Genomic DNA, 72,089 nt, shown 5'->3' with positions numbered 1-72,089 from the left:
TAGAAAACCTGATAAATGACGAAAAATTTGTGGTTGATTATAAAAATATCTGGATATTCCTGACTCAATCATCCACATCATACTGGGTCATTAGTGGGGGCACCAACAGATAAGGCTAAGTCCACTACAATAGTGGAGGCAGATGTAAATGAGGATCTCTGAGTAAGACCAAGATCATATTCAACATTGTTTAGATTAAGGAATATGAGTCAGGTGTAGGAGAGCCGGTAGGAGGCTCGACCATAGATGTTGTAGCATGTGAGGAAGTTTCTTGGGATGAAAAAGACTCTTTGGTCCTACCTCCACCATGCCCTGGTGGACTAGCTGAATAGAAATGAGGGTGTTTATCCCAATGTTGGTCCTCTAAATGATCTAATTTCCTACAATAGGTGTATTGAAATCTGCCACGACCTGTAGCTCCATCATATTGTATTAACTTGCTTGATGATCTCGGATTCGTCCATGCCTAAGTAGTCAAGGCTGTCTTTTAGTACACCTCGTTAGGCCGTTGGATACTCAGCATCTCAACTGTGCATGTTGGGTGAGGGATCATAGGTTGAGAGAGTCTTTCTTCAAGGTTTTCAGCCATGACTATTGTAATAGTACGTCTACAACTCTATTTGATGATTGGTCCAGAGTGGAGAAAACAACATTTGACTCGTAAACCCATGGTCATCCGTAGGCCTGGGTATCGGGCTGGCCAGGCCCAGCCCAGCCCAGCCCGACACTCGAAACACGATCCCAAGCCAGACCCGATTAAAATTAAAATATATATATTTTTAATATAAAATAATATATAAAGATAATTAATCATACTAAAATAGTATGATTACATATAAAAATCAATAAAGTTATTATTAAAAAAATCTTATTGGGCCAAACTGGGATTAGTCGGGCCCACCTGGGCCAGCCCGGTGCCTTTTTTTTTGGGCCCGAGCCCAGGCTCGAGTCAGGTCGGATACCTGACCTGATGCCCAGGCTTAGTCATCCAATGAGTAAATTGTACGATGGTGACACATCCACCATATAAAAGAGTGCCAAATGAAATATGCAGTTGGTGTATAGGTCTAAATATATCTTCCTTTTTATCGTTCTCATACTTCTGTCAAAGCCATTATAGTCATATCATTCAACATGTAATGCTCATCTTTGTGTCCCAAGGCTCTGGTAATAATCTCTAGGCAAATGTTCAAGCTGCTCCCTTCATCTATCAGCATCTGAGGAACATCCAAGCCATGAGTTTTCACCACGAAATTTAGTGCATTGTTATGGACTTGGTGTGACTTTTGCAGATCATCATTGATTAGAGCATTTATCATGACCAAGTTGACAATTTGCACGATTTTTGGAGTGGTACTCGATTAGTGGATTTGACTCTAATTTTCTTGAGCACCTCATCCACAACAGCCCTGTGTACCACAAAAGACTTGATGAGGTTCATAATAGAGATGTTCAATGGGATGGGGAGGACTTGCTAGGCTACTCTTTCTACTGCTACTTGGGAAGATTATGGCTGATCTTCTGTACTGTTTTCCTCTTTCTTGATTCATTGTTGATATACCTTGAAATGCGACTTTTCCCCTTATATAAGAGCTTTTTGACAGTGTTGGGCTCATAGGCTTGGATTCTCATAGCCGTTGTTTTCTTGCTAAGGGCTTAATAAAATCCAATGGCTTCTACAAAGGTCTGTCATCGGTAGCCATCACAATCATTTCCTCTTGTGGTAGGATCTGGTATGATCCTGTGGATAGAAATGCATATCTTCCACTACCACCATAGTATTCTTACCATGGGCTCTAACTGGATCCTTGAGGACTTCAAGAGCAGTACCTTCGACCAACAAATCTTTGTCAATGGAGTCTTAAATAATATGCTTGAGCAATATGCAATATTCGATGTCATGACCTAAAGCACAATGAAACCTATTCTATTGATCTTTTCTTTCCCCCTTCATTTTTGGGGATATGAACGTGGTAGATAACAATGACGTTCTATGAGGAGATACTCCAAAATTTCCCTTTTTTTTTCTACTCCAAGGGAGTGAATTTCTTGTCTCGCATCCAAGTAGAACATTTCTCACTATGATTGGACCGTATCACTTTCTTATTGTCCCCCTTGCCTTTGTAGTTCTACAGCTGCTGACTGACTTGTTGGATTAGGCTATGTGCTGGCCAAGTTCTTATTTATGAAAAGGGCATGCAGCTGAGTTTTTTTTTGCTTTCTTATAATCATCCTTTTTGTTGTCGTTGCTGCTTTGTCCTGCATTTGCTTGCAGATGGCTATTTCTGATGGTTGTATCAATATATTCTACCATTTTGGTGAGATTGAAATTCTTGTACTTATGTTGTATGAGATGGTAGCAAATATACTCTTCAAAACCCCCAAGGACCATAATTAATGTGTGCTGGTGTGCTTTTTTGGCATCGGGGTGTGAAGTTTGAGGCTTGATGTCGACCATCTTTGGATATATTCTCTAGTTGTCTGTTTGATTCTTGGCGGAGATTAATAAAGGTGTCGATGGTCGGTTCCACAAAAAAGTTTAGACTCATATTTTCCAATGAAGACATTGATTACCTCATCAAAATCTTGTATTTGGGTGGGTTCAATGGTCCCTAAATACCATTGCACTAACTCACCCTCCAAGCTTTGAGGGAAACATAAGCATAATGATGTCTAGTCATTATCATGGAACTTCCCACATGAGTCTGTGGATTTGCCATTTGCATGAATTTGCAAATTTCGCAAGGAGTCCCTTAAGGTCCAGGTCATTCAACCCTTCACAGAAGTCCTATCTGGAATAGGTCATCTTCCCCTTACTTTGAATTTGGTGGACTATCTTCTCCATCTCCTCAATATGAGACTAAATGGGTTCTATGGTATGGCTAGTAGAGAACTCTCCCATGCACTTCTTAATAAATAGCTTGATCACCTAAACTAAACATCTAGCATTTCAAATTCTAAATTGTTCCATATACCAGATATGCCTATATGCTTGGACAAGAAGTCTAGAGTACATGGCATAGATTCTTTCAGATAAGGCTCTAAAGGTTAAGTGTCTTTGTTCTCCTTGATCACTCACCAATCTATTGGGGCTAATGTCTTAGTACGGGTGAGGAGAGGGCCAATACTCACTTATAGTAGGTTAGTCTAGCCATTTAATCACTTTAAGCTAATGCATATAGGGAGTATTCCACAACGTCATGACTGTGACATATAGGTGAGGGGAAATCTTAAAATATGCAATTACATACACAAATAGTTGGCTTTAATGCAATATGGCCTAATATGGGGGTTAAAATTAATGAGAGAAGCAAACATTGTTTTCAAACGACTCATAAATTAAGAGAGGTAACATGTAATCTTGTATCTATATAAGCATGGAAAATCTCTCTTAATTCTAAGTCCTAATAAGTATATACATACAGAAATGAGGGTAGCTAGACGGCATTAAGGGTGAGACAACATTTAAAACATAGAAAAAGTGGAACATTCTTGTTAGTCATAGACAATTACAAGTTCCATCATGGTCGCCACTTCTGTTTACATGTAAATTTTTTCAATATTACATGCATATTGTAATGAATTGGACTTGTTACTTGCACTCACCTCTGTTCCTTGTGTGGCATTGAGAGAGAAGGGACCCGACCTATTGGTTTGAGGTCTGACTATTCCTAACACCATTACCAGGAGTAATCAGACCAAGAATTAGATTAAATGCTCTATTTTCTAAGTTTAAATGTCATTCAAAACGTATAAGAAAAAAAACATGCTTAGTTTTGAAATTGTGCATGTTTTGAAATCTAGGTAGATCTCAAAAATATACATGAACAAGAAAATTTCAATCTAATGTCTATTCATGGCTAGATCATCATAGATCAATGCAAATCAATATTGCAAATTTAATATGATGCATGCAAAACTAACCCATATAGATCTGGTGTCCAGTCTCTACTGAGATTTGGGTGTAGGACATGGACCTATCAAGAAAAAACATCATCAGAGTCAAGAAATTATAATCTCAATATGAGAAATTTTATGTAACTTGTTATAAATTGAAACAAGGGATGTCGCAAAAACTGAAAATATCATACACATCATGGATACTCATGATCCAAAATTCTTCTAATACATTTTGAGCTTGTATTCATGATTGGATCTTTTAAGATCCAAATTTTGAAAGGATAGATCCAAATATGATGATTACATGATTCAAATTTCATGTCATGGGTCTAGTCATGTGAGTATCGTTCTCAAGTTTATAATCAAAAGCTCATCATATAAAATTTGAATCAAAATCCAAAATTTGGAATCCAAGATCCAAAATATAAGGTTTGAGATCTAAAATCCAAGATTCATAATTTGATTTCCATAATCTAAGATTTATGATTCAAGACTCATTAAGTGAAATTTGATACAAAATCCAAACCCTACATACTAAAATTAGGTTTAATATCAAGGTTAGAATGGTACAATGTTAGTGATTTGAAGCTAATTCCTTGATGCGATCAAAGATCCAAATGGACTAACGGTAGGTCAGTATAGAGAATTGGGTTTAGTATTACCTAAATTGGGCTTCAACTTACACGAGATGGTTTGATAGTAATAAGTACATTTCATTTAGTTCGTATGAATGAGAGTTAAGGAAATTAGACTAGATCTCAGCTATGGGACTCAGTTTATAAGTAGTAAGCTGTAAGACCAGTCTCAGCTAGATCTTAGAGAACTAAACTAAGATTGGACTCCAAGACTACATGATCTAGGGTTTTTTAAATCATTTGGAAAAGTTTATTTTTAAAACATTGTAGCAAATAATGGTTTTTGAAATGGTTCTTGCATGAGGATCGAACCAGATTTAGGTTCACACATACATGGGTTAATGCCACAGGGTATGCTACTAGGCTAACTTGGTTTGGTTTCAGACAAGAGGTGCATGTGCGTGCAAGATGGTCTAGTGCATATTAAAATCAATGCAATGCATGACTAATGAAAGCATAAGAGAAAACTATACTCTATATGCATGATTTAAGTAAGTAAAAACATACAATTTAAAAGAAAGAGACAAGGAAGAGAAGGGCATGTCTGACCCCTATCCCTACCCAAAGACATTAAATAAATCTAATGAAGATAATAAACATGCTAAACTATAACATTATTAAATCAATTAAGAGAAACCTAAGACCTAAGCAAGAAATAAATTAAACATGCTAAAAGCAAAAAAACTAAAACATGCATAAAAGAAAGAAAACACTAAATTGTAAAATAAGAAAAGAAGAGAGAAAAAGAAATTCTAGAGGCCTGACTAAGCTCACTCCCATGATTCTACACCAAGCCTGGTTGGATCTAGGTTGAGTGCTAATGGATTCCGAACCAAGACTCTAATTTTTTTTTCTTTGAGCCAAGATTGGTGAGCACCACTTTGGAATTTTACCAAACTTTTTGGTCTCTTTAAGCAGCCCTTTTTTGTGCGAAGTAAAGGGAGGTAGGAGCTCTATTTATCAAGAGGGGTTGTCCCCCTTTATGCCCAATGATATGGGATTAAACATTTTCCTCTCTTTCTTCTCCGACTCATAAACCATATGTTAAAATGGGTTTTCAATCAAAATTTTGCTCTTTGTGATCTTGTCTGAACTCCAAATTCAATTCCTTGAAAAGCCATATGCATGGTGAAATGTTGATCAATTCTTGATAAAGGATTTAGATTAACATTGAGCATGGAGGGTGAATGATGCGATAATATGAATAGTATGAAACACACATTTAAAACCAAATTTTAAAACTTGATATAAAGCAAACAAATTGTTTGTTCTGATGACATACAGATACTGATTTCCATTCCATCTACACCGGAGTCCTCAACAAAGAATTTCATGTTTTGAGTTCATGCAAATTGACATCAAGCATAGAGCAAGAAAATCATGATGTAGTTTTGAAATATAATGTGCATTAAGCTCACATGCATGTCTTGGACTTGGGTTTGATACTAAGACATAGATTCGACTCCTGATCTAAAGAAAATTCTAGAGATGATCTAGATATGATATGAAAATGTGGTTCATGATTTGATATCCAAGATTTGGAAAATTTGGGATAATGGATATGGGTTTATAAAAATATATCAGATCTAAGACTTGGATATAAGATGCAGATATAGAAATTGGACTTGAATATGAAATCTAGATTAGAAATCTGAAAATGAAATGTGAACCTAGACCTGGCTTGATCTAGGCTAGATAGGTTCAGGCCACATGGACTGGACCTGGGCTAGGTTCAGTTTTGAAAACTAGGTCCAAACCTAGGTTGGGTGTAGGTTTACTAGGCTCAGCCTAAGCATTGACTTTTGGAAAATCTTGGTCTGGTGAGAAATTGAGGTAGGTACTAGATCCATGTGAATGTATATGAACAACTAACTTAGGTTCATGAGGCTCCTAAGTTAGGTTTTATGGAAAATACATGTACAGCGGTAAATAACCAAAATACCCTTGTGTGTGATTTTGGTCTAAAATGGGTACAAATAATGTTCTAAAAATCAAAGAAAATCATAAATCAAGGTATATGTGGCATATATTCTATGATTATGCCGAAGAATATGGCTCAAAAGAAATTATTGCTTTAACCATGTGTGCATTTCTAGAGCTCCAGGTGAGTTTTCTTGATCTGTTTAAACCAACCTATGGGCTGACTTCTAAATAGGCTCTAACTAAAATCTTGCAAAAAATTTTCCTCTGATTTCTCTAAAAATCAAAAACAAATTTTTACCTGGTTGTATATGTCATGTTTATAAAGGAAAATCGATGAGGGCCATAAAAAACCAATTTTTATTAGAATATTCATAGGAAGAGGTGAGGGTGCTTGGTACTTGTCTATAAATATATGCTGAAAGATTAGAAAAAGTTGAGCTAATTCAGCTGAATTGAGCTTGATTGCCTTTTATGCAGTGTAGCAAGTACAAAGAATGAGTTTCATGGTCCTCGAAACTGAATTGAACTCAAACAGAAAGGAATGAACTCAAACATATGCATGAAAAACATGATCCTAACTCGGTTTTAGCTCACTCTATTGAGTTGAGCTCAAATTCAACTCAAACCCCCGCAAGCAAGAGAGAGAAAGAGCTCATAACTGAATTGAACTTAAATCAAGATTAATGAAATCAAACCAAACTAAATAACTTGATCTATACATAATAAACATGTTCGTTGCTCGATTTAAGCTTACTCTATCAGGTTGAACTCAAATTCAGCTCAAACCCCTAAAAACAAGGAAGAAAAAGAGCTCAGAATTGAATAGAACTCAAACCAAGATGAATGAACTCAAAACAAACTGAGGAAAGATTGATTTATACATGATCTTAGCTTGGTTTTAGCCTATTTTATCGGGTTGGGCTCAAATCCAGCTCAATCCCCTGAAAGCAAGAGAATGAAAGAACCAGTGGCAATTGCAAGTTAGTATAGGACTAAAACTTGGACTAGGTGATCCAAAGTAAGTGATGTAAAAGTTTCTCTCCATTAAGATAAACTTGTTTTGGACTTGGTTGAGCTAATGGTCATAGTTTTAAGTTCTAGTGAGCTAATTTGGGTTATAGGGAAGTTGATTTTATGCAGGGATAACCCTACTGAGGTGACTATAGCAACTCTGAGGGTCACGTAAAGTTGAGAAATGGCCTAATTGTTCCAATGTTTGGCTATTCTCAAAAAATTGGTGAAAATTCCCACTTTTCATGTTAGGTTGGCATGATGCAGAGGCAAAATGATAATTTCTAACTTGAGTGGCTTAGGTGATCTGGGTCTGGGTGCTTAATGCCAGAATAAAATGTGCTTGTTTGGTCCAAAAATAAACCTTGTTCTTGCCACCTAAATTCTCAGGGTGAAGGAGAAATGGTCATTCAAACTTGCGAACATTTTGGGTCTTCAAAGATAGTCAAAGTTACCATTCAATTTTCTTCTTTCTGTCTCTCTCTCCCACTATACACACACACACACACACACACACACACACAGAGAGAGAGAGAGAGAGAGAGAGAGAGAGATGAAATCCTCTAGTCATCTTGAGCTTCATCCAATCATTCCACCTGATGCATTGGGTCGATAGAAAGTGATTAAACACAGTCTGATGAGATGCATTCGGCCATGTTTACTGAGAGGCAGACGAATTTTTCCCTTCAAACCCCGACAAAAAATCCCACAAAGTATATATTTTTATATGTATCATTTTTTGAAGTAAAAATATAAAAATAGGTTCATTAGGGAGACATGTCTTTTAACTTGGTTTTCAAAATTCTACCCACTATATAAGTCACATGAGTATAGGTACATGCATCTCGAAGTAGCTATAGATACAGACATTTTAGAAAATTTGGATGTAGGGATATAATAGAGTGCATGTGTAAATATATACATTATCTATAAACTAATCCAAAATTAAGAAAAATGAGAGGGAAATATAGAATCTTGGTGGAAAATTAATAAAAGGAGAGAAAAATCAAAATTAAAGAACAAATTAAGTCTGAAATTATAAATTCTCAAGTTTTTAAATGCAGCTATACATAGCCATATCCATGTACCGGTGTCACTATACCTACATACCAACACAGGTACATGAGCATATCACACGTACCCATGTGGCTTAGCCCACTTTCATTTTTCTTAATAAATAAAACATAAATTATGGAAAAATAAATTACTCCCTTAGATATATTTTTAACTTTGTTTTCTTCTCTAAATAAAGCATAAAACATCACTAGCACCATGTAAATAGAGAGGATGGCTAAAGCAAACTAGTACAATTAATGAATCAGATTATGGATGTTCCTACACTTGAAAGCTTATAAACAGACCTTTATTTGTAGTTACAAGTTATCCTTAGCAAAAATCAGTAGGCAATTGCAAGAAGTAATGGATGTCTGTAAGAGGTAAAGTATGATTGCCTGGTAGACAGCAACATTACAGTCGTCCATTACTTATTGCAATAAATTATACTTTAGCTCTCAATGGCAGCTTGGTGAGGCAGGTACACTCAAATTTTCTTACTCTCTTTTGCTTCTACCTTCAAGTATTCCTATCTGCATACTGATCAGTTTGCTAGCATGTTTTTCATATCAACTCTGATTTACAAACAGAAAACTAAAAGGAAGAAAAAAAAGAAAGTGAACACCTTCTGGAGATGAGCTTAAGTTTGGACATACATAATTCTTATATGAACATGCTAAGTTTTGAAAAAAGTCCATCTTTCATGCCTATCTAAGAAATTAATTCTCAAGTCCTCTTTGTGTGCATGTGTTTGTGTGTATGTGAATATCATCCTTATGTAAATATCTCTCAATATGCTTTTGTTACATAAAATTGTCCAGTTAAATGCAACCAACGCTTTAAAATTCTGTCAATATGCCATCACTTCCCCCACAATGTGATTTTTTTGGGTCTAACTATCAGTTGAGAGTTAAACTGTCGTTCCATATAATAGTGTCATGCTTAACTCAAAATGGAATGCATGTATTGATTTGTCTCCATATGATGGTATCCTGCTAACTCAAAAAGGAAGGCATGTTGGTAGTAAGACTGTCGTTCCATATGATAGTGTCCTTACATTGTGATATATCTCCTTCGAGTTAATTTTATTATTCTTTACTAAATTTTCAATGAAGTCAAGCTCATGGATTGTCCCCGAGTGTGGCTGAAATCAATCTACGGAAATGAAGGACTCAACACATGCATTTGGAGTGGTTGCGTGCAGTCTCCATAACTTCAATAGCTAACATTGATGTGACAATGGGTGCTACTCTAAGTCACATGGGTGCAGGTGCGATACGGGTGCGGATACGGGGATACAGGTATGGACACAGAAATTTTCACAATTCTCGGATACGCGGATACAACAAATATAATATCCTCAAAAATTATAAATTGAAAAAAAAACATTAAATTAATAGTTCGCACTTAAAGTCACAAACAAAACATTATTTATTACAAAACTTTGTTTATCACAAAACATTGTTTATCAATATCATCATTCTAGTCATTGTCAATGCCCAAATCATCCTCACAAAACATTAGTGGATGGGATCCTACCAAAGTGAAGGTTTATTGCTAATTTGCTTCGGACAAACATTGGGTTTTTAACTTTTTATGCAATAACATACAAAAACCACTCATTCATGCAAAGAAAACCCAAAAACAGAAAAAAACTCCCAAATGAAGAACATGAACCCTAACTTCTAATATCGAAAAGGAAAAAAAAACCCACTTACCTGTCTGTCACCAGCTGCCGCCGTACGTCGTCTTGGGTCGCCAGAAGTCGTCACCGTCGCCCGCCATCGCTGCCCATGATATGCTGCTGCTGCATAAACCCTAACGGCAGAGACCTCGTCGGGTGAAAGGGAGAAATAAAGCTCGATCTAACAAAAAAGAAATCGGGTTTTACAAACGGTTTTTTTTTGGGTTCAGATCGAGTCTGATCCAGACCCGATCAAACGTATCCAAGCCGTATCTATGTCCGAATTCCCATATTGGAGTATCGATATGACGTATCCGTGTGACTTAGGTGCTGCTTTACAACTATGTTCATGTCAAGCTCCATTTCAGACAAACTACCTATGTATGTATGGAATTGATGTTTTGATAAACAATAATATTGAAACTCTATTGTTTCCCAGAATTATTTCTAGATCCTAAGTGGTTCATGTATACTATGCAGAGCTATTGTTACTATGAAATTGTTTCTAGTCTTAAGAGTGATTAATCATGCACTTCAAAATAATTTTTTCCCTTTTTTATGAGTGTAAAAATAAGTATTATGTTTTCTCATAAGCTATTTTTAATGTTTCTAATTGTTGTTGCAAGAAAGATGTTTAATACGTTTTATAGTTGCAATTCTGCATTTTCTAACACAAGTATAAGTACAAACCATGATGTGTCTTTGTTGAATGTGAAGGAAACAAGTACAATTTTGGAAGATAGTGATGTGATTGAGCATGAAAATAGTAATGAGAATGGACATGATGCAACTTATATTGATAATGTTGGAATAACTCATGAAGTGAAGATTGAACACTATGCAGAGGTGATTGAAATAATCCCAAGTGTTCACCCTGATTATGTGCTAACTAAAGGAATGGAGCTTTGAAAGTGATGACAAAGTCTATTAGTTTTATAATACATATGCAACGCTTGGTGGTTTTGACACGCGTATATGTGATTCTAAGAAGAAGCATGGAGTTTTTTATTATAAACAATTTTTTTGCAATAAAAATGGGTTCAAGAAACAAAAAGGTCATGAGAGAAATGAATATGCAAGTACTAAAAGCGGTTGCAAGGCATGAATGTCCATTGCATTAGACTCAAGTATGAACAAGTGGCATATACATAATATTCGGTGTGCACATAATCATTACTTGCACTCTCATGCAAAAGTAAATTTTCGTAAGTCAACTAAGAAGATGAATCTTCCTCACAATAATGCAATGAAGACCATGATTCAGTCTGGAGTGAAACCATTGAAGGTTATGAATGTTTTTGCCCATGAGGCTGGTGGATTGGAGAATGTATCATTTACTAAAGATCAATTGTATAAACATATACAAAAGTTGTCAAATAATTTAAATTGGAAAGATACTCAAACAATGGTAGACTACTTGAAGAAGAAGAACAATGAGAATTAGGACTTCTTTTTCAGTGCTAAGTACAATTAGGAAATTGTTTTTGGGCAGATGCAATAGCTCATGAAGATTACTATTATTTTTCAGATGTAGTATCACTTTGATACAACATATAAAAAAAAGAAGTATCACATGTCACTTGCACTATTTACCAAAATAAATCATAATGGTCAGCGTACAACATTTTTATTGTACATTGTTGATTGATGACAACACTCAATCATTTAACTGGTTGTTCGAACAATGGGTTCAATGTATGGGTGGACATGCTCTAGTATTATTTTTTATTGATCAGAATCTTGCAATGAGGACAACAGTAAAAGAAGTCTTTCCTGATACAGTGCACAGATGTTATAACTGACACAAATATATGAAAGTACCAACATATATTGGGTTATATAAACATGATCATCAATTTAAACATTTGTGTTGTGGTTTTTCAAGTCGGAGATAATTGAAGAGTTCAAAACTAAATGGAAAGAACTGAACTTGAATATTTACAAACTATTGAATGGATGATAAATTTATGGAAAGAATAAACAAGAAGGACTTAGCCATATTTTATTGACATTTTCATGGCATGTATGTTTGCGACTCAATAAGGTGAAAGTATAAATAATTATTTTAAAAATTGGTTCAATTCAAATACATCTTTGAGTGACTTTGTTGTGAAATATGAAGAGGCAATTCATAGTCAACATTACAATAAAAAGCCATTGGACTTCAAGAAGAATAATGAAGTTGAACCTACCATTACACGAATTTAGTTGGAATTGCACTTGTGAGATACATTTACTCCTGATATATATATATATATACAAAGTACTTGAAACAAGAATTTTTAGAATGCATGACTTGTTCATGTACCGTGACTCAATCTACAAATGGGATGAAAAAGTATCAAATGAAGCAACTTGTAGAAGAAGGAAGTGCAAATAAAGTATATAAACAATATAGAAACAATACATAAATTCATATTGACCCAAACAGTTAGCAGCTGTCGATTTGTTGATGCAAATGATGAGAAAGATTGGGTATTGTCTATTGACATATGCTTATAATACTGAATGCAAGAAACTACCTTCAAATTATGTACTTAAAAGATGGACCAGACAAGCTGGGAAATATATTACAAAAAAAGGCTTTGTCAGCATGGCAGATGTGTGGTCATCTTTATTAGTAAAGAAAAATTTGCTTCAGTTGAAGGCTAACAAGTGTGCGTATGGAGCATTGTTAGATGATATATGCAATGGGGAAGCAATGGATATGCTTGAAAAGATATTGAATCATATCATTGATGTGAAAATTAAAAATATGACAATGAGTGAACAAAGTTGTGCTATAGGTTCCCAAACCATGCACATCTATAGCACTAGTGTCACTAATGAGGCAATCACTTTCATTTATCATGGTCCAATTCATGCGAAGGGGACTACAAAGTGTTACACTTTAAGAATCGAGCAAAACAAACTGCAAAGGATGTGTGCCACTTGCAAGAAATATGGACATGATTTTTACACATGTCCTTTATGAATAAAAGAATGGTCAATGTTACATTTTTAGCACTGTCTTATATAAATTGTAGCATCTTTGCTCATGTGAAGACTATGCAAGAATACATCAAATGATAATAATATTGTGAACCAAAGAGTCTGCCGTTCATGTGCAGGAATGAGTCATGATAAGAAAAAATGTTCAAAGTTGAAGGATATCAGTAACTTAAGTTATATCTCTTGCCTTTAATATCTTATTTGTTTTTATTGTTACTATCTATACATCTTAAAAGTCTTTTGTTTTTGTGGATAGGTAAGTGATGGAGATGGTGGCAATATCTTCTTCATAAACAATAGAAGAAGAGGAAGAAGAATGTGTTGTATTTTTTTAGTTTTCTTGTGCTTGTATAAGAACATATGTGAGCTAAGTTGTAATAGCCTTGTTGACGTGCAATTCCTTGTCATTGTTCATCAATTCAACTACATGAAATATTTAGATGCTATGCACATGAAAATGAACAACATCCAGCTCTTTTAGAATGAACTACATGTTTCATATATATATATATTAGTGATTATATGAAGACTAATAATGATTTACAATGACATTCACATGAACTATAAGCATAATGTCAAATAAACTGTCTATAACATTAGTGATAATATGAAGACCACTAGATTTACATTCACATGTATTAGCAATACTTAGGGGATGTTGGGTAATTGTAACTCATTGTTACTATCCCATGAATCTACCCAAAAAAATGGGGCAGGTTCATCGAACATTGTGACAATTGTTTCATGAATCTACTCCATTTTTGGGGCAAAGTCATGAGGCAGTAACAATATGTTATTCATTCCAAATGCCCCCTTAGGGAGCTGATAAGTGTTCTTCTCTTTCTCTCTCTCTCTCTCTCTCTCTCTCTCTCTCTCTCTCAATTCCTCTCCCTGTGGCATGTAGATTTGCCTCTGCATATATTTTCTCCAAGATATTACAAAGATTTAATCATTGGTGGAGTCATCAAGGTTGAATCATGTGGTTCTTGAATTGATCAGGAAAAAAAGGTTACCATGGTATTAGAAAAGGTAAAAGGAAGCAATGGTGGAAAATAAAAATGGTCAAGCCAATTGAGTTGGTATCCATACTCCTTATGGGTGGAGTATTTTGGTGCCAAAAACAACATAGTGGAAAGAACCATAACTACTCATTCTATCAATTTTCCCCTTTCAAGTGAGTTGTAGAGAAAAGGCAAATTCACATCTATGTATTCCCAAATGCAGCCGTCAAATTCTGCATATATCTGCATAAGTGTGGTCTTGCAATTGTATTGTGCAGTTCTTAGTTATTAACTTTTCCTGCTAGTACCTCATATTGCAGCTTGACCCTATTGACTGCTTTGCTATTTTGCTTGCCAAAATGCAGTACAATTGTAACAGTGATCATAGAACATTTCTATTTCATTTTAATGGTAAAGTGTAGCATAAGCACTAGTTTATATTGATCTTAGCTTGTATTGCTCTTATATTGAGATAGGTAATTGGGGGGAATCCTCATTGTGTGACATCTGGCACACAACAATGTCAAGTATGTCTGAAAACACAAAGGAACAATGGAGAGATACTCAACTGTTCTATTTGCTGGTTAGTTATTTATAATTGTCATTCCCTCCTTCCCTTGGCCATTAGACACCCATACATTTTTTAAAGTAAACTTTTTTAAAATTCATCAAACACACCTCATTTTTTGACGAAGGGGGATTTCCTTTCTTCCACCCTTCACTAAGGAAACTTTTCGGAGTGAAATTTCTCCTCCAAATAAGGGGGTGTTTGTTTATTTCTCCTAGTTTGGAGGTGAAATTTCACTAGGAGAAGGTTTCCATGGTAAAGTGTGGAAGAGTTGAAATTTCTCCTCACCTGGAAATGAGGTGACACAATTTTTTTTGGCCCTTGCAAAATTAACAAAATCACACAACAAATGAGCTAATGTGAAAAAAGATCAAGCAATGATAATGAACATGGAAGAAAAGAGATATTTACAAGTGCCATATAACTGTCACACCTCAATCTTTTTGACCCTCAACCACAACATTTTTTTTTTCCCTAACATAAAGCATTGGATTGCGGCGACACAACAATTTCAAAAGAGATGAGCCAAGCAATGCAAAACAATGGGCAAGCTTTCCATTAAATAAGAATTTCAGTTCATCTGTACATATGAAAAAAATGCCCAGACTCACAACATTGATGCCTAACAAAAATAAGACATCAATAAAACCAAAACAAAACGCACCGGCACTACAATTGACCCAAAACCTCCCCATTAAGACGTGAGTGAAGCCATCTGCTCAACCTGTTGCCCCGGGTCCGCCAAAACCTGAAAAACTGAAAAAGGAAACAACTGGAGGCTCAGTCTTCGCAGTATGACAACAAGCTAGGAAAAGTCCAAACCCTCTTAGGTAGGGCTCAATTATACGAGCAAACATCAGAACAATCTATCATCATGTCGTGTCAGGGCACGCCATGCAAAGGTCACTCAATAGCCACAGTAATACAATTTCAATCACATGCAAGGCATGCTCAAACATGTCACTTGCATTCATAAGCACAACAATCACATGCACATCAATATCGTACATTTCACTTACATACATTTCATTTTCATTAATATCAGTGAATTGACGGTTCATGTGGGTGCAAACACAGGCACGTGCACACCGCAGGCGGCCTACAGCTGAGAGACAACCCCCGTGGTGACCCAGAACAGTATGGATCCTTCCATCCACTGCCGCGGTAGAGCACTCATCCATGGATGTGTGAATTCCAAGGAGAGATACTCAGCCTTCCCTATGACACCCAGGTTGGGAAGGCGGAAGCCCAACGCTCCAAGCACATCACACATCAGTACCCTGGGGCCTTGCACCGCTTGCGCTCCGAACAGGCGAGACCAGTGGCGAAAACAGGACGTCTCCCAAACACATAGCCACATCCCACTGGCCTCTCATCTCGTATTCTTTCATTATTATCATTATAATAGCACATTCACAAAATGACTGGCTAGCTCATGAGGTTGGTACACTTCACGAGTGCACCCACACCTCCAATTGCCTCCACACGAGGTCTACACATAACATTAACAGTCATAGCTAGTCGTCATACAATACAGGTACAACTACCCTCCAATTTCAATCAATTGCATTATTGCCCACGGCAATACATATGCAACAAATCACAACATTCATATCTTATCAAACACATCAATCAGATCTTTCAAAACTTGGCCAAATCTCGGAGAGTAGTCTCGATCCGTGATGGCTCGTAGTTGTCCTATACAATTATCATTCTATGATGCCCTCTAATACACAATCGGGGTCGAGTGGACCTTGGGTCCCACACGCGCGGACGCGTGTACATTAAGTGGAGTAGATTGTAACACCCCATAAGTTTAGTCATGCATCGAAGATTGTGAGAGATCTTCAAGGGCTTATAAGAAGAAACCATAATGAGATGATTGTCCTGGTTCCTAGTCTTCTTAGGATTGGAACCGAAACTATTAGGGGGCGGGTTGGGATCCGTCGAACCAGGGGCTCGAGCCCAAGAGTGGGTCGGGTTGTTATAATAACAATCCAAAAGTAACAACAAACCAAAAGTTGAGCATTATACAACCACACTAGTGCACAAGTACTAGTGTCCAAAAGAAGAGGAAGGCCAAAAAGGAACCACCATGTGTTTAATGAGTACAAATCCAAAACACCAAAAAACCTACACCAAAAAACCTACGACAGCAACAAGGATCCACAATATGTTTAAACCCTTGTCCTTCATAGGTTGAGACCCGACCCACTACACTTTGTCTAGATAGACAAAATATGTATTTTCTCTTCCTTCATCTTCAAATACCCATTGAGGCGAACAGTCAACTGCTTCAAAAGTATCAAATGTCCTAAAACCCATCTCAGTTATTTAGATTTAAATTTTAGATCCTAAGCCCAATCATAGACCTAAAATAAATTCGTGATTATTCAATCCAAAATGAATGCTAAAGTCATTTTCAAACCCAAACACAAAATTCAAACTCAAAACTCAACTTTAAACTCAAAATTCAAATCCAAAATCCAACTCTCAATCCGAATTAAATCGAACTTGTATTCCCATTCGCATTAAAGTCACCAAAAATCTCCAATAATTCTTCATAATACCTCCACTTTTGTGGGCCTACAGTGTTCCAACCGACAAACAAACCCCTCGCAGGTGCGTCTCCCCCTCACAACCAAAGGTTACCTTGACAATCAAACGCTAACTCGTATTGACGGAAACACGGAATTGAGCAAGCGTTTGTTAAAAGCAAGTTATTTGTATTGGAAAGAACAAAGCCGCAGGCTCGTGGAAGAAGAGGAGGAGGGGGAGGAGAAGAGGAGAGATTACGGAGAGATGAGGCGGATCCCAGTAGTGATAATTGGCATCGGCAGCGTCGGCCGCCAACTAATCCATCATATCGTCGATACCCGACGTCTCCACGCCAAGCAGGTGCGTTTTCAATCTGCTTTTCCTATCTATCTACTCCTTTGATTTGTCATCGTTTAGGTTCAGATAGGGATTTTATGGTACATAGAATTTCTGATTTGCCTTTCTTCCGTCAGCCTGGATTTTCAGTTGGCTACGGAATTGCAACCTCTTCTTTTCGTGTCCACACGAATCCGAACACGCTTAAGATGGTGCAGCGAGTTGCCCAAACGGGAAAACTAGTGTTCATGCTCTTTGTGTTGCCGGGGATTACGACCATCTGATTTTTTAAACTCTATCTACATTCTATTGCCCTTTCTTTCGAGAACTATAACTTTCAAGTTTCTCATTTCAAGCCTTGGCGTTTCTCCTTCTGTGGTTTTGGCGATGCAATTGGCCGCAGGGGTTGCACATAGGAGTTGTGGGCATCTGCGATAGTCGATCGCTACTTCTCGTCAATGACGCGATGGTGTCGGGGATGAGCGATGAGTGCTTGCTTGAGATCTGCAAGTTGAAGGCATCGGCTGCTTTTCTGCCAATGTTGAGTAGCAAATTTGGTAGTTTCTCTTCCTTGTATTGCACAACTACCAGTTTTTTGCTTCACTTTATCGGGGGCGAGTTCCTGCTCCTTCTATATCAACTAAATTTTATCTTTGGGTATTCTGCATTTGTTTTCTGGGTAGTACTCTAAAAGTTTATATCTTTCATGCTTTATGATCAAAATCTATCTCTCCTTTTTGGATGTCTGATTCAGGTAATTTCGAGGTATTTGGGGCAACAGAAATCCCTGGGAAGCTCATGGCCACTGCTGGTGCCTTAGGAAGGATTACTGGTTTGTTTATTTGTTTAAATTAATTATTTATTTTGTTTTTCTTGTGGATACTTTAGTCTTTTTTGTTTGTTAATTCATTATTGTGCTGTTGGTCTAGTTACATGATATGGAAATCCCCTTTTCCGCTCAAAAGGTGCATAACAATATGACCTTTTTATAGAAGATTGCTTCAATAATATTGAAGGAGCATATCAGTTTTATGACTAAGCACTTGTGCCCTTAGTTGCGCTGTTTTATCTCTTTGTAAGTAATCTTCTCCTTCATGGTGATTTAGGTTTTCCTTTCTAGTTGTCTTAAGGTATCTATGATGTGATTAAGGTTCCTCGCCCTAAACCCCATTGCCATGCAATTAAAGAGAAATTGAAAGATAATTGAATGAAGGAAAGAAAGGATTGAAGCAAAGAGAAATTCACAAAGCAAAATTATGGTTTAATATTAATCAACTTTAGTCAATCCTCAAAAAGTCACACGTTCTCTTAAGTCTTAACTAGGGCCTTCTAACTGATATGGATTTCTGGATCTAAGATTGAACCTGATAGCAATAAAAGGTCCAAAATCAACATATTAAATGAACACAAATAAAGAGACAACTAAGATGGGTCCATTCCAAGATCCAGCCTCAAATTTTGATGGATCAGTCGTGTGTTAATCTCTTTCATTGAAGAATTCGACTCCTGATGAATGATTGGGTGATGGAATCATCATGATGAGCTGTCGTGCTACGGCTGCCTCTTGGTGTGCATCAAATACATGGCGGCTATCACAATCTAACTCACACTGAGTGCACCCAAACAACACACACACACAATACCCTAATTACTTTCATTAACATCAATTGTCAAGGATGATTAACATGCAGTCTTATGTAGTCCATGACTCCATGGGCCGTGGGTCTCGATTTCTCAGATCCGACCCACTTATTCTCATGTTCCTACTTCTGAGTATTTGCAATTAACCACATAGTTATCCCTAATTTGTATCATTATGATAGCCACCGGCTATCACAAGCTAACTCATGCTAAGTGCACCCATAACACACACCCACACACACTAATTAAGGCAGCACCCAAAACCCTAATTACTTTCATTAACATCAATTGCCAAGGATGTTTAACGAGCAGCGTTATCTAGTCGGCTGACCATGGGTCTTGATTTTCTTAGACCCGACCGCTTATTCTCATGTTCCTACTTCCTACTTCTAAGTATTTACAATTATCCACCCAGTTATCCCTAATTTGTATAAGATATAAATGAAATTAGTGAATGTTTTAAGTCAACACTAAAAGTGATGGGAGTTTGAAAAGATACAATGCTGGGCTAGTTACTAACGGCTATTTTCAAGAATACAATATAGATTATGAAGAAACTGTTGTCCTTGCTGCTTGAATGATATCTGTGAGAATCCTTATTGCTATTGCCTCTATCAAACGCTCGTCTCTTTACAGATGGATGTCAAAAATTCTTTCTTAAATAGAGAACTTAATGAAATGGTCTACATGGAATCTCCACTTGGAATGCATCTTCCTCAAAATAAAGATCTTCTTAGAAAAGCTCTTTATCACCTGAAATAAACACATATGCCTGGTGTAATAAATTTAGTAAAGTTATGAAACAATATCATTCTTCTTCCCAGAAAAGCTCTTTCTGACCTAAAATAAACTCGTAACTCTTGGTTTGACAAATTTAGTCAAGTTATGAAACAATATCATTTCACATCATGTTGTACAGATACAACATTATTTCTTAAGCATTTTATTATGAAGACCTGACTTGGACGATTCATCAGGGCAACTCATTGACTTAGTGACCCAGTTGGCAGCCGATCCGAGCTCGATTCACGGGCTTGCCAACCATGATTTGCATCATCAGATCTTCAGTATTGTTCGTAGCTTTTTCTTGTTTTGATTTTTGATTCACCAACAAGATCTTCTCTTGATTCTTGTGCCATGATGAAGAAACAGATGAAGAACCTGATTTTGTTAGCATTTTGTCATAGTGAATGGTGTTCCTTGCCCTAAACCTCGTGTAATGCAATTCAAAGAGAACAATGATTGAAAAGAAAGGAACAAGGAAAAACCAAGAAAGCAAGATTAGGCATACTAAACAACTTCAAATAATCCTCAAAAAATCATACGTCCCCTTAAATAGGGCCTTTTAACCAATATAGATATTTGGATCCAGGATCACATCTAATAGAAACAGAAGGCCCAAAATCAACATATAAAGGAGAACAATAAAGAGAGAACTAAGATGGATCCACTCTAAGATTCAGTCTAAATGGACCACTCCTGGATCAATTTGATTGTTGTCAATGGATTTTATTTCAGGTTTAAAAAGGTTTTTCTCCTGTGCTTTCTTTTGTTGTTGTCATCTAATCTGCAATGCTTAAAGACTAAAGTCAATTTTTTTGCCTTCTTACATCTTGTGAAACAAGACTGTCAATGTTGCTTAAGAAAGAAAAGTAGAAAAGCTTATTCCAATAGATTTTCCTTTCAAGTTCGAAAATCTTTTTCGTTTTTTATTCTCATCCTTTTGTGGTTTAATCTTCAATTTTTGAAATTCTTTTGTTTTCAATGTTTCAAATTCTTTTGTTTTTTTATAATGAATAGGAACAGAGTGAGAATCTTTAAAAACAGAAACTAGAAAATTGTAAGTAAATATAAAATGTATTTCTTATTTTTCAATTTGCAATCAAGCTGTTGATGACATCAAAAATGCATGTCCTTTTATATGGTGCTACTATATGTGGTACCTCAAAATGGTTGAAGGATTCACCCAGTTTCACCTAATTATTGGACTACTATACCTGCCTTTAGTGTTGGTTTTATTCCGCAGCAATGGTGCTTTTAGTCCCATTCTGGATTGCTTCCTTTTCTCCTAACACATTGTGCAACAGGTTTAGCATTTGTTGATTGCTCTGCAAGCTCTGAGACAGTTGGACTGCTCAACCAAGTAATTGAGTTGGGTTGTTGTGTTGTATTGGCTAATAAGAAACCACTGACATCTGACATGGTATCTTTCCCCTTAGTCTACATATGTCATAAATTAATATAAACATTGCATTTCCTCTTTCCATCCTTTTAACTTTTTACACTGCAAATGACAGTCATATAATTTCTATATAATTGAAAATTTCCATGATTCCATTCTATTTTTATTTCCAGGAAGTTTATGATAAGCTAGTTTCACATCCACGACGGATCAGATATGAGTCAACTGTGAGTTTTTTGTGCCTCTTCATTCTACTAACAATCTCAATGTCTCTTCATTCTACTAACAATCTCAATAAGTATAACTCTGGTTTCATGTTCTATGTTTAAATGGGTTTTTTGGGTTCGTGCAACACCCATTTAAATTAGAAAAAATAGAAAAGGATTGTATTCTGTGGTTATTGAAATTTGTGCACTATCACAAAAACCCATCTCTTTATTGTGCACTAACACAAGCACCCAACTTTGCCACAAATATGTAATAACACAACCTCAGAAAAGGTTTGGTATATGATACTCTTACGATCACAAATGAGACCTTGAAGCACATGGGGCTCATACATATGGCTCAGTGTTGTACGTATCGTACAATACGTATCGCATCGTTTGTAAAATACAATATGATACGCCCCCTGTATCGTAAAAAGGGGGTGTATCGTGCAATACAAGATGTTTAGGTTTTTAACGCTTAAAAAGCCCCCTTTTGCTGCGTTTGACTCTGCCTTCCACTGCGTTCGACTCCCTTCAATCGCCGGAAACAAGAAAGACGAAAGGAACCCCCCGAAATTAGGAGAAAACTCGATTCAAGAATCAAAATAACAAGAGGAGGCAGAGAAGGAAACAGTAGAGGCAAGAGATCGGAGGGAAGGGGTTAACCTTCCTGGGGACGTCGTAGTCGATAAGGAAGGCGCTGGGCTTCTCGATGGAGATAGAGAAGCCGTTGAAGCTGAGACCGCTAATGAATGTGGTGTTCGTGACACTAACCTTGAGCTTCACTTTGCTCACGTTGACGGCAAGCGTTGCGGATGCCGGCCGCCCGTGGGACTCATACTTCCCCTTCACTGAGGCCTTCATCCTTTCCGACCGCCTCGAGTCCTCTGTCTACAATATTGTAGGCACGTAGTGCCAAATGAATAGACTGGCAATTAGACACATGCTAATATCTTGGTAAAAGACTTTTTCTTTTTTAAAATATTACTCATTTTTTACAAACTAATAACGTTAATGATATATTATTAAGAAATATAAAGCATATGGGTAACTAGAAATTTTATATGAGAATCAAATGATGAAACTTTATAGCAATAATAAGTCTATCAGTCTGTAAAATATGTTTTTTTATGAAGAACATATTATTCTTGATTTTTATTGATTTTTTTTTTTGAATTTTTTGAAATTTTTTTATTTAATTTAAAAAAAAACGATATGGTTATGATACGTTACAATATTTACGATACGGCGTATCTTAAAGCCAAACCGATACGGCTTATGATACACTTTTTACAACATTGATATGGCTAGTTAACAAGGGCTCAAAGAGGGCAAAATAGCTGACTCTTGAAGACAACCTCAGAGTGCATCAAACATGTATGAATTCCACTGCCTCTTCCTTCTTCTCTTCTTCCATTGCACTGTCCTCCCTCCCTCTCTTTCTCTCTGCCTCTCTCCCTCATAACTTTTTCCCCCATCCTCTTCTTGACAAAATGAGAGAGGGGGAGGTGGTGGGCTGCAGTTGTCTTTGGGTCCAAGCCCCATGTCCAAACCCCATTTCCTTCACATATATTTAGAAGATATGTATTACTTTCATATGTGTGTGTGTGTGTGTGTGTGTGTGTGTGTATATATATATATTATTTATTTATTTTGAGAACCCTAAACATTATAGCTAATCAAACTCAAGAATTTCAGTTCTAATATGCTTATATCTCTAATTCACCCGTATAATCCAGCAGAATTCCATTTTCACCCCTACCTTCAAATTCAAATAACTGCTAAAAATCAAATTTTATTGGGAAAATTGTTACATTCCTATTGCAACAATCTTAGTCCTTTTTCCAGCCAAATTTTTGAGCTCACAAGGAATTCATATATTTCAGATTTACCTTTTAGTGGGGCAAAATTCAATTTTTGCCACTATGTTATAATACTTACTATTCCATATTTATATGCATTTTAACTTTTAAGCACACAAATACCTATTTTAGGGCGCAGGCACACTTATTCCAAAATCCAAATTACCTCTATAGCTACATGAAAATCCAATTTACCCCTGTTTGCAAACAACTAAAAACATCAAATTTTCATTTGGAAAATCACCAAATATTACAAGGATGGTGAGCGGAAGATGGAAACCATGACATGAGAATGCCCTTGAAGCTCTCCGGGTGGAACGGCATCGAGGACCTCCTTGTGCCGATCAATTCTTCTTGTCTTCTACTATGAATCTGCAAAACCAGCAATTCAAATGAAGAAAATCACAAGAGATAATGAAATCACAATTCGAAAATAAATGAGATGGTTAAATCTGGCACGATAATCCTCAAATATCTGGATGTGGAGGAATTCTGCAACCCAGCCATGGACAAGGTTCTCCCATGGAGAACACTTGCTTTATGGTGGAAAAATTCGGAATTGAATTTTCCTTTACTCTAACCACCTCATAGATGCTTGAAATTTGCTCAAAACCTCAAAAAACACTTTATGTGCCCATAGCCTAGCTTGGTCCCTGTTTTGAGACATGTTACAATGTACTAAAACTCCAATTTAGGTGGATTTGGATCTTGGAAAGATTTAATAGGGATAATGTGGTCCAAGATCCAATGAAACTTTGCCTGGAGTGGGTCTAGATCTGCTTTGCTGCTGGAATATGCTCCAAAGCACTAGAACCACTAGAATTCTTCCATTGTAACCCTGTTTTGCATGAATTTCGAGGCATCAATCCTTAACATCGAAAACTAGCAATCATGAGATTTAAGCCTTTATAATGTGGACGAGTGCAAGCAGAATATATTTAAAATATGATACATGTCATGCATCATCAATCCTTGTGGCAAAAATGGTTGAAAGATTGTTAGAAAATAGTTAGAAAATTTTTAGCTCTTGGAAAATGTGTTTTTGAAAATAGTTGGAGAATAATTTGAACATGACCAAAAATTGGCTGGACAATAGCTTAAGTGGTGAAAAATGATTAAAATTGTAACATCCTGGCCCACTCCCATATCGTGCTCGGGCTTCTGGTTCGACGGAACTCAACCCACCTTTAGTAGCTTCAGTTATAGCCCCAAAAAGGCTAGAGATCAAGACAATCAATCACTTAACGACACCCTTTATAATTCTCCTAAGATTCTTCACAATCTTAGATTCAAGACTAAACTTTTGGGGTGTTACCAAAAAATGAGTTAATTGAAAATTTTGGTGTGTTAACAACATATGTATATATAAATATAAACAAGTATTTATACACACACACATATACAGTGTTTGTGTGTGTGTGTGTGTGTGTGTTTATATATGTAATGCATAGTCATATATATGGATCTCGGGCTTTTGTTGATTAGGTTTTCCTCACGTACTTTGGCAAAATTGTTTTTTAAAAAAATACATGAACTACTAAAATTTTAACATATGTCGAAAATAGTAAGAATTGAGGTTAAGGATTCTATGCTAATTTGTTTACAAATGTCATGATATAGATTTACAATAGTTTTCAATTTTTTGAATAAATCGAAAAAATGGAAACATACACTAGAAGAAAATTGAAGGAATTCTTTTACAATATGTACGTATATATATGGTTGGTTGCAACAAAAAATATGACATTTTCAATGTGTACATGTATATGTATGTGTATTACACACACATACACATACAGGCTTATTAAATGGGTAGCTATTAATTTTTAATATTTTTATAATAAAATGTATATATTTTAAAGTATATAAATTCTTGAATCAACTAATTATTAGCACTTGAAAATCCAATTTTGTTATACACATGATATAAATACTTATCTGCAACCTCGAGCCACATTTTGTGTCCACATCATTGTGAGATAGTGTTTTCCAGGGGATTTCTTAAAATCTGTTCTCCATCCTTGAATTCTCCATTTGAATGTTAGCTTTTATGCAAACGATTTGTTTAAATATTTCAATTTTTTTCCATGAATTATTCAAGCGGCCAGTAGAATGTACCAGTAGAATGTAAAACTGGTGCAATTCAGTAGCTATTTAATGCTTTACCAGGGTGGATTTTCTCAAGGGAAAGTTTGTCTTTTAAGGACGTTGATGCTATTTTCTTTCATTATTTATTGAATGCAATTTGTTCTTGCCCTTTCTCTAACAAGTTTTCTGCTGTTATTGGTGTTCCTGTTGTGGTCATTTGGGCAAAGAATTCTGTAGTAAATTCAGCATAAAGAAAAGCTTGAGCTAGTGAAATTCAAATTGCCTCTGTCTTCAAAGCTTGGACTTCAGATCCAAAATTTTGATGACTTGGTAGCATATGTCCATTTAACTACAAAATTTTTGTTAGATTTTATTTGCATTTTAAGATCTTTGTTTGCTTCTTTTACACTGAAAAAAAAATTGCAATTTTTACATAATAGGATGCTCTTACACATGTTCAGAAAATGACCTAAATTTAACATAAAAGTAACCATTCATGTTGTTCTCAACTTCTAGGTTGGGGCTGGACTTCCTGTGATTACTTCCCTGAATCGTATACTGTCGTCTGGTGATCCCATAAATCGCATTGTTGGGAGTTTAAGTGGTAAATTCTCTTTCTTCAATCCTATGTCTTGCACTTCTTTTGCATGATGCAGTATATTTTCTCATAAATTGCTTTTCTTATTTATCTTAAGTTCTGGATGTAAAATACTTTGGCAGGTACTCTAGGATATTTGATGAGTGAGCTCGAAGATGGGAAGCCATTTAGCCAGGTTGTTCGAGCAGCCAAGAACTTGGGATTTACTGAACCAGGTCAGTTTGAAATTCTCTCTTGTTGATGTCTATCTATGATACACCAGCCTGCCAATTTGGGTGCCACACCTATGTCGACGTGATGTGGGTGCGGCCTGCGAGTGCTGTGCTGCATGGTTGTGGCAGACCTCAAAAAAAAAAAAGAATAGAGGAAGGAGGAGAATAAATGAGGAGGAAGGAGGAGGAGGAGCAAGGATGAGAAGGAGCAAGGAGGAGGAAGAGAGTGGAGACCTACCTGCTGCATTTGGAGAGGCAGGTCTGGGGTAACGAAGATTAGGATTTTTATAGGATATTTTTTTTTACTTCTCTTTTTTTGTCGTTTACAAAATAAGACTTATTTTTCTGTATTATATGGTTATTGATTGCTTGCCTGGGCTTCCTCATTTTCAGATCCACGTGATGACTTTGGTGGGATGGATGTTGCAAGGAAGGTATAGAACCATATCGTTGTATTAGTACTTACGATATAGAGAAGTTTTATCTGTAAGTTTCCATTTTTTTGGTGTTGGACCTAATCATACGGTAGTATTCATTGCTACTATGATTGTGTTGTTGCGTATGTAGGCGATCCACACACTTCTTAGATTACTTCTGTCAGTCTGTTATTGGAGTTTACAAAGATCTAGGCTACCATCTGGTGCTCTTTTCTGATCTTTTAATTGTGACATTTTAGTGGAAATAACCAGTTTTGCATTTCCTAAGACAGGCACTGATCTTAGCACGACTTCTTGGCTGGCGCATTAACATGGAAAACATTAAGGTCCAATAATAGTTGGCCATTTAGCTTGACTTTCTGTTAATGGTAATGAAGAATGAATATTTTCTCTCACTGTTCCACTTTTTCCTCATGTCTAGGTGGATAGTTTGTATCCTGCTGAAATGGGCCCAAATATGATTTCTACTGAAGAATTTCTGAGCAAGGGAGTTTTGATGTTGGACAATGATTTTGCACAAAGAGTTCAATTGGCTTCTTCCAATGGAAAAGTGCTTCGTTATGTTTGCATGCTTGAGAAATCAAGGTGCTAGATCTATTGTGCTTTCTTACAATGTCCTTTAGTTTATTCATCCTGAAAATCTTTATTACTTTGTTTTGGTGCTCATTCCTGACTTCTAAGCATGATTCATCCAAATATAGGTAGTTTCTAAGCTCAATTCCCTTAACTGGAAAAAAGAAATCCTACAAGGTGCTGTCTTAACCAATTGTCTTGTTTACAGAGCTACATGTTCCTGTGCTTTTCAATTGCACATTTGGCGTCCTTCAGATCACACGTTTGAAAAACTGTTGCATTATCAATTTGTCTTAAATAGAGTATGATGCTATCGATGTATGTATCATTGTCTGGATCATTTTTCTTGACTGGATACATGTACCCCAGTGAGTGAACTTATGCAACGCCGTTGATGAACAACGTAAAACTGCAATACTAGTCAGCAAAAAATGTTTTAACCTAACTCTGGTACCATGTAAAACTGGACTTCAAATTCAAGAAAATAAAGATAAATATTGACAATAATGTCAAGAAGATAAAACTCAAGAGGCTAACTAAAGTTGTATGAATATGTCAAGGAAATGCTTTAAAAGAAGCTTACAGAGGGGAGGGATGTGATCCCTTATTTATAATGCATGAAGAACAACAGTAAGGGAATGATTGGTCTATGTCTGATGGCTCAAAATAGAGCCCAATGGCAGAGCATATAATACAACTATATATACATATGAAACTTAACAGTTAGTGCATATCTTATGACAATGACCCAGCTTGGCTTATGCCCTACGACCATGTCCAACACTACCAAAATGGTTGCCAGTGTGTTTGTTTTGCTCTAATCTTCTTTTTGGGTCTGAAAGTAGCTAGTAGCAAGATTATTAATTTTGACTATTTATGTTATCCCAGAGATAATGATACTAGAGGCAAAGGCAATATGTGAGCGGTCATTTGTTTATGATGCACTATTTATTGACTTTTTGCCCTTTTTAGCTTCTTACTTTCAAAAGCAATAGGTGGCTATCGTGTGTCAACACACCACAAATTGCAAAGTTTGAGGCATCTGTCTAGACCTTGAATGCTTTGGTAGAATTTTGAAGCATCAGCATAGGTCCTTCGTCCACAACACGTATTTAACCCTTCAAATGCCTTCTGGTAGTGTTCATCCTAGTGATATGCTCATTCTTCTTTGACAAATCAGCTTCGAAAACACGTGAGCTCCATCCAACCGGTCAAACGGACCTCTAATCAAAGGCAAAGGATACTTGTTTTTACCATGTTATTTTTCAATGCTTAGTAATTATAGAACAGTTGAACCTTGTAGAACAATAAAATACGATGTAACGTGCAAAACCCTCTACTCGAGGGAAAAAACCACGATGGAGAAGACACCGGCACCCACTAGCTGCCGATCTCTCTCTCACTTAAAATTTCATTCACACCATAAAATTAGGGGTTACAAGACATATTTAAGGAACACAGTAACAGGTCGGGTCTGGACATAGACCCGACCCAAACATATAGACATCAACACTCCCCTTCAAGTTGGGCATACAAGTCAAACATGCCTAACTTGAATACGTTCTTTTCAAATAGAGTGGATGGCAAAGCTTTGGTCAAGGCATCAACAATTTGATCTTGAGATCTCATGTATGGGAGTACAAGTTCCTTTAAGTCGATTCTTTCACGGATGAAGTGATGATCAATCTCTACATGCTTCGTCCTCTCATGAAGTACTGAATTGTTGACTAAGCTTATGGCTGACCTGTTAACACAATACATCTTCATAGGACTATCAATTTCAATTTCAATGTCAGAAAACAAAACTTTCAACCATAGTAATTCTAAGACCCCCATAACAACTGTCTGATATTCTGCCTCAGCACTCGAATGAGAACACACATCTTGTCTCTTGCTTCTCCAAACCACAAGATTTTCTCCCAAGTAAATACAATAGTCTGTGGTAGACCTCCTTGTATCTGTACAACCTGCCCAGTCTGCCTCATAGTATCCTTCAATCACAAGATGATTTTGCTTAACATACAAAAGGCCCTTACCTGGATTTTTCTTCAGATAGCACATGATTCTATTTACAGCTTTCAAGTGGACATCAGTAGGAGCATGCATGAATTGACTCATCACATTAACTGCAAACGTAATGTCTGGTCTTGTGAGAGTAAGATAAATCAACTTCCCAACAAGACGTGGATATCTTCCTTTTTTTTCTTCATTTAGGAGCTCCTCATCCTTGATGTTGATTTTATTTCCCGCTTCAATGGGAGTAGGAGCTTGTCCGTAACCAAGTTTCCCGGTCTCCTCCAACAAATCTAGGGTGTACTTTCTCTGATTTAAAACAAGACTTGTACCTGATCGAGCAATCTCTATCCTAAGGAAATACTTCAATTTTTCAAGGTCTTTGAGCTCAAACTCTAGCCAACAGTTTGTTCAGTTCCGCAACCTCATCTTTGTCATCTCCTGTTACAATTATATCATCGACATATGCCAGAAGAATAACAGCCTTGTGCCCCATTCTTTTTACAAAGAGAGTGTGATCACCATTACCCTGATGATATCCATACTTCATCACAATCTTGGGACGTTCAAACCTCGACCGAGGAGATTGTTTGAGTCCATAGAGAGCCTTCTTCAACTTGCAGCGTTTATCACTTTTCTCATATTCAGGAGGCATACTCATATATACTTCTTCTTCAAAATCTCCATTCAGAATAGCATTCTTGACATTGAGTTGATATAACTGCCACTCCTTCACCACTGCCAATACAAGAATAACCTTGATGGTCGTCTTCATCTTTGCAACAGGAGAAAATGTTTCCAAATAAACCGGGCTTTGTATCTATCCACACCCCCACCAGGCTTATACTTGATTATATAAACCCACTTGGATCCTACAAGATGAGCATTTTCAGGTATACTCACAACTTCCCCGTGTTCTATTCTTGTCCAGTGCTTCCATTTCTTCTTGCATTGCACGGACCCACTTGGAATCAACATGAGTCTCAGCAACAGTCTTGGGAATCACAAACATAGGGAGGGAGGACATAAAAAATTTGTAATTTCCACTTAGTTTAGAGTACAATATAAAATTACTAATAGGATATTGGACACATGACCTAGTACCCTTTCTGAGGGCGATAGGCAACTCTTCAGTAACAACTCCCTTTTGGCCTCCTTCAGCTAACCCCTCACAAGCCAGACTTGGATCATCCGGGAAAGGTTCAAGATTGGGATTAGTATCATTCTCAGGCTCTGCTCTAGGCGATCTCCTCAAATATACCTGCCCAAACAAGTGGTCCCACTGCCCTTCATTACCAATCATTAATCAAGTGATCATCACACTCTCCCGCAGTACTTGGCTGGCCACTAATGTTAGGATCAGGACATCCACGAGTGTTATACTCCAAAAAGTTAGTAAATTGAGTCTCTTGGTCTGGAGAATACTCTTCATTCCTCCATGATAACTCCCCCTAAAGAGGATTCACACCAAAGAAGAAGAGATGTTCAAAAAATGTGACGTATTTTGTCACATAAATACGACCAGTTGAAGGGTCTAGACACTTGTGTCCTTTTTGAGTAGGAGAATACCCAAGGAACACTCCCTTAATGGCCTGTGGGTCAAGTTTTCTAATAGTGGGGCTGTGATTGTGAATAAAATAGACACAACCAAACACACAAGGTGGAAGTGGCAAAGTATCACGACCAGCCATTAACAGAGTGTAACGCCATTCAACACCTGACTAGGCATACAGTTAATTAGATACGCACTGGTCAACGCAACATCTCCCTAATACTTCTTTGGGACATGACGTTGAAAAACGGGAGCTCGAGTCACATTCAACAACTGGCAATTCTTTCGTTCAGTAACCCCATTTTGAGGGGGGGTATAACTACATGAGGTTTCATGAACAATCTGTTTCCTTCGAAGAAAACCATCGACAGAGTGACACATATTCACGTGCATTGTCAGCACGAAAGGTTTGAACATAAGCACTGAATTGCGTTTCAATAAGAGTGATAAAGGTGTCGATGACAGTAGGAACTTCACTATGATCCTTCAACAAGTAAACAAAGGTGGTCCGAGAATAATCATCTATAAATGTAATAAAATACTGAAAACCATGTCAGGAAGGTATGCCAAAAGGTCTCCCCACACATCAGAATGTATCAAAGCAAATGTTGTATTAGAACGACTTTCAGAGACATGGTATGTTGCCTGAATGTGTTTGGCCAAATGACAAACTTCACAAGATACCAAGTTCACATTAATACTAGAAAACAAATCTGGGAACAAATGGCTAAGCAAAACAAAAGGAAGATGTCCAAGTCTCTCATGCCACCGCATAATTTTTGGCTTCTCACCAGTGGTCTCGAAAAGTCAGAATTAGTAGGTTTCTTCTCACTAGAGATTTGTTTCCAGTTATTTTTTTTTCTCTGGATGAATATCCCACCAAAACTCAATAGTATAACCAGTCTTCTTGCAGTGAGCATATTCTAGGAAGAACAAAGAGACCCCACAGGGCCATGGCTAACCAGTGCAAACCGTTCATTACCTGAGAAACTAGACACTTCCTTTCCAGTCATGATAAGACATCGCTGCTCTTCGGCTTCAATACGAGAGTAAACGTCTTCAATGCTAAACATATCTCTTGAATTGAGGATCTCTTCTTATGCCCTCAAAATCATCAGTTAGGCCGCTCAAGAACACAAATATCATGTTTTTCCATTCTTTGGTACAATGTAAAGTTCGGTCTTGTGGACAACTCCAAACATCATCAATATAATAGTCTAATTCTTCCCACTTAGATTTCAAGGTAACATAAAAATCAGCAACCGACCTGTCCCCTTGCCGCAGAGCATATAAATCTTTCATCAACTAATACACGAATGTTTTTTCTCTTTTGACCACACATTTGCTCTAGGATCACCCACATGTCACGAGCAGTCTCCTTACGAAGGATAAGAGGCTGAATATCCAAAGACACAGAATTGACAATCCAAGTCTTAAACTTGATTGTCCTCAAGGAACCATGTGTATGGTTCAACCTTTCTTTCATTGATATAGGCAATCTGTCCACGACCGGCGATTCCCATAGTAATGACAACAGACTAGCGCATGTAATTATCCTTGTTAAGTCTAAGAGTAGTGACTTGAATCGGAATATTTTTCAGTTTTGGAAACTTCAACAGCCACACGATTAGTACTAACAGCTGATGAAGTTGATTCCGCCATCACAATGCAGTAACTTAACAATCAAGAATCCAAGGGAGAATGCCTGTGACACGCAACGGCGCAAACGGCAGCACAAGAGGTGCCCTAGCTGAACAACAAAACAAACAGCAACTGCGCAGACAGCGGCAACAGAAGTGCACTATAGATGATGGCAGCTGCATAGAAGGCTCGGGCGGAAGGCTGCACAGTAGTGCAGAAGGCTCAGTTGGATGACAACAGAGGGGTCGGGCGACCCTTGGGGCGACGACAGAGAAGTCGGGCAACCCTCGAGCAACACAGTAGAGGTCGGGCGACACAGTAGAGGGGTCGGGCGACACAACAGAGGTCGCACAACACAACAAAGGAGTCGAGCGACCCTCGGGCAACTGCAGAGAGGCCGGCGACGGTAGAGAGATAGCTCGTGCGGCAGTGTTTGCTGCTTAGGCGAGAGATAGCTCGAGCAACAATGTCTACTGCTCAGGCAATGGCGGCAATGGCTGTTCAGACGACGGCTGCTCGAGTGAAGACGACAGTTAGGCCATGGTCACTCAGGCGACAACAGACAGACAACTCGAACAAAAGAGTCCCAGCAGACGGGGGACGTAGCAGACGACTAGATCGAACATATAGTGAATAGCTTCGGCTGTGGACGGTGACCAACGGATGCCGTGCAACTTAGGCGATGGCGGACGTCTTCGATACACAAACAAAAAACGGCAACGGCGGCACTGATACCATGTAGAACAGTTGAACCTTGTAGAACAGTAAAATACAGAGATGAATGTAACGTGGAAAACCCTCGACTTGAGGGAAAAAACCATGATGGAGAAGACACCGGCGTCCATTAGCTGCCGATCTCTCTCTCTCTCTCTCACTTAAAATTTCATTCACACCATAAAATTAGGGGTTACAAGACATATTTAAGGAACATAGTAACGGGTCGGGTCTAGACATAGACCCAACCCAAACATACAGACGCCAACAGTAATAAACACATAGCCATTGTGAATCATTGTGCTTCTAGAACAACAATAGGGCACCTAATGACCTTTTCAACAATTTGATAATGCCTCTAGCCAGCATGTGATTTAGCTATCGCCAAAGATTCATCAATTTTTGGATGTCCATATAGTAGGGAGCCTTAATAAGTGGTTTGGCAGTCGGGTCCAACTCAATTGCGTGGTTCACTTCATGTTGAGGTGGTAAGCTCTAGAGGTATAACCTCTACACAGTCCTTCATAATAGGTGCAAGTGCCTCTGAAGCTGAACTAGTCAATGCATAAGCATTTCTGTGATCACCAGTAAGTACATCTTATCTTTGTATGTTATTACTTTTTGCAAAGAGCATAGCCACCTTCTCTCTATCCTTCGCATGCAGATGGTCATAAAGGATGCAGGCGTTATGATCCTGCCACTAGACAACTTAAAATTCAAGAAATGTTGTATTTGATGAAATAATAGTTTTTTTTTTATGGTAGACTACATGACACATGGAGAACTCATTATGATCCATGGCTTAGTCGATTGCTATGTGACACGGGTACTCCAGTTTTGCCCATGTACATGTGTCGACACGTGGGTACGGCTGGGTACAGCTGGGTTTTAATTTTGAGATTTTTTTGATATTTTGAGATTTTTTGAGATTTCGCTTTAATTTAACAGTACCTAATAGGAAAGGTTTCCTCTCATTTTTCTTTAATTTTGAGATTTTTTGTAGATTATAAGACTATTAATGTTTTTTTTCATTTTATCATTTTGAGAATTTAAAAATTTGCAGCACCCGCGTACCCACAATTTTCAAAATTGCCGTACCCGAACCCGTATCGCCGTACCCGTACCCGTATCGTACTCGCATCCATGTGACATAGGTGGATTGCTTTTCACAGGAATTCCTAATAATAGTGATTCTTTGTATGCATTACATAAAGCAGTGGAAATGCACTACTATTAATAGGTTTTCTGGGCAGATTTACATGAGGGGGCCAAGAGAAGTGTTGGAAGCCGATCCTGCTATTGATGATCTTCCTCATGCTGTCACTAGTAGAAGCTATTCCCATTAGGCAAACTAAGAGAGCTGGACATCCCATTGATCTTTTTGATGGCTATGAGAATTTCTCCACAATTGTTCTTATCTTAGTTTGTAGAAGACTGAAGTTAGATTCTCAAGTCATTTCTTCAAGTAAATGGGTTTCAAGCTATGAATGAAGAAATGGAAGCTATGTGTCAGTGTCAAACATGAATTGTAGTTCAACGTCAACCTGATAAGAATGTGGTTTGATTGCAATGGGTCTACAAAATCAAGAATAAGCCAGATGGAAGTGTCGAGCATTACAAGGCCCGTCTTGTAGCAAAAGGCTCTAACACATATATTTGTCTAGGTATTTATGTAATTTTCATTTTTATTTCTCTGCTTTTGTAATTTTTTGTATTTTTATTTTTCTGTTATAACCTTTTCAAGTAAGCCTTCACAAGGTTGGAGCTAGCTGTTGTCTAGCTCTAAGAGCCCTTTTTTAGTGCCGTTAGAGACAACTTGATGGCTAGCTCTCTTGAGCTCTTCTCACTCTCTTTTACATTCTTTTGTGTATAATTATTTGATGTATTCTTAGTTATTGGCATGCTGTTCTAAAACAGCGTCTAAGTTTTTTTGTAAAGAACTCATACATTTTCAAAACCAAAATTTTTCAGGCCATAGTGCGTTTGATTGGTGTTTATTTTAGATGTTTCAAGCAATATTTACATGGTATGAGAGCTTGCTCTCTAATTATTTGGATGTTTTTCTGCTGCACTGCTGCTGACACCAAAAGCTGCTGAAGATTTATCCAGGGGCCAGTGTTGGTGCTTGTTCTCTTCTTCAAAAATTTACATTAGGTTAGACAAAAAGTACTTTAATAATCACATTTAAATTATCTGTTTTTGTCCTTGACCTAGTGGTCTGGGTGAAAGATTTGCTGATAGATTTTGATCACCACAATGATATTCTGCAGAAAACAGACAAATAAGGGAGAAAGAGGTGTGTGAAGGGAGGAGAAGCAGCAAGAGAACAGCTCTTAAGCCCAACTCATTATATCTTAAACATAAGTTCAGACAGGATTCCCGCATGACATTAGTGAAACAATTTTGCACTTGTCTGAGTAGGTGTGTGCCTCTAAAATAAAATGCAAGATGTGTTTGGATCTGGGTTGAGATCCAAAGACAATGAGATTATCATATTTTAACATTGTTATGTATTTATGTGTGTGTGGAGCAAGTGAATGGTAACTCTAGCTATCCAAAGTCACCCAGCTCACTCATGAGGGACGGCTGATCCATCCTGATACCAGATGATGAAAATGTCTATCACCTTTAGCTCCTTGTTTTTCTTTTAATAATTTATTACATTAGATTGGATGGCCCTCAGGAGTGAACTGGGTAAATCTGATAATTTATTACATTAGATTGGATGGCCCTCAGGAGTGAACTGGGTAAATCTGTATAGCCAAAGTCACTATTGTGTGTGGGCAAAAATTGTTCACAAATAACAAAAACTATGTTTCTATCAATCATTCAATGATAAAAAAATTTCTACAATAACAAATATTGTATATATATATAATATATGCAATTAACAAGCTATATTTCTATCAGCATTCCCGATAAAGAATGCAAATTGTCGGTTGGCGCACCTTACTCCTGTTGTCTTGGGAAAAGCGACTGTTTTGAAGAGTCCATGTGATTTAGAAAGAGGGAAATGTAAAAAGGAATGTGATTTATGATATGGAGATCTGTCAGGCATTTCATCAAGCATGTTGTTTTTGTACTCCATTTTGCATTTTATAGCTACTATAACCAATGCTTTGATGACAGAGTATCGTGAACCAAGCTTCAGCTGCTATTCACACTGTGCTGTGCGAGAAGCTTTCTTAGATATTTTCAACTTAAAGGCTGTGAACCAATTTACCGATCAACTATTTGGTAAATGTAGAAAGAGAAAAGTTTTAAAATGAGAGAGGGAGCAGATAGGCCTTTAGTGTCACTTTGTTCTCACCTATTTGTGAGTAGTATTTGGATATTCTTACAGCGGCTGGTTTTTGGGTGCATCCGTGTGCTACGCACTTATTGCTGTCTCCAGGAATCAATGTTCATGTAACGTAGTCCATCATTGTTATAGAATCTTCATACATACCTTAGCATTAAAAATGTGTTTGTAGTCTGACATGCCATTAGTTTTATTTCAGAAGACATGGCTTTGCCATTTCAAGAAGTAAGTTTTTGTGGTAATGCATTTACCTCCTTTGTCTGGCAGTTGTCAAGTTGGACTCTTAGAATGCCCAAAGGATTCCCCTCTTGGCAAGTTGAAAGGAAGTGCCAATATGGTATGTTGCTCATTTTAGCCTTTGTTAGTTTTGCATTGCAACTTTGCAAGTTTGCAGACAAGGGACTTTTTGTGTATCCTAGTGTTCAAGAATGAGTTCAAGTTTCGCTAGCATGTCATGCTTGTCTTGTTTATTTTCTTTTCTTTGTGTAGTACTTTTTCTTTTAATTTAACTCTCATTTAGATTACCTTTTACGGTAGCTTGAAGCTATCATAAATCTTCTGTTGCCACTATAACAATGTTAGCAATCTAGTTTTGTTAATTTTCAAAATAGTTTTCAAAAAAAATCCCAAGTTTTCAGAAGTCCATGTTAAGTTGTTCATAATCAACTGACCTTCAATAGGATAGTGTTACTGCTGTCTTCCTATAGCTTTATTTAGTATCATCTGTACTTTTTTTTCTTTTGTCCAAAATATTTTATTAGTTATCACCCTGCTATTGGATAACCTAACGACACTCTGTGACCAACATTTGTTCTACGCTGGCACACATGCATCAGTTCTATATTGCTGTTTGTGATACGAGAGGATTTTGCAAGGCTTGGTGTTTTTTTTATGGTCCACAGTAGCAGATCATGCTTCAATTTTGCAGGTTGAGATTTACAGCAGATGTTACAGCTTCCCATTGGTGATCCAAGGTGCAGGTGCGGGCAATGATACTACAGCAGCTGGTGTACTTGCTGATATTCTTGATTTGCAAGATCTATTCTGCTGAGTACTCTCCGTCTCCCTTTTCATATATATATATATATATATATATATATATATATATAAACAAAATAATATTGTCAAAGATGAATGTGTGGACCAATTTTTATGTCATTTCCATCTTTCATGCATCACCAACCCTTTCATTTGTCCTCAAAGTTGATGTTTTGGACGTGATTATCCCTGATGAGATGGTAGAGAAGAGTCGAAGTACATTGTATGGTTTGGTCCCAAAATGATGTTTGGATCGCTCAAACTGAAAGGAAGGAAATATCGCATCTGGTCCATGCAAATAGATAGATTGCTATTTATCTGCAGCTTTCCACATCGGTGTAATCTTTTTGTAAAGTAGGCATAGTTGCAAAATTGTGTTTGATGTTTTTGATTCTGGTAGCCGAGAGGACTTGTTTGGAATAGTGTGATCTTGTGTAACTGCGTTAGCTTGTTTGGAGACGGTCAAATGACATAAACCGAGTTGTCCAAGTCGGTCGTTGCAGTTTGGGAGGCCTACGCCCCATAAAAACTATCTCTGCCTGAGACTGTCCCTTAGCCTGTAGATCCTGGCACAAGGTTAGAATTCTAGCTCTTCCCGAGTGGTATCTGACTGATGGCTCGGACCCCCTTGGAAGGAGGCCTTATTGGCCTTCCACCTAAGCTGTGGAGGAAATGCTCACTACGTTGAAATTTACAAAACATATGAACAGCAGGTAAAATCAATGCTTCTGCTTACGTAGGGTTCTTTGGTACAAAATGAGCCACTTCAAACAAGTTCTCACTGCTTCAGCCCAGAATATTAATTACTCTAACCCGGGCCATGTCAGCTCTAAATAATTGAGCTATGCCGGTGGTTTCTTAGTGATGAATTGCTAAACTTCCGTTGAGGAATGTTTCCATGAGGTAGAACTTCACCAGGGAATGCAAGATTTTCATGAGGCAGATCTTGAGCTGTCACCCATGCACGAGTGGCTTTGTTTAACGTATTTCTGGTCGAGAAAGTGTCAAATTCAGGATCTTCCACTGCATGCATTTCCTGGAAAATGAAATCATAGCACACATGTACAAAGCCATACTGTTTGTCCTTGTCCAACATGTGTTCCGGTTTACATAGATCAGTCTGTGGTGCGAGGTTGTGGAGTTGCTTTTGTGTTATATTGTGTGCTGCTTAAAGTTTTTTAAAAGTGAGAAACAGGTGAATGCTTTATAATTGAAAATAAGACATTTTCAATACACAATTGTTGGTTAGTGCATGCAGGCATGGAAATATCTATATTGAGAACTGAAACTGAAGGTGGTTCTGACGGTGTGCGGCATGTGTTGGAGAGCGTCCAAAGGTTTTCATGTGTAAATGGAGCAGAGCTCAAATTCTGGAATGAATTTCACTAAAGGCATCTAATTTGACAATAAAGCTTCTGAATCACGTATAGAATATAGGTCTAGGCGTTAAAAATGTTTCTATGATCTGTTGTAGCCTTCGATTTAAATGGGAAGCTGCTAACAATTGTTTGCAGCCATAACAGAAAGTAATTCTGATACAAAGTATTAAATTTGGATAATGGTGCCTGCGAAAATAGGTAGAATCTGTGCTGGAATTTTGGGCCCTGTTGCTCTGCTAATGACTGTATTTCGACATAATTGTCCACGCATTTAGAATGGCTCGTGCCATCAACTTCGACTTCTAGATTAACTAAAATTACGAGGCATCGTTAATTTATTGTCTCCGGATAATATTCCTTCTGTAACAGAAAACAAAGAAAGAAACAGTTGTGCAGACAACCAAAAGGTGAAAAAGGAGGCTGACGAAGAGAGAGAGACAGAGAGAGAGAGAGAGGAAGTTCTACGTATGCACATACATACGAGGGAACGAAACTTACCTTCCATGTTGCGATTCCTAGGCATACATTTTCATCCCCCAGAACCGGGGTTATCGGATGTCTCTGAAGAGAAATCCCCTAGAAAGTCCTTCGCATTATCCATCATTGACTTCATGTGGTCAAGGCAGCTACATAATTTTTCACCTTTTATTAAAGAATCACACGTGGCCCGTTCAACACGATTCAACAGCACCTGGACACAAATTGGCGCAGCACATGACATGCACCTATGCGTCAGCCCACTAGACAGCAACAATACTAGGCTTTAGATGCTTCGGGTGCAACTACGACACTCAGCCAACATGTACAACAGTTGGATGACTCGAACCCGGGATGGAAACCAGTTGATTGAACATATTTCTTCTCCCCATTGCACGAACGGAAGTATCCAAAAGGAAAAGCGTGAATTGCCAAAGATCAAACCAAGTTTAGCTATAGCGGCCAATTATAGCTCTGTCTGCATACCAATCTGTGAGCTCAACTTTCAAAAGTGCTTGTACAAGGTAATTGTATATGTGAGCCTCCTCCTATGAATACAACCCAAGTTGCATTCTCCTAGTGGCAAGTGGCATCACATAGGTGCCAGCATGCACAAAGGCAAATGACAGAATAACGATGCACGGACCTAACCACATAATACAAATAGGCTGCACAACTTCCTGAAACTATAATCCTCAATGCAGCATTGACGCACTGTCCTCATCTTGCTCCAACTTCAGGCCCCTACAAGCACGATTTAACTCCTTTAAAAACAAATCTTAATTAGATAGACAAAGCATGTCAAAGTAGACAGCCATTGCATGCTGAGATGACAGTTTCATTTCAATGGTTCCACGTAATTAAAGGTAATGAACGTGAATAAAACTAGAAAAGTTATATAACCTCTCAGAAGCTTCTTTCTGGATTGCTTCAATTTGGTTTTCTAACTCGGCACATGCAGCTTGTATCTCTATGTTTTTTTGGCAGAGCTCCTTCCATTGAATGTCCAGTGCATTCAGCTCCAAAGCTGTCTTTTGCTGATAAAGTTCAAAGCTTTTAAATTTTTAGAGATTACAGGTCAACTTTACAAAGAAGCACAATGCTACGGGTCCTACCTGGTGGAACTTTCTTTCACGATTCACAGTTTCAATCTTTTCACAGTATTCCCGAACATTAGCTTGCATCCTAAACAATGAGAAGAGGAAGAACAAAAAGGTATCTTTGAAATTTGAATAAACAGAACAAACAAAGAAAATAGAGAGAACAATCAACTGGTATAAGCATCGATTTTGGGAAAAAGAGAAGATGCAGTATTTCCATACCACACCTTGCCAAGAAAGCTTCCAAACGTTGGTTGTGAAGCTTCCAGACATTCACTTCATGCTTCAGCATCAAGTCCAGGTTCTCAAGTCTGAAAATGAAGTCCAATCGATAGTCGTAAATGAAAGGCTCAATGTTAGTCATGCAAACAAAAACTAAGCCATGAAAAGCTTGTTCAAGTCCAAGAAGCCATCCAATGATAAAACTGTGACTGATAGAAATGATGGAAAAAGTCTATAGTCACAAATAACGTCTCGGAGTTTTAAACAGCGAAATTTTACTCAGGTATAATATGACGAGGTTGAAAAAAACGGGAAAAATACGGTAAATTTATAAAAATTTTAAAAAACTAAAAATGAGAGAAAAATAAAATAAGTGAGAAACTAATAATACAAACATCACAAGATAAGTAGATTTGTAACAAATAAAAAATAGAAAATGAAAAAAAATTTATTTGGCATTAAAAAAGAGAGAAAACAAATGAGAAAAGTGAAAAAAACGCATTAAAAACACGTTTTTTTCGTTTTAATGATTTTTTCAAAAAAATTCATTTTCTTTAAGTTTTAAACGGCCATTTAATTTATCATGTTTTTTTCACCTTTTTTTTTTAAAAAAAATGCGTTTTCTGTGACTTGCAGTTTGACAAAACATCTTTCGCACTGATGGTAACATTCTTGATCGTTAACATAAAAGACGAAGAAAATGAAAACATCTTTCCCCTATATTGTTATATATATATATATATATATATATATATGCAGAAGACATCATAAGGAGTTGACGGACTTCTAAAAAGATCATCACTATAGCTACTTCAACTCAGCTCCCTCAAAAACTTCAGAAACCATTTCATAATCTAAGTTTCCGACGAATATGTTATCACATGATCTAAGTTGTCAACATCCAAATTGGAAGGAATTATCAGTTCTACGAAATCCATACTAGAAGAATTCAAATCATATTCTCCATCAAAGTCAGCTCAACTGGATTTACATCTCAATACTTGGATGTTCAAGAACGGAAATGCAATATGACTTAATATTTAATTGGAAAGCAAGCAAACAATTATTGAATATGATTTTTACATATCATAAATTAAAATAAAAAGGTACCTGTAATCATTACAACTTCAAGATAGTAGTCGTAGGTTGGTGTGAATATAAACCAATTTTTCTGCTCCCTTACTGGTGACTTTGTTTCGCTTGATGTTAATTGAGCATATGTGCTCTAGTTTCTTGATGTGGTAGGCTGACACAGTAATTTCTATGCAAGACATTTGAGATTTGGTGTCTCTAAACCATAAGTTAACCACCATTTAAGAGGATCTTCATCTTCCCTTGCCATAAGAGCTATCGATCCCCATTCTAAATCTTCCCAAGCTCACTATTGGATATCTTCAACATATGATTATAAAGTCTTCTCAAGCATAGCAACCTATGCTTTGATATTTGTGGATCTTGATGAGGAGGGACGCAACCAACACCTCCTTTCAGCCACTTTTATGAGTAATATTTAGTATTTAGAAAGTGTGCCACGCAAGTATTGCTTTGGTTCCATTTTTTTACCAGGACTTCATGCACATAATTGAAGAAATTTGAGTCATCAAGCGCTACATACTTTTTCTTGCGTTTATATGTTATACTTTAAATTCCCTAAATCATGATATCTCATATTTCATAAACTTTATACAACATGAGACCATCTTTTTCAACCTCTCTTATCATCTCCTTAGTTGTCAAGGCATATAGGCACCACCTAGGTGCTGCCTAGGCACTACCTAGGCACCAGCCAACGCCTGGCCTAAAAACGCGTCAAATATCTAGCAGGCTTTTATTCAGTTAACAGTTCAGTCCTTTGAGAGCACTTCTGTAATCAAGTCTTATCTAGCTAAAATTAGTTGCCATAATCAAGAATTGCATTTAATCTGTAAATGAAGATGAAAAACTTTACTAATATTTAACAAACTTCTACTCTGTTACTTGTGTACTGAATATTTGATGACCATGAATTGATGAGCATATGCATCAAAGAGGATTTTTATAACATAGTAATTTAGGAAGTGTTTTATGCTTCAGGTGTGGACTATCATATACGTAGTTCATATTGTTTCTTTGCAGCTCTAACATCAGACAATGTTGAAATGAGGTCTGCACACGTTTCTTTGATTACTAGACATCTATGTCACACGGGTATGGGTACGATACGGGTACAGCTACGTCACACGGATACGGCAGACTGGGTCGAGTACCGGTGTCGACACGCGGACACGGGGATCCCGACACGGCGATACGGCTGGATACGTTTTGGATCGGGTCTGGGTCAGACCCGATCCAAACCACTTGTATAACCGATTTTTTAACCCGCGTTTTGTTTTACGCATTGACATTTACCCTCGACGCTCGACCTTCGTTTACCCTCGACGGCTTCGTTTATCATTTTTAATTTTTTTGAATATAATATTCACCGTATCCTCGTATCCTAAAATTTTGAAAATGCCGTGTCCCCGTACCCGTACCCGTATCCATAGGATAACCGTACCCGTATCCGTGTGACATAGGGGTACAGGTACGCGGACACGGCAATTTTCAAAATTTTAGGATACACGGACACGGCAAATTTTATATTTTAAAAAATTGAAAATGATAATAAAATAAAAAACCCAATGATAAGTGCAATGGAGAACAGAACTGTTACAAGCACTAAGACAAAATCCCCAAATCGGCAAAATCCCCAAATCCCCAAATCAAACGAAAAAAAAAAATATCGCACACAACATTGAAAAATAGGATCAAGATCGACGGATTAACCATCCAATCTTCAAACGAAAACATCCCAAATCGGCAAGAAAAACCCAAACAAAAAAAACCCAAATGAAGCATGAAAACCTAATTCTAATATCTAAGGCTGCCGCCGGACGCCATTGGATGTCGCCGTCGATCGCCGGACCTCGTCACCGTCGCCCGCCATTGCCGAACTCTGTTGTCGCTGGTTACAACTCGTCGAGGGTAAAGGTCGACCGTGAAAGCGTAAAAAGAAATCGAGGGTTAAAACTTATGTCGGTTATGAAAGTGGTTCGGATCGGGTCTGACCTAGACTCGATCCAAAACGTATCCTGCCATGTCCAAGTGTCGGGATCCGTGTGTCGACGCTGGTACGTGACCCAGTTTGTCGTATCCGTGTCTTAGCTAGACATGCACTAAACAAGAGAAACTGGTCTTATTACCATAAACCTAGGCTTTAAGTTTTTAAGTCCATTGTCACAGAAAACGCATATTAATCGAAAAAAACTTGTTAAATACGCGAAAAATCAGTCAGCCCTATAAAACAACAATTAGGCTCGTCTTTAAAAAAAAAGCCAAAAAATAAAAAACGTGAAAAAACGCGTATTATACGTGTTTTTTTGCGTTTTTTCATATTTTTTATTAATTTCTATTTTTTTATATTTTTCAGGATTTATTAAATGTTTTAAATTTTTTACAAATTTGCCGAGATTTTCCCAAGATATTCCCGCGATATACAACTTTGCCATATTATACCCGAGAAACTCCGCGCCATATAATAGCCATACACGATATATGTGACAATGGTTTTAACATGGGTAAGAAGGCTGGCATACGTTCAACACAATATGTTTTAGAGCACACAAGACATACAAAAATTCATGGTTCATAGAATATGTACCTAACATATGGCTGGAACTTCCACTTGATGAGTTGATATAGAATATGTGTACAGCAAACTGTACTTAAAGAACAGAAATTATATAATACAACTGCATATAATATAAGTATATACGGTATAACAGTGTATGATAAAATTACAGGACTTAATTTGAAGGGAATGTGACTTTTCACCTTCCCATGGACTAGGCGTGCTAGCCCCTAATCCAGCCTAGGCACCCGTCTAACACTTGTCGCCTAAGTGATGGACTTAGGCTACAGGTGTGGACTCACGCCTAGGTGACGCCTAGGCGTGGACTAGTCCACACCTTAACAACTAAGATCATCTCCCATATAGGTTCTATAAATTAAAGGAAATATGTGACTTTGTCCCACCATTTATCATCTAAAATACAATTTTAACTGCTTGAGCCTTCTCATCATCACTAAGTAAAAATTCTCAATCATTATCAACATCAATTCACTTAACATGTCTCAGAAACCTTCAACCCCATTTTTCTAAATGACCCTTTCATGATTTTATCGCCTTCCAAGCCCATTTTTCTCTTCTTCCAAATACATCATTTTCTGCAATAGTCAAAGGACTAGAAAGTTCACTTGATTTTCCAAAATTTTTCTTCAATTCAATTATCTCATGCTCTTTCGTCAATTCTTTTACTGTGCCAATCTTTTGGCATCCTTTGTTTCTTTGGCCAGCAATAAATGTTCTTTAACACATGTATATGAACCAGCAAATCGTCTGGGACAGAAATTACGTTAGAATTGCATATTGCTTCCATCATCAGGAGTTTTTTCTCCTTTTGATACATGTCCCCAAAGTGGTTGAGATTGCCCTGTGCTTTCATTTGAAGTTTTGAACCAATATTCATACAGCTGCTGGAACTTGCTAGTATAGAAGCACTTGAAACTGTCTTCATTTATCACTTATCAGTCATTATAATTAAAGAGTGAAAAAAAAAAACCTAAAACAAGTTGAAAATTGAACTGAAAATAAATTAACAAAATTAGTAACACAAGAAATGAATCAATACGAATACTAAAGTCCTTTGTTAGCCTCGGTTTGGCTAACTCCCACCACAGCCACTCGCTGCAGCACTCACACACACAGCCGTAGGAAGCCCAGCTTCTCTTCACGTCAAAGATTATTCTTCCTTAGGGTTTCATTATCCCTTAAGAGGGCTTAAGTACATGACGTGCTGGGTTGGGTTGCACACTCTAACTAGACCCGACCCGGTACAAAGGAAATTACTAACTTAAAAGCATTCAGAAATAATAACGACAAAAATTAAAGAGTTGCTGACTAAAACAACTTGCGACTAACAATTGCCTCCCCCTTCGGAAACACCTTGCCCTCAAGGTGTAAAATCTGGAAAGTGAGTAGTAACTTCTTCCACCTTTTCCCATGTTGCTATGCCTTCCTCGGTATTGTTGCATTCGATTAACCATTCAATAGTGCGAGTGGCAAGTCGGCCGAAGGGAACAGCCCTGGTCTGGTCTTCAGTAATGGGCTCCGAAATTATTTCTTCTTCAGCTGCTGGTTGGGAACACGACTTAAGCTTGGAGATGTGAAAGATGGGATGTATTTTACTTCCAGCCGGTAGTAACAACTCGTAAGCGAGTGGGCCAACGCGCCTAATGATGCGAAACGGGCCAACCCTCGTGGCCGACGATGCGCTGCTGCTTGGGTCGGCCGGCGCAAATACACCCACTCGTCTACATTATACTGCTGTTCTCCGTGTCTGCGGTTGTATTGGATTACCATCCGGTTGTGCGCCGCAGCGAGATGTGCCTTAACTTACGTTGTGCTCAACTGCAACTTTGTGCCCTGTAATTGAAAATACTCCTTCCAGAAAGCACTAATGAAGATGGGATCTCTATCACTGGTTATCGACCTAGGCATTCCATGCAGCTTCCCAATATTATCTTGGAAAGCACGGGCTACCGTCTTCGTTGAATATGGGTGCGACAATGGCACAAAATGTGTATAGTTTGAAAGGCGATCCACCACAACCAAAATAACAGACTTTCCCCGAGATGAGGGTAGGCCTTCTATGAAATCCAGTGATATGTCTTCCCATATAAGCTCTGGCGTGGGAAGGGGTTGAAGCAGCCCTGCTGGCTTCATGGTCTCGTATTTGTTCCGTTGGCAGATGTCGCACCTCCTTACAAAATCGGTGATGGCTCTTTTCATCCCTGGCCAATAAAATGTAGGTCGCAGTCGATGGTAAGTGCCCTCCACTCCTTCATGACCAGCCGTCTGCTCATTGTGGTAATGATGTATAAGGGTTTGCGGCAGGGCGGACTCGCGTGGAATGAAGATGCGTCTGCTGCGATATAGGTATGGTGATTTCCACTCATACCCATACACTTTAAGGGGATTCCGCTCCAACTCTTCCCTGATTTTCTTTACCGAGGTGGCGCTTTCTTGTGCCTGTCGAATTTCGTCCCACAAGTGAGCCTGGACTTGTGAGATTGAAAATAAGCTACTAACCTGATGGTCGTGGGATCGGGACAAGCCGTCCGCTGCTGCATTTTCTTTCCCCTTGCGATAGCAGATTTTGAAGTCAAAGCTCATCAATTTCAGCATCCACTTTCGCAATGATGGAGGGGTGGGCTGTTGCAGGCAATGCTTGAGCTGCAATGATCGGTCAAGACAATAAATTGTTGCTCCAGAAGATAGTGCTTCCATTTGAGGACGACAAGGACTATGGCGATCGCTTCTCGTTCATAGGCTGATTTACTAGCAAATGTCGGGCCCATTGCTCGGTTGAAATAAGCAATTGGGTGTCCATTTGAGGACGGCAAGGACTATGGCGATCGCTTCTCGTTCATAGGCTGATTTACTAGCAAATGTCAGGCCCATTGCTCAGTTGAAATAAGCAATTGGGTGTTGCTCTTGGCTCAGTACAGCTCCCACCCCCAAATTGGATGCATCTGACTCGACGGTAAATGGAAGCTGAAAATTAGGCATTTGTAAAACCGGGGCTGTAGTCACTGCCTCCTTGAGCCGCTGAAAGGCTTGTTCGGCTTGAATACTCCACGTAAAACAACCTTTCTTAGTTAGGGCTGTGAGAGGGGCTGCGATCATACCGTAATTCCGGACAAATTTACGGTAGTAACCAGTGAGTCCGAGGAACGCACGCAGCTCCCGTACGTTTTTAGGTGTACTCCACCCTTTCACCGCATGGACTGTTTTTGTTCCATGCTCACCTTCCCGTGACTTATCACATGCCCTAAATAAGAGATCTTGGGAGTACCAAAAACACATTTAGAGAGTTTGGCATGTAGCTTGTGTCGCTGCAAAGCCACTAAAACAATCCGTAAATGGTGGAGGTGTTCTTGTTCCCCTTTGCTGTAAATCAAAATGTCGTCAAAGAACACCAATACGAACCGTCGTAAGAAGGGGCGAAACACGTCGTTCATCAGCGACTGAAAAGTGGAAGGTGCATTTGTTAGTCCGAAAGGCATGACGATGAATTCGTAGTGCCCATCGTGCATGTGGAAAGCTATCTTAGGAATGTCATCTTCACCACACGGATCTAATGATACCCTGAGCGGAGGTCCAGTTTGGAGAAGACGCGTGCGTCATAAAGCTCATCTAACAAGTCTTCCACAATGGGGATTGGGTACCTGTCTTTGATGGTGATGGCATTCAAAGCACGATAATCCACGCAGAAATGCCAGCTTCCATCTTTCTTTCTGACCAGCAAGGCGGGTGAAGCAAAGGGACTGCGACTTGGCTGAATTACCCCTGTTGCCAGCGTTTCTTGCACAAGTTCTTCAAGGGTTTCTCGTTGGACTCGACTGTAGCGATATGGTCTAGATTTAACAGGTTCGGTCCCCGGTTGCAACTCAATACGATGTTCATATCCTCTCTCTGGCGGCAACGTCTTAGGCATGCTAAAAATTACCTCAAACTCCTGTAGTATTTCCTGCAACATTCTCTTGAACTCATCGGAGCCAAATTGAGTTTCTTTTTCTTCCGTATGCGTCTACACTTGAGTGGTCAGCAGAAGAAAAGAAGCGGACGACCCTTTCATCATGCGGGCAGCTGGTGCTTCTAAACAAGTCGCTTCCAATGTAAACCTTTCGTTCGCGGGTCCCCTAAACTACATTTTCATGCCCAAAAAATCCCAAACCACTTCTCCCAATTCCCGCAACCACTAGATGCCTTATACTAGGTCAGCTCCTGCCCTGGCTAAAATGTATAACTGTACAGGGAAGTGAAAGTCTTGGATCTCTAGCTTTTCCATCTGGCACTTACCCCTGCATCGCAAGGTGCTCCCGTCTCCTACCACCACGTCAAAGGCAGGTTGAACCTCCATATGACAGCCCAGGGCCCGGGCAGATTTCTCACAAATGAAATTGTGAGTCGAGCCCGTATCGATCAGCACACTGACGGGGCCGGCCGCGCAACTTTCCTTCCACACACATGAGATGAGGAACCTCATCTCCAGCCAACGCATGTAGCGAAATTTCGGGGACCGTCTGGTTTTCCATGGTCAAGGGCAGAGTTTCATCGACCTCTAGTGGTTCGTCGCTCTCCTCGACTAGGTACATGTGCAGGCGTTTACAGTTATGCCCTGGAACGTACGGCTGATCGCAATGAAAACATTGGTTCAGCCGCTTCTTCTCCTTGATTTGCTCGGGCGTCAAATGTCTCACAACTTGGCGCGGCCCGTTTCCCTTCTGATTTCTTCTTGGGGCAGGTGGAAAAACGTCAGATTTGGGCTTCTCGTGTGGGCCAGTCCTCGCATCTAGCCACGTCTTATGGAAGGTCTCGCGCGGGCTGGTTTTCACGTCCTGCTAAAAGTGCCCCGAGTGAACGTGTGTAGCCATTTGTTTTTCTCTTCCACCGTGCGGGCTAATTCGAAGCAGTCCCTTAATGTTTGTGGCTTCATCGCTTGAACTTCGATGCGTATTTCATCCTTCAAACCTGCTAGGAACGCGCCAATGAGGGCTGGAAGGGGCCATCTACGTACAATATTCATCAATGCCTCAAAATGTTCCTGGTATTCCAACACCGTACCCGATTGTTTAATGCTCGACAACTCTACATTGTAGTCGAGATACGCCGATGGTCCAAAGTGCACCGTGAGCTCTTGCACCAATGTCGCCCAGTCCAGTCACCCTTGCTGCGACACCAATGAACGGAACCAACGCACCGCCGCCCCTTCGAAGTAAACCGTCGCGTGACACACTCTTTCATCACCCACGATTCCTTGGCAATCGAAATATTGTTCGACGCAGAACACCCAACTGATCGGGTCGTCTCCAGAGAATCGCGGAAAATTCATCTTTGTCGGACGCCAAGTGGCGCCACCGTTCCTTGGCGAACCCTGTTCCCTGCGCTTGTCCAACTGGGTCTGATCTGAATCGAGCGATTGCTGCCGAGAACCTTGTCGCAGGCTTTCACGCAAGAGGGCCGACATCGCCTACTGCTCCACCAACATGGCCTCCAATCTTGCGTCCACTGTGTTCAGACGTTGATCCATCCCATGCATCCGCCCTTCCAGGCCGCCGATCACCGCTTCAACTTGATTTCGGTGTTGTTCCACCGCTGCAATGGCGTCGCGCGTAGTGATTCTCTCTGTCATGATCGTTGAAGCTCTGATACCTTGTTAGCCTCGGTTTGGCTAACTCCCACCACAGCCACTCGCTGCAGCACTCACACACACAGCCGTAGGAAGCCCAGCTTCTCTTCACGTCAAGATTATTCTTCCTTAGGGTTTGATTATCCCTTAAGAGGGCTTAAGTACATGACATGCTGGGTTGGGTTGCACACTCTAACTAGACCCGACCCGGTACAAAGGAAATTACTAACTTAAAAGCATTCATAATAACGACAAAAATTAAAGAGTTGCTGAATAAAATAACTTGCGCCTAACATCCTTAAACTTGGGAAGTCAAAAAGACTAAAGACTAAAAAGTAAAAAGTAAAAAAAAAAAAAAATGCAAAATGACTATATAATCTATCCTCATACTCCCAAGTCCTTACGTAACACACACTTTATAATTTATAAATTATAATACAATTCTTACAATCAACTACAGTTTAACTCTTACATAATATGTACTTTATAAATTATAATACAATTTTTAAAGTAAACTATAAACTATAGTCTATATATCATACAATTTAGATATGCAGTACATAAATTCTTATGTGTACATAATTCAATACAGTGCATACATTCTTATGTATTCAATACACAATTACGTATACTTATACAATCATACATAATAATAATCCTAATAGTCTAATACAATTCATATTTCATACTTTATAGTTTATAGTAACTAGGCTTCAATAGTTTAAAGAAGAGATTAGAACACAAAGGCTCCACGTATGATGGGTTCAAACAACCCAAACAACAAATAGTTCATGTGCACTGTGCACAATGTATTTCTACAATGTGCAGTAAACAGGGCATGATAGTTGCCTTGAATCATGAATGCCTCCATTTGGAAGGATTAACAGCCAACAACAACAAGAAGTTGGGCTATTGCAGTAGAACAAAAAAAAGTGAGAAAACAAACAAAACAGGAAAAAGAATCAACATAGTAAAAGCTAATAAAAACAATAGATGCTAAATGAACAACACATTAAGTCACCAAATGAACACAAACAATCTGACCATAAAATAGGGCAAAGCAAGAGAAGAAAAAAAGAAAAGCGCCACCCAGATGCCGCCGAAAAGGTGGATGTTAATGTCGCTGCTGCCTAAAAGAGTGGTCGACTCGTCGGATGGAGGATGATTAAAAGCAAGATAGAAATATAAAGATCAATGGTGCACAATGCTTCAAATTTTGATGGATTAAAAAAATAATGTTTCTATTTCCAAAGAACATGATTAAAGATGTGAAAGCTACACTTGTTCCTTTTTTATTATTAATATTACAATTACTGTTTTTTGTTTGTAGAATGAAAAGCTATTTTTCTAAATTCCATTTTTTCAAGAAAGTTCGGAAAATATACGGATAAACATAGATTTTGGAATATAAAAATACAACAAAACATTAAAAGCTTAAACTACATAAAAAGTCAATATAATGAATTCTCCGTAATGTGTTAGGTATGTTATTATATATCTAGGGAATACAATATCAAATTTCTATGTTTTATCTATTGGTAGCCAGTTTATTTTACCACACTACAATTTATATGAATGTTTGTACCCCTTTGTGGCTTTACTGTTGTTGTCAGGCATGCTATACAAGAAGCATTATATGTCGTTCAATATGTGGCAGTCTAAGATATGCAATCAAAATTCAGAAGGATGAATTGAATTTCTCAAAATAATTATAGAATGCAATTGAGCAAACAGATAATATAAATTCTGGACTTTCTCACTTCAAAAAAAGGTTAAACTACATCCAGAGACATGCAAGTTAGTGGATTACTAGAATAACTGATACATGCATGTTACAAGTAAAATGATTCTAGAATTATATATATATATATAAAAAAAAAAGCAAAGACTTGATGAGAATCCAGCCACATTAAGTACGGATATCAAACTAGTATGAATGAAGGGGCACTGTTCGAGCACACAAATCTTTTAGCAACTTTACGTGACTCCAAAAAAAAAAAAAAAGAAAACCGAAAGTGGAGATTAACTTAAAAGCAATGACATAGGGACGAAACCGGAAAGACATTTGAAGCATTTTAGTGAAAAAGGAGAACACAAGCAAAGAGGGAATTATGCTTAGAAGAGATGATCCTGTTATAGCGTACTTCCATTCAATCAATAAAACTATCGGTGTCACTATTCGTGGTAACATTTGTCATCGTTCAGCAAGCAGGCAGCAGTTATCAGAACAACCATATAAGAAGGACAGACAACATGGTACATGTCACTTCCATATATATGTTTGGACGTGCAGAATGGTTAAAAGATCAGCCTTATTCTTGAAGCAATGATGCTATCCTGACCCTCATAAGAACAGCGTTAGATTTATCTGGAGCGCTCACTTGACATCACATTTCTAGGTAGAATTACCAGGCGGAACCAACCATTAGGCCACCATAGAATGGCAGGAACGGACTTCACTTAAATCCAGGACCACCCAAAACCACGAAACGTTATAGACAAAAAAGACGCAGTCCTACTAAGAAAACTATCCAGCAGAAGCTCGTTAAAAAGAAAACCAAAGAGTATAATGGGGAAAAAACCTCATTGTCTGATGCTGAATCTGGGTCTGGGCGTTCCTCAAAGCGTTTTTCCAGGCATCCACATCATGCTTCCGTGCAGGGTGCGGTGGCTCCAGCCCGTACCGTGCCATGTCCAGAAGCGCCGGCGGCTTTCCGGCCCTCACGCGCTCGTATTCCCTAGCAATCAAAGGGTGGTTCTTCATGGAAAACCCAAAAGCAGATCGCCGTTTTCAGATTTAGGGTTTTCAGGAGAATTGCCATTTGAGGAAAAATAAAGGAAGATAGCGAGATGATAGGAAAGGAATCACCTCAAAGTTAAGCTTTGGGGCTGGGGGGAGGCCCCGGAGGAAGTCTGAGGGTTTTCTTAGGCTCCTTCTCATCTCCTCCTCGACTAGACGATCCACCTCCGCCTTTACTCCAAGATCGCCATACTCGTCGTCGATGTAAGGCAAGGCATCGATGGGCTCGCCGTGCTTCAGCCCGCCGGTCCAGTCTGGCTGCGCCGGACCTTCCAACAGCAGGACCTTCCCTGCTGCCTTCATTGCCCAACAGTGGTGACTTGCACTAGCGCTTTCCGTTCGCTTGTTCGGTTGATTGTCCTTCCCTCGGCTCACGACGCGAAAGGTTGTGTGCGAGAGTCGAGAGAGAAAGACCAGTCGGGTATTGGGTCCTGAGTCAGCCTGGTCTTTCCACGTTTATCTCTTTCTCTCTCCCCTTCGATCTCTCTCCCGACACACCCCCACTTTTGTCACCAGTACCCACAACTTATTAGGGTGCGTTTGTTCTGAGATCTGCAGCTATGTAAGATTTTTAGAATTTCAAATTCGTAGGTACAACCGATTTTAAATTCACGATTTTTAACATTCATCTTTTAATGCAGCTTCAGTCTCTTTGAATTTAAGGCTACCAAATGCAATCTTAAGTTATTAACCGCCTAATATATAATCTCATTAGACAGTTCCTCTTTTTCAAGTTTTAAAAAAAAAAAAAAAACGAAAAAGCTCGACCGGGTCCTTCGACACCCTATCTCTCTCTCTCATACACACACATTGGTCATGTGCTATCAAGCATCCCCCAATTTTATATGCTTGTGCTTAAGCTCCCAAAAAATGCTATCTCTCACCTTCATTCTCTTTGTAGGACTCTGAGGTCAAGAAATCACTCTTAACTTATTATTAAGTGGGAATGGGTCTGTCTACCTAAGCTTGAAGGTGGCCTGGGGATCCGTAAATTCCATGAGTCGAATGCTTCAGCATTGGCGTTCCTTGCAATCAAAGCTCTGGAGTGAGATTCTGCTTGGGCAGGGTGTGTTAGAGCTAAATACTTGAATTGCAAGAGCCTCTGGTTAGCCGTGTTTCCGTTTATTGGAGTGGCATTTTTAAGGCTTGGAAGCTGGTTGAGGATCGCATTATGTGGGTTCTCCGTGATTGATACGTGCCTACCTTGGACCTTACCGAGCGCGGGTGAGGATGTCGGCGATAGTGCGATAAATCATAGTGAGGCTAATTACGTTAGAGTGATCACGGCAGCAGCAAGCATACGTGAAAATTCTTCCCGAATGAAGATTGTGTCGCGCGGAAAGGCGGGCTGAATATGTTGAAGCCAAGTGAGGTTAAAACCGAACTTAGCCATTGATTGAGGGCAACCCAAACGCCCAAGGCGGGCTAGTTGGCCAGGGTGAACACGATGAGGCAGGTGGGTCCGGACTCAACAAGTGGTTGAGTGATGATTTGGAAGAAGACCACATGTGCGGCAGCGAGTCAAAGTCGGCTCAAGCCAAGGTGTAGTCTACACGCGCAGTCAAAGAAGGCGTTCTTATTGTGCAGTAGCCTAGGGGCAAACCAGGCGAGTTTGAGCATGAGACCAGCCCATTTTCAGCAGATTACATCGAGCTGAGGCGTAACCTAAGCAAGTGCGGGCCTAACACCCAAAACATTTTTATTATTGTTTTTTGTTTTGAGTCATTTTGCTTACGTAACGGTTCTTTATTTGATTTGCTTTTGTAAGCGACTCAACTCTAGATAAGATTAGGAACCGGTTCAGCCTAAACCAGAATCGAGACAATGTAAAAATGCTTTTGACATTATGAAATTTTGATTCTCTCTCTCTCCACCGTGAGGAGTTCTTTGACGAGCGTGGCCTTGACGAGCGTGGCCTTGTGAAAGGCATACAACCCAAATCCTTCTGGTGCTATTGCCCGAAAATCCAGAGGGGCAGTGGCCGGTTGCTACCACCGGAGGCGGCTTCGACAGCATATTCCCCACCCTACGGTGCATTCTTCTCGACCACGGAGGGGTTTAGAGACCGAGGAACCGAGGAGCCAGCGGGAAGTGTGGAGGAGATCGGCGGTGCCCGTGGTTCTGGCAGCGGCGTTCAAATCTACAACTAACTACCGGCGGGACTTCTACAAACCAGCTAAGTATATGTTTTTCCTGGTACTTTGCTGTAGAAGTTTGGATTTTCATCTGATCTAGCAGATCAACGTGAGGCTAACTTCTACATTCGGGAGAAATCTCGTTTAACTATGGTTTAATCCAAGCGGTATCGAACTAGATTGAAGATCTGGTCGATTGAATCAACTAGGAAGAGATGGGCGCATTGGGTTGTCTAGAAGGCAGCAGTCTACCACCGGTTTCCACCTAGGATATTCACGGTTTGATATGAATCCATCCACGCCCATTTAGCATTAATCAAAGGTCTATTATTTATTATTTGATGTGAAGGACGGAGGAAACCAAGGACGAAATCACAGCCAAGATCGAGTTTTATCCACTACAACAGATTGCTAGGAATGTCGTGACTGACTGGTCCGACCAGTCGATGATTTCCGGTGATTGGCCAGAGGTCTGAGGGCAAGTCATATACCAAAAGAACCGTCTGGATGTCTGTCCAAGTTTGGCTTGATTTGGACTTCGTTTGGAGGGGGAAAGACAACAAACGGCAGCGACTGTTCATGCTGAAACAGTTTCTGTTTACTGAGACAGTTCTGCCTGATAAGAGGCTGGAATCCGATGACTCGCCAGTCAACTGAGGACGAAACCTATCCCATCATGTTTGTATGCATCTCATACACCTTCTGGCCAAGTTTGGGCCGGATTGGAGCTTCACGAAGAATCTGCAGACTTTTGAAGTATCGCCGTTAAGTAGCAGTGAGTTACATAACAGAGCCTAGTCTGTCAGAAACTGGTCATGATTTTGGCCGGCATTGTTAGCTCCGGCGATAGCAGAGGACGAACTAGGGCTCTTTAGAATCATCTACATCCGAGGAACCTCCCCGCAAAATTTCAGAATTTTTGGAGCAGGCGTTGAGGAGATATTGAATTTATAACAACAACTGATTTTCGGACAGTACAACAGCCTGAGAGAGCATCCTGCCCGCGATAGGCGGCAGAATATCTCCTTCCTGTGCGATGTTACTTCGGATTTAGCTGTTGGGCAGTCTATCATCTGATGCCCAGTTGATTTGGAGATCCTTGGGTGAAATTTGGTGTTGATTGGAGTTGTTTTTTCGGTGCTACAGCCATTGGTCGGAGTACGGGTAGAGCACCTGCAGTGGCCGACTGATTCGTGACCAAGAGGGGCAAATTCATCCAAACGGTATTGATCGAGGGTATCCCTGGAATTCTGATGTTGGGTTTGTGAATTAGGGATTGATTTGAATTATTGCTTTTGTTGGAATAATTCGAATTGGATGTGCGTTAAGGAGAGGATGAGCTAAGGAAGGAAGGAAACTTCAACGTGTTTATTGAGGATATCTTTCCTCAACCGAAGGGAGAGCTGGCCAAAACGCAAGAGGAGCGAACTTTAGAAGAAATGAACGACAAAGAGGGGAATAGATTAGTATCAAAAGAAAGATGATGCCAAGTGTCAATTGAGGAGGTAATTCCTCAATGTATGTATGGGAGCTGCTCATAACCGATGGAGAAAACCTGGAGCTGCTCATAACCGAAGGAGAACAGATTGGAGAGTGAATCAAGCGTGGAAGGGAGATGCCATATGTTGAGCTAAGGAGGAAAGAAGACTTACTAACTTGGGACGTCTTAAATGGAAAAATATCCATAGCTAAAATAGAAGGAGAGAACCTCGCTCGATAGGGAAGGATTTCAAATTAGTCAAAGAAGGGTTGCCACGTGCATTCTTGGAGGGAGATCTAGTGCGTTGAGATTGGAAGGTGACCTTGAGCCAAGTCTTGCCCTAGTCAACCTTCCTCGCATGAACCTGGTGGAGTAAAGAGGTCAACTTCCTAACTCGGGTAGGTGACCAAGGGAGCTTGAACGAAGACCTCAGCCTAGCCTTGACCAAGGGGGAGCGGACCAACCTAGAGCACCAGACCTACTTTCAAGGGACTGAGTTCGCCAAGCGATATTGGCGATTGCTTCCCTCAACTCTTTTTTCAACTTGGGGTCGACTAGGATTCCAGTCACGCATTTCTGCCTCTATTCATATACTCTTGCTGGTTTAATATGACATTCACTTGCTTGTGCTTAATTGAATCAAGGTGGGGCGGGAAAGGCAATTAGCAATGGACACGTGGTGAGGCAGCTCCTCTTCTCTCTGATGGGCTGTTGGCGGCATTTTGTCCATTACCACTGGTGGTGGGGTTTGTAAAAAAAGGTAAAGTTAATTAGAACCATTCATCTGAATGCAGATATATGGTTCTGATTTGGTGTATGCTTTTGAATGGTCAGTCACTATATATATATATATATATATATATATATATATATATTGGAAAATGAGAACTATTAGCCCCAGATGAGGTGAGTGTATAAGTAATTGTCTAATAATGAGCAAAGAATATCCGTCTTTCTGCTAAACAGGATCTAATGAACTCATAATTCATTAGATAACTTTTTTGAATGTCAACTAAGTATCATAAGTAAATGGATCCGAGTTGTTCAATCATTTAATAACCAAAGTCATTCTTTGATAAATGATTACTATGAGTCAGACTCAATAGAATTTGATCAATCCTTTTTTCTGTGTTAAGGTGGAGAATTGAATAAAGAATTTTCTTTCTTCATCATCAACCCAATCATTGTTTACGACCCAGGATTCTATCTGATCATCAATCCAATCATTGTTCACATTTTTCCTTATCAATGAATATATCTCTTTACTTGTACGACTTAGATGTCTCGTATTTCTCAAAAAAGTGATTGAATTGATGGTATTTGGTATGATACTTATGAAATAGATGATATCGATGAGATTGATATTCAAATCTTTCTTCTTAGAACGTATTGATTTGACCCCATAAGTGGGACCTCCACCCAATAGTGCATGTTGTCACCAGAAGCAGAACTCCGTATTTCTTTATGAGAATCTCCTAATTGTTCCAGAGCATCTAGAAAGAAATTCTTTAACAAGAAAGAACTCAGTTCAGTTCAGGTGGAGGATACATATCTAGAAGTCTTCACAACTCAATCATGTATGATGGAATCATCAAAGATTTGATATTTTCTAACTTTGTCTGTGACTCACTAGAGACTCGGGAAATAAAGAGAAGATGCATATGAACGAGATATCCAGCACACTAGACTACATAATTAAGAGATAAGAACGAGACCTCTTAAATTTGTAATAAAAAATATTTTAAATAAAATGTGGACATTTTCATGCATTTATAAACACTAACTTAATATAAATCATGTTGTCATTCAAGTTGTTTTTGAAAAAAAAATTGATTTCTTGCTACTATCAAATTTTGATATTATATGAGCAGTTTATTTTGATGATTAAAAAAATATTATTAAAGCAAAAAAATGACTTACTTAATGCATGTTTCTCATCAAATCATTTTTAAGATCACATTATAAGGTTAGATTGTTAAAAAAACTTCCACTAATTAATTTTAATGAGTCTAGTTTTATTTCTTATATATATATATATATATATATATATATATATAAACTTTTAGGTACCAAGTGGTCAGGCTTGGTGGGAATCAACACTATCGTCAATTTTGTTGAGAATCATCAACGGTGGAGATTATAATATAAAATAAAGGAGAGAGACTAGTTTTGAGAAAAACACCCTTATGTAGAAAATCATTGGTTTCCTCTATTCTCTCTTTCTCTCTAGCTCTCTCCCTCTGCTCTCTCTCTCCTCTCTTGCTCTCTACTATCAGCTCTCTCTCTATGACTCTCGCTCTCTCTTTGTCCATCAACTGCTTTCTCTTCATTGCTCCCGGTCACCATCGAGATCATCTGGTTGTCGTTCGCCATCTTCCATAAAATATCCGGGTCCTGTTCATCTCATCATCTCAGCAATAGCAGGTGGATGAAGTGCCTGCCCTAAATCAGGGAGAGCACAAGCTCGCCATCATCCCCGGAAACCGTAATTTATAGCCGACCCTCCTTCATGCTTTGTTGTATAATCAGTTGGTCGAATGATGGCGTGGCTGCCATCGGACGACATTTTTGAAGACGACTGCGACCGATTTGCAACTTACTCCACCGACCTCCACACTTCTTCCTCGGATTCTCGTTTGAGCATGGCATTTGAGAGGTAGACGTTTCTGTGAGGCATTTTCTCAAACACCTTCCATTCATGCTAGCAGGATGTTGGAGAATCTTGGTTTGCTACTACCATGAACATGGTGATGGTGAATCTGATGTTGCTTGATTCGAGTGGTGAACATCTCGCATCCTTTGTTTGGCAATGCGAGGGCCCAAATGTTGCAGTTCTAGCTTCAAAGGGATGCCCTTTAGTTTTGCTTGGTGTGTCCACTTGAGGGTTGGATCTATTGCGGGAATCCGGCCGGGCTTAGGTTGGTGGTCCCAGTCTTTGTGGTATCCGACCGGGCAACCCCCACCCTATAAATCGCTCGCTTTGCCATGCTGCTATGAGTTTTCTTTGCTCGCCTGAGGGGGCCCATTAGGCTTTGTAATCATTTAGTTGGCAGTCTACCATATTCAATTGTGTTTTCGCCAACTCGCTTTAGCTATAGGACGCTCATAGCCTCCTCCAGGCCCTCCTCCCACCCGCAGGTTGTGAGTTCCTTCTCTTGCAGATGGGTGACTATTCATTGCGGTCGAGGTGCTCCAAGGTATCTCCGTTGGTCAGCCGGCTCCTTCAGTTTGGTGTGTCCCCTCTTCTCATCATGCTTCTAGACTTCACCACCTACTTTGGTCTGTTGCTTCTATTCGTGTTAGATGGAGTCAATGGTGGTATTAGAGGTATACTACTTTAAATGGCCGCAGGCTACCACGTGTTTCCGCTACCGCTTTCCTACTTGTCTGAATGATCAACGACCTATCGGTTGGTGGCACGACTTTGCGGTGGTCACTTCATCCTTCTGGGTTCAGGTTCCTCTGTCAGTTGCCCCTCAATCGCTTACTTCTGATGCTAGTTCTATTTACTTCGGCTCTATCCTACATCCTTGGCCTGGGCCTACTTTTCCTGGTGCACAAGATACACCTTTCTCGGTAGAGGTTCTGCGGGTCTTCTGCCCAGGTGGACAACCACACCAATTCTCCTTGCATGCCAAGCTCTCGACATCACAACTCCCACCCTTGCTTCCCTCATGGCTGAAGTCGACCTTGGCTCCTTGGTGGTGCACTGTTTGCTCTCCGCCGCGCTTCCCTAAGGTACATTACTTGCCCCTTCTTGTTTCTTCTTAGCAAGCTGGGTGTTTATGTTGGACTGCCTCAGGATGCCCCTACCCGATGCTGCAAGCCGCTCCCGTCTGCTCTTAGTGACATCCAGTCTTTTGCACCTTCACAGTCGGTTGCCCGCCTATTGGACGATTGGCCACCCTATGTACTAGCAGACCCGCCTTCTTCGGTCTCCCTCGCCTATTTGTATGCCCCCATGCTTCCGTCGACTGAGGGTCACCACCTTGAGGTCACTGTTGTTACTTACTCTTCTTCGACTGCTACCACAGTTGCTTTGGCCTCTGTCGATACATCACCCCAATTCATCTCATATTTCTCTATTGCCTTTACCTTGCTCTTTACCCTTGTCACTGGCCCCACTTTGCCCCCTCTATTAATCGGGACCACCTCCTTTGCCCACCTACTCCGGTCCTCTTCCGTTTCTCTTGACAGTATTATTGCCACCTCCGGACCATCTGTTTGTCCCCTTCTACTCAGTAGGTTGCCACCTGCTTCTCCCTTGTTAAATGTTGAGTTGGGCATTCCCATTCCGAACTGACTTGCCTCTCTTAGGGACTCACTTCCACAAGATCAACTCGACTTCTTGTGTTCATCATTTGTTGCCACTATTGTGCCGGCCTCCCACTCCAACATTGAAAAGTTGCAGCGGGAATTGCTAAGGATCGAGGCTTCTGCAGCCTACATTCCTCCCTTCGGGCGCTGCGAAGACGGCCATGTAAACGTCTCACATGGTTTCCCCATGAGGGTTGCTTGCTGGAATGTGCACGGTCTTATTGCCCATTATCGGCATATATACCTCTTCTTGGGTTTATCAACGTGGGTTTTCCTTGCTTATCGTGTGGTCTCCCATGCCTACGTTCGTACCTTATTGCGTCAACTGTCCTTTTGGTACCTTCCAACTAATGGTCCTACTAGCAGAATTCAGCTGGCATGATCTCTACCTCTTATTGGGGTTATTGTGCATGTTGATAAGTACTCTATCTCAGCCATCCTCCACAGTCTTTAGTTCAATGGCCTGGTCTTAGTAATTGCAATTTATGACCCTTGCATTGGGGCCTTGCATGACCAGTTGTGGGCTGAACTTTATCTTGCTCGTGAGCTTGCTTATCCACCATAGCTTTTGGCAGGGAACTTCAACTGTCTACTTAGCCTTGTTGACTCTTCGTCCCCTATCGCTTATGGTATGTTTATGTCTGTCTTTCGGTCATTCATTGATGAGTTTGGCCTTTTCGACGTGCCTTTGAATAATGGGACATTCACTTGATCTGACAATAGGAATCTTCTTATTCTTCGAAGGTTGGATCGTGTCTTCCTCCCCCCTGAGCTTTTCTGTGATTTTCCATCGTTAACTTTTGAGAAAACTTACTCTTTTGCATTTGAGGTTTTCTGTATTTTGCAATTTTAGTATTAGGTAGTTTTCTGAATTTTAATGTTTTGTTGGACTCTTTATGTAAAGGGTTAAACATAACCCTAATCATTATTATTTAAAGGAAAGGGAGCAGCCGTAACAAGAAGATTGCTCCTTACTCTCTTTCCTCCTCACGTTTTCTTCTTCTCCTTCTTCTCTACCTCTCTAAACAACATGGTATCAGAGCCAGGTTCCTTCTTGGGACTGATCTACCTTCCTTCATCTCCATCTCCACTCCTTTCTCATACCCATTGTCTTCCCATTCCTCTACTCTACTTACTGTTTTGAGCACAACAGTTGGGTCGTGTTTGTTGGGCTCGATCTAGGGTTTTCTCAAAAAATTTCAAAACCCTAGATCGATGCCTTGTTGAAGTTGATGTGGCTGCAGTATAGTTAACTGGTCTTCAAGATGGATGGACGTCTAAATACATCACTCAAGCAGTATGGTTTACGTTTCTGTTGAGGTTGAAGTTTACAAGTCTGCCAGATAAGCAAAGATATATTGGTCTGGTATGCCTTTTTTTGTTGATGCTGTCGGCCAGATCTGGTGAAATTTTTTTTTAAGTACCCTGTTGTTGGACCAAATTTTCTTATATCTGCATGATAGTTGGTGCTGATTACTCAAGCCTGTTGCAACATTGCAAAACTGTATATTAGTTTTCAGTTAGTTGGTTTCCTAGTATTTGACGTCCATCATCTTTTCTTGTCAATCTGTGGTGGCTGCTTGCTAAAAGAGGACTTTATTTGCGATAAAGCAGAAGTATTACTATAGCAGTGGGTTTGTCATAGGGGCTGCTAAACAACGACTGCAGGGATATTCTTCCTTGTTGGAGATTAATTTGATATCTTATTAGTCAATATTCAGACTGCTGTGGACTTTCATATTCTTCTATTTTCGAGGTTTTATCATGGCTGCCAATAAATGTTTACAACATGATATAACTGAATCTGGAAATTAGCAAATAGAGGCCGGCGTTGAGTACAAAGCCTTTTCAAATCATTTTTCTTTTGGATCTACTATCAAACTTGATGGAGCCAACTACGATGTATGGTCTAGAACCTTCATGTTGTCAGTCGTTGAGCATGAAAAGAAATATATATTGGAGGAAGATGAACCAGTTGAAAAGATTGGTAAATACGCACGGTGGGAGGAAGAAAATAGTATAATCAGTGCTTGGCTTATAAATAGCACTCAGCCCCACATTGCTGCAGGGCTTTGTTATTATAATACAGCTAAAGATATGTGGAATTCTCTTCGGCAGATGTACTCTCAAGACAAGAACATCAGCAAAATTTTACAGGTTCAGCAAGAATTGTTACAAATGCAGCAAGGTGACTTGGATTTAATTGAATACTTTACAAAGCTGAAGTTCACTTATGAAAAGATGAATTTATTAAAACCGCCTTGTAAGCATTGTCTCAAATCTAACATTGAGCAAATGATTGTTGTTAAATTTCTTGCTGGACTATCATTGGATTATTTTGCAGCTAAGGCTCAAATGCTTACAGGTTCAGATTTTCCTGATCTTGATGAGGCCTTTAATAGGCTAAACAGATTGGCTGTTACTCTTCCTCTACCCTCAAACAACTCACAACCATCTGCTCTTACCTCATTTGGGGGAGGACGAAGTGGACTATACTCTTCCTGTGGTAGAGGTAGAGGTCGAGGTCCAGGAGGACGTGGAAGACTTCAATGCACATATTGTGGTCGTCTTGGTCACTTAGAGGATAGGTGCTGGAACAAAGTGGGTAAGCCTAGCTCATACACATCCTCTACTGTGACACCCTCATCCACTTCTGCTTCAAACACGCAGTCTATCAGTATAGTTCCTAAGGCGAAACCCACAGTTGCTTCTGTAGATGCTGCATCTCTTAATTTAAGTCCGGCCGAACTTAATTTAATTATGGAGCATCGATCAAATACTACGCCTTCTACCACATCGGCATCCACAACTATCACAAGTTCAGCATATTCTGCAGGTAGAACTTCTTCTAATGGTTGTTGGATAATTGATTCTGGAGCATCTAAACACTTCTGTGGAGATGTTCGATTGGCGGATGGAAGGCTACCTCCGGTAGAAGGGCATGGAGATGTTCATCTCTCTCCATCTTTGCATGTTCATGATGTGCTATATACTCCTAAATTCTCAAAGAATTTGTTATTTGCAAGGAAACTAACTAAAGAGATGAATTGCCGAGTTATTTTTGACCCGTACTTGTGTATTTCAGGACCTATCGACTGGGAGGAAGATTGGTGGAGGCCATGAGAGAGATGGAATCTACTTCTTGGATGCATCTGTTAAGGAGGCGTCATTCTTAGTGGATTCATCTTCAAGTGCGTTCCAATGGCATCTCAGATTGGGTCATCCATCCTTCCCTAAACTACAGCTGCTATGTCCTCAGATTTCTTCCACAACTTCTATCGAGTGTGAAGCTTGTCAACTAGGCAAGCATAGTCGTACTTCATTTCCATCGAGTCAAAGTCAGTCTAGCCAAAATCTATTTGATTTAGTTCATGTTGATGTTTGGGGCCTAGTCGGGTCCCAAGTCGGTTGTCGTTTCGGTATTATCTGTCCATTGTTGATGATTTCTCTCGTGTCACTTGGGTTTTTTTGATGAAAGACAGAACTGAAGCTCTTTGTATCTTGAAATCTTTCATATTGGAAAGAAAAACTCAATTTAATTCTTGTGTCAAGGTTGTTCGCACTGACAATGCTCTCGAGTTCAAATCTACGTTTCTACTTGAATTCTATACTCATGGTATTGTACCACATTTTATGTGCCCTCACACATCTCAACAAAATGGTGTAGTTGAAAGAAAACATCGCCATTTGTTGGATGTTGCCCGCACGATCATGATTCATTCTCATATGCCTTCCAAATTTTGGAGAGATGCAATCATGACTGAATGTTACCTAATAAATAGATGTCATCCTCTTCCATAGACAACAAGATCCCAATTCAAATTCTCTACCCAAACAGGGCCTTGTTCTCTTTGCCTCCACATATATTTGGATGCACATGCTTTGTACATAAACTTGGACCTAATCGAGATAAACTAGCTGCACAAGCAAGTAAATGTATATTTGTGGGATATTCTAGAAATCAAAAAGGGTATCTATGTCTTGATTCTATGACTAATCGAGAGTTTGTCAGTGCCGATGTAACCTTCCACGAGTCTTCTCCATTCTTTCATGCAAACCCCTCATATCCATAGTTTGAGATGCCTCCTTCTGTTCCACTTCCAATCCCTCCTATTCCACTTGAGTCCCTTCCTTTTTTATCATCTCCCACTTGTCCCAATCTCTCCATTCCACGGTTTAAAGATCCTCCTCTCACATATTCAAGAAGGAATCCATCATCTAATGAGCCTGCACCATCTTGCTCTCAGGAGGTAAGTAGTTCTGAATTACATGACATGTTTGAGTGTTCCCTTGATGCATCTCATCCTGATGAACTACCAATTGCACTGCATAAAGGGATCAGACAATGCACAATTCATCCTCTTTCTAAATTTGTTAGTACAGCTCATTTGGGAGATCATATGTGCAAATTTATTGATGCTTTGTCAGCTATTTCCATTCTTATTTTACATGAACAAGCTACGTTGGACTCTAAGTGGTACCAAGCAATGAAGGAGGAGATGGATTCTTTAATATCTCGCCACACTTGGGATCTTGTTGAACTTCCTTCTGGGGCAGATATTGTCGGCTCGAAATGGATATTTACTATCAAGTATAACTCAGATGGTACCGTTGAGCGATACAAGGCACGATTGGTAGCAAAAGGGTACACACAAACATATGGTATTAACTTCTTTGAAACTTTCTCTCCTGTGGCACGTCTAGGTACTATACGCCTTATTATATCTGTTGCAGTTCATTATAGATGGAATATGTACTAGCTTGATGTTAAAAATGCATTTTTATATGGGGATCTATTTGAAGTAGTTTATATGCAGCAACCACCCGGTTTTGAGAAACAGGAGGAGTGTACCAATTTATGTTTGTTAAAAAAGGCTATATATGGTTTGAAACAGAGTCCCAGAGCATGGTTTCAGAAATTGTGTGATGTTGTGTCCAAGTTTGAGTTTCATAGATCTCCTTTAGATCATTCATTGTTCATAAAAAGGGCCTCAAGAGGTATGATTGTTATGGTGATATATGTGGATGACATTATTTTAACTGGTGACAGTGAACAAGAAATACAAGACACAAAGAAGTATCTCCAACAACACTTTGTTACTAAAGATCTTGGCTCTCTACGTCACTTCTTGGGGATAGAAGTAGCAAGAAGTAAAGAAGGTCTAGTCATTTCCCAAAGAAAATATGTTTTTGATTTGCTACAAGTGATAGGTATGACTGGAACTAAACCGACATCTATTCCTATGAATTTTCATATTCACTTATATGATGATAAATCTGAACCTGTTAATAGCAAATCATATCGGTCTCTGATTGGAAAGCTACTATATGTAACCATTACTAGACCCGATATATCTTTTGCTATGGGAAAACTAAGCTAGTTTATGGATAAGCCAAGAAAAGCTCATTGGGAAGCAGCTATGCTATTATTGAAATTTCTAAAAGGTTCTCTTGGAAAGGGTCTATTATTTAGAAGAAGTTCTTCACTTCAGATAGAAACTTATTCTGATGCAGACTATGCAGACTCTATTGATGACAGAAAGTCCACTACGGGATTTTGTATCTTTGTTGGTGGTAACTTAGTTTCTTAGAGAAGTGAAAAGCAAACTGTTGTTGCTCGGTCAAGTGTAGAGTCATAATACCGAGCCATGGCCCAAACTGCCACTGAAATCACTTGGGTGAGAGCCATGCTAGAAGGTCTTGGAATACAGACAGAATTGCCTATAAAAATGCAATGTGATAATAAAGCGGTCACTTATATAGCAAATAATCCGGTTTTCCACGAACGGACCAAGCATATCGAAGTTGATTGTCATTATATTAGAGACTTGATTCAAGCAGGAATTATTTCTACTGAATATATTGCTTCAAAAGATCAAACTGCAGATATATTTACCAAAGCTCTTCCTATATCTGATTTCATGAAATGTTGTAACAAGCTGAGCATGATATACATCTATGCTCCAGCTTGAGGGGGAGTGTTGAGAAAACTTACTGTTTTGCATTTGAGGTTTTTTGTATTTTGCAATTTTAGTATTAGGTAGTTTTCTGAATTTTAAAGTTTTGTTGGACTCTTTATGTAAAGGGTTAAACATAACCCTAATCATTATTATTTAAAGGAAAGGAAGCAGCCGTAACAAGAAGATTGCTCCTTACTCTCTTTCCTCCTCACGTTTTCTTCTTTTCCTTCTTCTCTACCTCTCTAAACAACATCACCCTTGGTTCTCGGACCGAGGCACTTGTCTAATCATCCTTCACTACTCCTTTCACTTCTTCGAGGTAGGGCTAGATCCAGGTCCACCCAGTTTCACTTTGAGCTTTGGTGGCTTCAAGACGAGTCCATTGTGTTTGTCGTCCCTAGGTGGTGGGCTCACACCATCAATGGTAGGTGGGGCTGCTTTTAGCCTCGTGTAAGTTGCATTGTATTAGTAGGGAGGTTATTGCCTTGAAATGTATTTTCTGGACCAGCAAGTTTTTTGAGGTGACTGCTTGGAATGAAGAGATCTTGTCCCTCCAATCAACTGACAATATTTTTATTGACCAGTCTTCCTGCCTCTTATGTATCCAATGCCTTGCTCAGGAGTGGCAGATTAGGGAGTCCATCTACTGGCAGCAACGTTCAAGGTTGGGTTGGCTTTCATATGGAGATCAGAACACTAGGTTCTTTCACTTGGTCACCTCTCAAAGGCACCGTCAGACGTTGCTTTAGTCCATGGTTATTGATCACATGGTTTTTCTTGGTGATGACATTCTCCCGGCTTTGATCACTCATTTTTGTGATTTCTACTATAAGCCTCTTTGCTTCCATGCCCCGCTGCCAGACATTCATCCTCCTCTCCGTCTCATGCATGATCACTCTTGAGCCCTTGGCTTTGGGAAGGCACCTGGCATTGTTGTTTTGCCTATTGAGTTTTTTCACACCTTTTGAGAGGCTTGTAGCATTCATGTGTTTGCGTTTTGTGACGAACTTGCCTCTTTAACTCCGTCTTTCTTAAGGAATTTAATCTGACCACCTTTGTCTTGGTACCTAAGCGTCCTAACCCTATGGACATGAGCCACTTTCGTCCCATCTCCATCTTAGACACACCCTACAAGATTATTGAAATTGCTTTCTATGCAACTTCCGCCTGTTATGTTTTTTTATCATTAACCCCTTTTAGGTTGCGTTCTCAAGGGTCGATGTTTGCATGACGTTATTGTCCTAACTAATCAGGTTGTTCACTCCCTCTACTATCTGTGTCTTCCTTCCTTCATCCTTAAGTTGGACATTTCTAAGGCCTTTGATTTGGTTAGTTGGGAGTTTCTATTTGACCTTCTTACTTGCTTTGCTTTTAGTATGTCATTTTAGTAGTAGATCCTTTCGCTTGTGATTGGGGCCCAACTTGTGGCCTCCTTCAATGGGATGTATGGCGAATTCTTTTATCTGTTATCGCAATTGCTTTTCAACTTAGTTGCTAAGTACTTTTTTGCCTTATTTCATCACGTTGCAATCGTTGCCTTCCTCACACCATTTCACTCCACCACTTACAAGTCTTCTTTACCCAGTATGTTGATGACTTTCTCCTATTTGACAGTGCTTCTCGCCAACAGATTGTGAGAACTTGGTTCATCCTTCGAGTTTTTGAGCTCATCTAAGGTCTTTCTATTAATTCCTCCAAATGCCACATTTCTCTCATTCACGCGGATCCGGCCACAATGCTTCTTGCGGAAGCTTGCTTTGGGTGTACGGTTGATGACCTGCCAATGGACTACTTGCGTCTTCATATTATGTTGTCATCTCCTACGCCCTCCTTTTGGGATGGAGTGGAGCAATTTAGGGCAGATTAGGGCTAATCACATCAAACTGAAATCACTCACCGGAGGACGATGCAACCTGGCTCTGATACCATGTAAGAATCTTCACAAAGTACTCGTCTCTCCGTATGCAAAACAGATATATTGAGAGGAGAGGATGAAAGAAGACGATGGAGGAAAGGGAGCAGCCGGCTTAACACAGCCTTGCATTCCTTAATCTTTAATTAAAAGAATAACCCTAATAGGTTACAACAGATTTGTATATAAAATTATAAAATATTACAAGAGAGTCACCGCCTAGTAACTTTAGGCGTGTGGATATAAGGAGAATGGATCGGGTCTGAACAGACCCGATCCCCATACGCTAACAGCTCCCCTCAAGTTGTGCATGAGATTTGATCATGCACAACTTGTTCTTCAAATCCCAAAAATGCTGCCCTGTGAGACCTTTTGTAAAAAGATCAGCTATCTGTTCATTGGTGGATGTAGAAACACGAACCACGTAGAGGAAGAACACATGATGTACGTGGAAAAACCTCGGACGAGGAAAAAAACCACGGGAAGCTCTACCTAGGTGCACGCCCGCAACCCTAGGAGAGAAAATTCTATTTCACTTAATTCAACACTTATACATAAGTGACAATATAAAGAGGGAGAGAGGAGAAGCCGCCTAGGGTACCGAGCCCACCTCGGTACCCGCACCCCATAGAACCGGGTCCAGATACGGACCCGGTTCCCACAACAACATATTCTAACACTCCCCCTCAAGCTTGGCATACATGTCAAACATGCCAAGCTTGCTAACATTCTTTTCGAATGAAGAAGTACAAAGCCATTTAGTTAGGACGTCTGCAACTTGATCTTCAGACTTCATATATGGCAGAATCAGCTCCTTTGAGTCAATGCGTTCCCGGATAAAATGACGGTCAATCTCCACATGTTTGGTCCTGTCGTGTAGAACTGGATTATTGGCAAGATTAATTGCAGACTTGTTGTCACAGTACATCTTCATTTTATCTCCCAGTTCCACACCAATATCAGTCAAAAGAATCTTCAGCCACAGCATCTCTGTAACCCCCATTGCAACAGCCCTGTACTCAGCCTCAGCACTAGACCTCGAACATACTTCTTGCCTCTTACTTCTCCAAACAACTAGGTTACCTCCAAGAAAGATACAATACCCTGTAGTGAACCTCCTTGTGTCAGTGCAACCTGCCCAATCTGCATCTGAGTAGCCCTCAATAGTAAGTTTGTCTTGTCGAGTATACAGCAGTCCTTTTCCTGGGTCATTCTTTAGATATCCCAACACTCTTTCTGCACTCTTTCAGTGACAATCCGTGGGAGCATGCATAAATTGACTTAGCACATTTACCGCATACGTGATATTAGGGCGAGTTAGAGTAAGATAGATAAGCTTACCGACTAGCCTCTGATATCGCCCTTTTCCTTCCTCATCCAGAATAGTGCCCGTCTTGATACTTATCTTAGTCCCCGACTCCATAGGAGTAAGATAGGGCCTACAACCAAGTTTACCTGTCTCCTTTAGTAAGTCAAGAGTGTACTTCCTTTGATTCATAACTAGCCCTGTCTCTGATCGAGCAATCTCTATCCTCAGAAAGTATCTCAGCTTACCCAGATCCTTGAGGTCGAATTCTTTAGCTAATCTCTCCTTCATCTTTCTGTTTTCTTCTTCATCACTGCCAGTGACAATCATATCATCAACGTAGACAAGGAGAAGACTCACCAGACCATCTCTCTGCTTTATGAATAGGGTATGATCTCCATTTCCTTGCTTGTACCCAGTAGACTTCATAACGATCCTTAGTCTCTCAAACCAAGCTCTAGGCGACTGCTTCAGGCCATACAAAGCTTTCTTGAGGTGACAACATTTTCCCTCTTGAACATACCCGGGAGACATGCTCATATAGACTTCTTCCTCCAGATGGCCGTTCAAGAACGCATTTTTAACATCAAGCTGGTCCATGCGCCACTTCCTGTGCACAACAAGAGCAAGAATAACCCTCACGGTCTTCAACTTTGCAACAGGGGCAAAGGTCTCAAGATAGTCGATCCCATACTTCTGGCTGAACCCCTTTGCAACCAGACGAGCTTTATATCGATCTACAGTGCCATCAGGTTTGTACTTCACGTTGTAAACCCACTTAGAGCCAACTAAGTGTGTCCCTTTAGGGATATCAACAACTTCCCATGTTTTGTTCTTAGCTAACGCACCCATCTCCTCCGTCATAGCATGTAACCACTTGGGATAATCCTTAGCATCATCCACCGACCTGGCAATAACAACTTTGGATAAGGTTGTGATAAAACATTTGTAATTTGTACTGAGCTTAGCATAAGAAACAAATCTCTGAATAGGGTGAGAAGTACATGACCTGGTGCCTTTGCGCAAAGCAATGGGGAGCTCTTCATTCGATGGACTTGGGTCATCCGGGGAGATCACAGGATTGGGATTGGTTCTATCCTCATCACCAACATCTTCCACTGTAGCTTTCTCCTTTCTGACATAAACCTGGCCAAACAAGTGATCCCGGGCAACAGTGGGCTGAGCATCCACCGTGACCCCTTCCATATGACTGCCCTTCTCATTACTGACCGTGACCGTGTCAATCACACTGGGACTAACCTTGTAATCCAAAAACTCCATAAACTGAATCAGCTGTTTAGAAGAATACTCTTCCCCTTTGTTCCCAAGACACTCCTCCTGAAGAGGATTCACCGGAAAATACGACTCATGTTCATGAAATGTGACATCCCTCGAAACATACACTTTGGAAGTAGTGGGATCCACACATTTGTACCCCTTCTGAGTGGAAGAGTACCCCAAGAAAACTCCTTTAATAGACCGAGGATCAAGTTTTTTGAGAGTAGGGCTATGATTATGCACAAAACAACTGCACCCAAAGACACGAGGAGTAAGAGGCCACAGATTCTGAGTGGGCCACAGGGTAGAATAAGGAGACTGACCATCCAACACCCTAGTAGGCATACGGTTAATGAGATGTGCGCTAGTGAGAAGTGCATCACCCCAATACCGCTTCGGGACATGACGTTGGAACATAATGGCCCGGGCAACATTCAAAAGATGACGATTTTTTCGTTCAGCTATACCATTTTGAGGAGGGGTATAACTACAAGAGGTTTCATGAACAATACCCTTGCCTTTCAAGAAATCATCAAGGGATTGGGAGACATATTCCCTTGCATTATCTGTACGGAAAGCTTGAACAGTTGTATGGAATTGAGTCTCAACAAAGGCAACAAAGTTTTTCACAACTGCTAGAACCTCACTACGTTCTCGCAACAAGTACACGAACGTACATCTAGAGTAATCATCAATAAGCGTCAAAAAATAGTGACAACCACCACACGTGGGTACTCCAGAAGGACCCCA

The 72,089-nt window shown here is 39.4% G+C and overlaps 2 protein-coding genes across 4 annotated transcripts; one reads left to right on the top strand and one right to left on the bottom strand.

Annotated features, from left to right (window-relative positions):
- The first annotated feature begins 17,383 nt into the window (after positions 1-17,383).
- Positions 17,384-38,095, top strand: LOC116259965 (uncharacterized). 3 transcript variants are annotated; one of them, XR_007574209.1, is made up of 14 exons: positions 17,384-17,664; positions 18,044-18,197; positions 18,395-18,472; positions 21,369-21,484; positions 21,637-21,690; positions 26,139-26,226; positions 26,343-26,435; positions 26,826-26,866; positions 27,142-27,195; positions 27,291-27,454; positions 35,453-35,516; positions 35,633-35,783; positions 36,931-37,000; positions 37,592-37,658. XR_007574209.1 is itself a non-coding variant. In XM_031638003.2 (12 exons), the coding sequence occupies exons 2-12, from the start codon at positions 18,107-18,109 to the stop codon at positions 37,712-37,714; spliced, it is 972 nt and encodes a 323-aa protein (XP_031493863.1). In that variant the 5' UTR covers positions 17,385-17,664; positions 17,778-18,106; the 3' UTR covers positions 37,715-38,095. The 3 variants fall into 3 exon arrangements, 2 of the variants coding, with proteins under 2 accessions (XP_031493863.1, XP_031493862.1); XM_031638003.2 differs by lacking the exons at positions 35,453-35,516; positions 35,633-35,783 and having other exon boundaries at positions 17,385-17,664; positions 17,778-18,197; positions 37,592-38,095; XM_031638002.2 differs by lacking the exons at positions 35,453-35,516; positions 35,633-35,783 and having other exon boundaries at positions 17,386-17,664; positions 37,592-38,095.
- A 1,868-nt stretch (positions 38,096-39,963) lies between these two features.
- Positions 39,964-53,456, bottom strand: LOC116259972 (pre-mRNA-splicing factor SPF27 homolog). Its single transcript, XM_031638011.2, has 6 exons — positions 53,021-53,456; positions 52,734-52,909; positions 40,885-40,968; positions 40,673-40,742; positions 40,461-40,594; positions 39,964-40,301 (listed from the first exon to the last, which is right to left on the bottom strand). Exons 1-6 carry the CDS (start codon positions 53,252-53,254, stop codon positions 40,253-40,255), a joined length of 747 nt encoding a protein of 248 aa, XP_031493871.1. The 5' UTR covers positions 53,255-53,456; the 3' UTR covers positions 39,964-40,252.
- Between the last annotated feature and the right edge of the window lie 18,633 nt (positions 53,457-72,089).

Source organism: Nymphaea colorata, chromosome 9 (assembly GCF_008831285.2).
Source record: "Nymphaea colorata isolate Beijing-Zhang1983 chromosome 9, ASM883128v2, whole genome shotgun sequence".
In the NCBI taxonomy this organism is placed as follows: Eukaryota; Viridiplantae; Streptophyta; class Magnoliopsida; order Nymphaeales; family Nymphaeaceae; genus Nymphaea; species Nymphaea colorata.
Note: the sequence above shows the minus strand (reverse complement) of the source record. Positions and strands in the feature narration are given on the sequence as shown.

Bases quoted from the DNA above. Each gene is read 5' to 3' on its own strand.
- LOC116259972 (XM_031638011.2), bottom strand. From the start codon at position 53,254: ATGAAGGCAGCAGGGAAGGTCCTGCTGTTGGAAGGTCCGGCGCAGCCA. The intron at 52,910-53,020 runs GTGATTCCTTTC...TTTTCCATGAAG, and splicing joins CCCCAAAGCTTAACTTTGAG to AACCACCCTTTGATTGCTAG. The intron at 40,595-40,672 runs GTAGGACCCGTA...GAACTTTATCAG, and splicing joins GTGAAAGAAAGTTCCACCAG to CAAAAGACAGCTTTGGAGCT.
- LOC116259965 (XM_031638002.2), top strand. From the start codon at position 17,569: ATGAGGCGGATCCCAGTAGTGATAATTGGCATCGGCAGCGTCGGCCGC. The intron at 17,665-18,043 runs GTGCGTTTTCAA...AATTGGCCGCAG, and splicing joins GACGTCTCCACGCCAAGCAG to GGGTTGCACATAGGAGTTGT. The intron at 21,691-26,138 runs GTGAGTTTTTTG...CTCAACTTCTAG, and splicing joins GGATCAGATATGAGTCAACT to GTTGGGGCTGGACTTCCTGT.